A 64,854-nucleotide genomic window follows, 5' to 3' on the forward strand; every position below is an offset into this window, starting at 1 on the left:
ATAAATTTTTTACCATGACTATAATTTTATAAAAGTTGTAATAAAAATTGTTAAAAAAACACTTTCTTTAAGTTATATGATAGAAAAAGACATAATTGAAAAAAATGTATTAGTGAAATTTACCTCATAAATATTAATTATTAAAATGGTAATAAATATTTTGAATATATGATTTGATAAATTAAAAAAATGTTAAGAATGAAAGTGTTAGTATAAATTTTACATTAGATAAAAATGAAAAAATAAAACATTATATAAATACAAAACACCCATTAATGTATTGATTTAAGGTTTTAGGTACATAAAGTAATATCAATTGCACAATAAAATTAGAAACTTGTAAATGAATTGTGACATGGCATTTAACATGAATAAGCATTTTCATAGTTTCCTAAAGATAATTTGCATGCCATATTGAGGTGTAATAGTCATCAACAACATTGGAGCATGAGCATAGGAAGGTGAGACAACAAAAGAAAACCTTTGCAACACCATGGCAAGTACAATTTTCATTTCAAACACAGCCAGATTTTGCCCTACACAATAGTTAGGACCTAATCCGAAGGGAAAATATGGAGCTAAATGCTTCCTAGGCTCTGCAAATCTCATAGGATTGAATTCAAGAGCATCTTCTCCCCAAAACTCAGTATCATGATGAGCTGAAGTGATAGACAAATAGAGTTGTGTACCAGCTGGAATATCAATCTTACCCAACTTAACTCTTTTGCTTGCTTCCCTCACCAATGCCCCTGGATTAGGGTATAGTCTTAGTGTTTCTTGAAGTATCAAGTTAACCTATTCAGTCAAAAAATCAACCAATATCATTATTTTCACATGTATAATACCCTTTTCGACATATTTACTATTCAACATTAAAAGATTTCAATATTAGTTTTTGAATTAAACGTGTTTGTAGTATTTTAAAACTGAATAGATATTACATAATTATTTTAATTTAATGAAGAAACAGATTTTAGATTTAACTCAATCTTACATAACTGATTTATTAGGTGAAATTTGCATTCATTTATATACTTTAAATTGGTTTTATTTTTAATCAGTTACACTTCTAACCGTTTAAACATTAATATTAGTATGAAATATCATTTAACATATTAAACAAATTTAATGATTTAGAATCAAACTTTATCACAACTTTAAATAAATAAATAAAAATTCAATTTTACATTAAAATTTAAAAATTAAAAAATCATATTTAATTCTTATTTATTCAATTAGATAATCTCATTCATAATTACATTATTTTTAATCAATTTAATCGACAATAAAAATGGATTAGGTACTTACAAGTTTGAGTTCACTTAATGTTTCTGAAGTTGGTAAAGAATTAGGTCCAAGAACACTCAACACCTCTTCACGTGCCCTCCTTTGCCATTCTTGATTTAACCCTAAAAGGAAGAGTGCCCAACTTAATGAATTAGCACTTGTTTCCTTTCCAGCCATGTAAAAATTCTTGCAATCATCCACTATTTCACCCAACCTTAATTTATGTGTCTCATTGTTGATGAATTTGTGAGAAGACATCAACAAAGAAAGCAAGTTTTCTGAATCATGTTCTGCTTCTTTACTCTCCTCAATCAGTACCTTAATTGCTTCATATGTTTTCTTCTCTAACCTCTTTCTTTCTCTGTTCTTCTTGGTTGGTAGAAACCTGTATGCATAAATTAGTATTGTTGTTATTAAGGAATACAATTACACAAGGTTGTGTTTTTCGTATATATGTACCTAAATCCAGGAATATAAACACTTCTGACAGCTAGAGAGACCAAATGATAATGTTCTTCTAGTAACTCAAAAATCTCTTTCCCTTCTTCGTAGTTACTTCCAAAAGCAACTTTGGATATAATATCAGATGTAAGATCATGTAGATCTTTACAAACTTCAATCTCAAATTCATCAGTGTTTTTGTTCTCATTTTTCCACTTGTAAAACATTCCTTTTGTACAATCAGATATTTGAGGAACCCATAACTGCATAAACATATACACAAATCTAACTCAGTTAAAGAATATATGACTTTCAACATCTTCTCACATTGAGATATATACATTTTGAATATAAGACTAGATATTAATAGATGATTTGATAGATACTATGTTAAGAGAAGTAAACTTTAAGCTTATATATATACTAAATTGACCTTATCTCTAATTGATGTAAAACTTTCAACTATAATCAACCAAAATCTTAAAAGACGATAAATTTATAATTTTTTTTTCTTTATATAATGCTCAATTTATATTTTTTTTCCTTTAAACAAGATAAATTTTTGAATTTAGACTCATATTTGAATTTTAGATAAAAAAAAATATCAATTATATTATGAAAATAAAAATGTAATTAAGCTAAACTAATAATGCAATGATTGAAAGGATTACCTTAACACGTTCTATTTTAAAAGCCTGGTTAGCGATTGCTCTATGCATAGCCCATTTCTCTCCTTTCAACACCAAAATCCCTTGTCCGAAGAACTGTTTCACCGACGGGTTCGGATCTATCCTCTCAAACCATTCACCCGTTTTCAAAAGAATCTCCTTGAGCATATCCGGGTCGGATAGTACCAGTTTGGGCTTCGACCCATGCCAGTACAAAACAGTTTTCCCATACACGCGTGACCACCTGTGATAAAATGGACACACGCGCTCCAATATGTCGTGGCACAAAGCCATTGGCTTGGATTGAACCTCGCTGTACATGCGGTGGATTTCATCTGTGTTGCCTTTGATCAGACGGTAGGGAGGTCCCGTGATGCCTTGCAGACGAAAGTGACGTGCAATGATCCATGGAACCCAAATGACAGAATATGCAACTCTTACTACAAAGACTATAAGAAGAAGAAGAACGAAAACAAGTAGAAGATGAAGCATGATTAGGGTTGCAAGCTAGATTAATGAGGATTGATTTAAGGTTGTTTATATATAAAACAAGACATGAGAAGAAGCATGTTTGTGTCTATGTTTTTTTATTATGGTTGCATCTTGCATTGGTATGATTAGCCCCATATATGAAATCTTGAACTCTGGTGAAACCAAGTAATTATTGGTTTGCTTTCAATAATTTAAGAACAAAAATAAGAGTTAAGGTACATGTCACATGAAATACGACGTAGATTAATGGAAAGTAGTAAGAGGATAAGGGATGATGATGTAACCAGTGACGTTTCAGTCCAACTTTGTAGTAAAACTAGTTTAAAATTTATGTTAAGAAAATATTGATATTCTTTTAAATTTTATTGATTTGAATTATCTTTTACATAAAAATAATTTTTATCTGTACCATTATACACAAACAATTTGTTTTTTCAATATATATATTACTTTTTCAATTTTACTATTTAAGAAATTATTACATAATTCAGAATAGTGTGATTTTAATTAATCTTCGTATGACATATATAATTTACATTCTTCAGTTTATGATATCACATATGGTTAAAAGCTAATCTACAACTTCAGATATAGTAGGTAGCAATTGTTATGGTTTCTGATCTCTTGTTTTCAATTGGTCACAAACTTCTGCAGATTTCTTTTGTAGTCATTTTTTCTACTTCATTTATAACATTAAAGAATGAAATCTATAATGTTTATTTGATCAGTTGAAACACCTTAATTCATTCTATTAGAACACTTTCTACAATGATCGAATCTAAAAAAATTTAAACAAGATCGAACCAACTTCTGATATCCAATGTTTAAGCAACCTGTGTCTCAAAATAGTCTTGGGACTTTACATGTCTTGTGCATGGAATTCTCAAGAAATGTAGAACTCAGAATTCGTGGAGTCCAGATTTTCTGGTAGATTTTTTGTGTTGTGCTCCGCTAAACATTAAAAATACGTTGATATTTATATGTTAAAATTTCTTTTTAACATATTTGAAAACATCAAAATCAAACATAACAGAGAAACAGCAAAGAAAAATCCAACACAGAATCCAAATTCGAATAGCAAGTTTCTCAATATAATTTATTTCCCTCTTTTGTGCAACAACTTGAAAGTTAAAAAGGCAGAAAACCAAATAGCAAAGTGATGCTGAAGGATGTTGATAAGATGTAAAACTAAGGTAAGGAAACTTGAAACTTGTTAGAAAAAAGCTCATGAAATTAACTCTGCCACTCAACTGCGCTCATTTACAACTTGGTTTGATACAAACATGCCATCTCTTCTCTTGGGAAAACCCGGAGGATCCATGGTGGTGGCCCTATATTTCAGCTCAGAGGCTCCACGAAAATCTGGATCAACCGAGGCTGGCCTAGCATTGTGATCTGTGGAAGCACCAAGTCTATAGGAAGTTGCAGCAGAAGCAGCAGCAGCAGCACCAGGATACCTTGAAGGAGAGCCATACCTTCTTGGAGGAGCTCTGAGAGCTCCACCTCTAAGATCCATGACTTCAGTGGTTCTTGAGCTAGAATCTCCAAAAGATCTGTCTGCAGATGCAGACGCCAAAGGTGCATTGGTGGTGGCTGAAGTGGAAGTGAAAGGGTCATCTGGTCCCCATGATGTAAGTGCTTCCTTCTTCTTGGCGAAAAAGTGCCAAGCACCAAACAAGAATAGTACAAAGAACAACACAGGACTAGTCCATAGCATGGTGTTGAATTCCCCTTTGAAGATAGGTAGATTAGAATGATACATTCCAACATAGCCACCTCCAAGTCCAACAATGACAAGTTTTTCCCGGTCAGTGCCTATCAAAGGTATCACTTTTGTTTCAGCATCCAAACCCGGGATTGGACTATTCAAGAATGATGATCTGAGCTCATCAAGACTTGGAGAGAAAACAAGCCTAGGCACACCAACTCTCACATAGTGTGGAGATGAAACATTGTACACATAAACCTTCTCCGGGTTAACAATCAGCAGATACCCTTTGATTGCCTGCAGAGCAAGAGGCTCATCCATGTCAAACTTTTTCTTGTATCTCACCCTGCATTTGAAGTTCATCACATCTCCAAGCAACAACACATAAATCATTTCCCCATCTGAGGTAAAGCCATAAGCTTTGGAACGCTCCATGGCATCAAAAACGTATGTTCTAGCAACAGAATGGTTCAACCCTTCACATTCAGATTCCCTGATTTTCATACCCCTTAGATCCAATGAACCTGCCCCAGTTTCTGTCAAGAACATAAGCCTTTGCTTTAAGAAAGCCAGTGGCCTACTAGAAGCCATGACAGAACCATACAAGGAACCGTTTTCCTTAAAAACCTTGATCTTCCCACTTGTATCAGCAGACAGTATGTACTTCATTCTTCCCACATAATGAACTTCCAAGAGAGTCACACGCCTACCTTCTTCACGGTTTTCAGGTGACACAAACTTACCAACATTCTCCATGAAAAGAGAACTATAATCCTCTCCACTAGACCCTCCCTCCCAAACTCTGTGCAACAAAATTTCCCCGTTTTCATGACCAGTTACTACAAAACTCTCATTCTTATAAACCGAAGTATACGAAACCATTGCAGTAACAGAGGACTCCACCGAGGTATCAAACTCAACCAACACATCTCCATTCCTCAAGAATACATACACTCTACCCCTCTCATCACTAACTGCCACATACTTACTCAGCCCCTCGTGATCCCTAAAAGGCAAAACATTTATACAAGTGACCTCAGAATCCAACTTCACAGCAGATGCAAACTGGAACCTCTCAGACCAAAAGGGTGTGTACTTTGTTACAGACATTCCCTTTGCTCTCTCCCCATCACGGATTTTTCCCTCAAATTCCCCATCTTCAACTCGCTTACTGCTTGATATTGTACCACCGTCACCGTCATCACCACCCTTTCCTTGAGGTGACCTGCCCTTTTCTTGAGCCGGGTCAGGTAGCTTTGATTCTAACCTTGCAACTAAATCACTGAGATTTCTCACTAATTCCTCAAGTTTATCCAAAAAAACTTGCTGATTCAAATGATTAGTTGTTTGGGGCGGTTCAGGAACAGGTTCCTGACATGAATCGGGGTCCAGCTTCGATTCTACTGAACATGATTTGTGGTCTGAAGGGGTGCTGGAAACATGAAGAGAAGAGGAAAATAAGAGCAAAAGGAAGATAAAAAACTTGCCTTTTTCCAAGGACGCCATTGATTTTGAGGAAGAAAATTGGAAGGTGTGTCGGAAGTTGATGGATCTGGTAATAGGAAATTTAGCAGATATCCATGTAAGATACAGGACAGTGTATTGACTGGGGTTGAATTAGGGCTAACATGTGAATTAAGTAACAGAAAACAAGACAAAAAACTAAATTGAGATCAGTTCAATTGTTCTGTAACTGAGGATATATGATCTGGTCAGATAGTTTTGTTTGGACTATATCTACATCAGATAATCCTTAGATATTGACTAATTAAAGCTCTACATTAATTCTCTTAGAAAAATTTATAATCCCACATTTTTTTAAGGTAAAAAATTATTTTTTTATTATATAAGTATCTTCATCATTTGTACATTTTGAAATAAATATAACAAATATGCTCTACTCCCTCTTCTACGTGGATGTTTTTCTAAACTCATAAGTGGTTAATACCTATACCATTTTCATGCATATATATATATATATATATATATATATATATATATATATATATATATATATATATATATATATATATAGATGAGGATATAACGTTCTATTTTGGAAATTATATATAATAAACTTAACAATTTTTATAGAAACTAATTAAAAATCCATGAGGGTGAGAAAAGTGAATACATTACTGAAGAATTTTCATTGGAAATTAAATGGATACAAATGGAAAATTGTTAGGCATTTTTGGAGACAGATAATGATTGATTGGAAATATTTTCTCTCTCTTGACGTGTTTTTTTCATTACTAAGTTATATTGAGTTGATACAATATTTATTTTGTACCCTATGATTCCATTTGAATTCATTGGCAGAGAAAACTGAATATTATTGCATTCCCACAGTATTCAAATTTGTTGTTCTTTCTTTATTGTTTCATTGAAATACCATAAAAATTGGTGCTTTCATTGAACATGGTCGATATTTCATTTTTAAATGATCCAGATACTTGACCTTATGCATAAAAGAGAATGTGAACATGCAGGAAATATGAAAGAGTTACGTAACACCATTGAAGATTTGAAGGTGAACATGTCGCGAACTCAACGTAAAAATTGATTTTCCATGCTTTGATATTTTAGGATGAGTATTCAAAGTGGAAGAGTTCTTCGAGTATTATGATACTCTTGATGAACAACGTTTAACGATAACAGCAATCTATTTTGAAAAAGAAGTCGTTCCCTAGTATCAAATGATGCAATGTAATAACCTTATTGATTCATGGAATACCTTAATTCGATCTTTAGAGTTGGAATTTGACCCCTCCTCTTTTGAATCACCTAGATCTACCTTATCTAAACTCACACATGCCACGTCTGTTAATGACTATTATGTGCAATTTATAGCTTTAACTAACCGCATTTATGGTGTTAGTAGTGAGACTCTTCTCGATTATTTCATCAATGGTTTGAAGCCTAACATTTGTAGGGAAGTTATAGCTCGAGCCTCAAACACAATCTTCAAAGTCATTTCCTTACCTCGTCTATTTGAAGAAAAATATATCTTCAAAGATAATACTTAACCAACACTCCAAAAAATTCAATTCAAAACACATCATCTAATATTACCCAATCATACACCAACCCAACACAACAACCAATTCTCTCTACTCGAAACCAACGACCTTTTCCCCAAAACCTTAGAACTAACAATGTTAAATGAATGTCCTAACCTAAAATGCAATCACACAAAAAAAAAAAAGATTATGCTACACGTGTGATGAGCGATTCAGAGCAACTCACAAGTGTTTTAATCGTCAATATTTGTTTCTCCAAGTTAAATACGAAGAAGAGAAGCATATTGATGCAAAAATTTCTAATGTAAACCAGAATCTTGAACGTTATCTTTCCTTTAATGCTTTACAGGAAACTACTTGTATGTGGTAGTTATGATAATTTCTTATAATTTTTGGTTTTATTTTTTATGTCATGTCTATATATTTCAATGAAATAAAGTCTTATAAAACTCAAATCTTAATTTTAATTTTATATCTTCGTGTGTGTACATAACACCCCTTAAATGGATATGTTTTAAACCTTGTTTTTAACCAGAATGTGTTGACATTCATTGACATTTGTTCTATATTTATTTTCTTCCCACTTTTAGTGTAAACTTTTTTATTGTTACCTAAGAAAAATATCTTATTACTTTTAAGCTAAATGTTATAAATTAATAAATTTAATACGCACAACAGCTAAGAAATTAGTAAATTTAACATATGTTTAGATTTGTAATTAATTTATAAAACCTCAACTATAACAAATATTATAAGATCCTTCAAAATACAAATTGTCCTTTGCTTTTAGACATTACCAAGACAATCCAACCAAAGTTCACCTGACTATGGTTCGTTTACCAAAAATTGAAAACTCTCACCTTTTTGTTATTAATAGTTATTACACACTTAATCTTGATTTGATAGCAGCTTTAAAAAAACGGCGTTTCCACTGCAATGTTTCATTGCATCCACCAACAATGTCTTATAAAGTCATAACTACAGTTTGAGTTCCAGAATCATGTTCAACCACTCCCAATTATGATTTTTCCCAACATTTTATCAGCAATAAAACTGTCAATCATGTTCTCTGCATCAGTGACTGATGCAAACCACTCTGCAGTTTGCTTGCTGTACACAAACTATAATTCAACTAGCTATAAAATATATTTATATTGTCCCACAAAAGCTTTTTTCAAACGCCAAGATAGTTTAGATGTTTTGATATGCAAAATAAAGTGATTCAAATATGTCGTAAACTTCGAACTTACATCGAAGAATACCAGCTCCACAAGTCCTGATAGAACAAGATATCCTCCAAACATTAAAGTAAGAACGGAAAAAGGATAGATGAAACAGAAAAGCTACATAAAATAACTTCTATGAAAATAAAAGTGCACATATTTTATTGGCAAGCAATTATAGGATGTTGTAATGTGGGGAAAAATCTGGAATAGTTTAAAAATCAAATGCAAAGTTGATGGTGGACAATTAATGCCAGATTGCTCATAACATGATCAAAATACTTTCAAGCATGTAATATAATATTCAGAGGCAAAATATGCCCAATGGTGATCGAAAAAGCCTTCAAAACTTGACAGTAAACCCATCAAGCAATTGAAACAATATATTGGAATCAAGCTACATCTCAAAATTCCATGTGGTCTCAGCAATAAGTTTGGGCGCTTTCAACTCCTCAGCCAAGTTAACAGATGCTATAATCTGTAAGACAAAGCTTAAAGTTAGAAAATATGTGTGAGAAACAACAAGATGATACTCAGGAACTACTTAATTATATTGGAGACGGAAGTCAACCCATTTAACCAAATTTAGTGCAGAAAATAGATTACAGCAGAATCCTAAAAGAGTCAAATCTACACTGATTAATTTATTAATAGAAAAACACACAAGGCATGTATGAGTCATGTACGAACGGTTCTAACTTCTAACATTTCCAAGACTAAAATATATTTTAAAGAAACGGAGAGCAAGAAAGATCACAACTCTGACCGGTATCTTGTTGTATGTACCGCCACATATTTAAGTATCTAATTAAGGCTAACAAATTTAAGGAAAAAATCAAGACTACAGTGAAGCATTGGCAACAAAATCAAATGAGAATGAAGATAGATAATCAATCAGTACACATTGCATCCCTTCTTTGACCAATTACTGTCCATTTAGGCGGCTGTATCGGATTATTTACGGCTCGCAATATTTATAGCTCACAATGTATAGATAATACGATACAGCCTTTACACTGATTCGCACCCAAGAAAGGTGAAATTTCCAGTCTCCCTCATCCATTTCCACGCAGCAAAATTGTGCCTCCTCACACATAACCAACTTCACGATAAGCTACTGGCTTCATTATATTCAAAAAAGCACAAGATGAACGACTACACCTTAGCATAACAGTCTTCATTCATAAGCTTAATCATCAGTCAACTAAGAAACCTTCCCTTAGTAAATTAACCCTTGAGGTTTCTACTACTAAAATTCAACCATGAGCGAATGCTCTAACAATATTAAATATAAAATCATATAACAAGACTCGTTCAACCAATGACCAAAATTTGTAATCATTTGCAGAAAGAGATTAAATTTAAACAACACACTAACATGCAAATTTCATCCAAAATCAACTCAAGCAAAACACAAACTCAAGAAAAAGAAAATCTTAGATTTTGGATTTACATCTAACGCAATCTCAAATTTGGGATGACCGTTACACTTCCCTCGAGCTGAAGACTAAACGTTACAATTAAGTTATCTCTCACATATATTCATTCACTAATTTAGTCCTATCATTACTCAATCTAAGATCACTAATACCTCATCCTAAAGATAGAACATATCGAACGTGGCATTATCATAACTAACCATCTGCAAACGGTCCAAACGGAGTAGCCTCATTGACCGAACAACAAAATTCTAAAACCATATTAGAATTTGGGTTTTCCTTTAAACCTCAAAAGCTAACACATGGCGTGACTAGTTTGAATTTGTCAGTAAATCCCTAGTCAAATATGAGATCCACTCCACATATCTATAAACTCTACCAGAAACATTAAAACTCAAACAAATACAAATATTATCACAAAAAACAAAACCACAACTACCATCCAAATATTGATATTCATTTGCGAATTGCCTCACCTTGAATCCAGCATTGTGTTTGGGATTCCGCGCCCACTCAACTCCCAAAACCTTGCTGGATGTCTGGTATGAAGCCCTCAACGTGTCATCACCGTAAACCTTCCTCGAAACGGCGAAATCCCACGTGTTCTTCGCCACATCATAGGTGGGTTCAATCGTGGTCAACCCCTTGTGAACATAACTATACTTCAACTTGCAGTTCCCTGAGTCCAGCGCGTAATTCGCCGAAACCTTGTTCGCGGGATCCACCACAAAGGTGCCGTCCAGTACGGTCCGGTTATCCCCCCTGCTGTGCACGTAGGACAAATTCAACGCCCTGTCTCCAACCCTAACCGTGTTCATGAAATGGAACCGAAAGTCCTGCAAGAAACAATTTCAGAAACGGCTATTATTGAAGTAGAGGAAGTGGCTAGAATATGGAATAGAACCTTTTTGGGAACGTTGTAGTCGACGATGAAGGAGCCGGGTTTCTCGACGGCGAGAGACAAGCCGGTGAGGCTGGGGCCGTTGATGAAAGTGGCTTCCGTTACGGAAGCGCGGAACTTAACGTCGGCGGCGTTGACGGCGACGGTGGCGAAAGCGGCACCGTTTTTGTCGACGTCGTACTTGCCTTTGAGCGTGGCCTTCATTGTAAACAACGGAAGGGAAGTGCGAAGAGACAAGAGGAGAATGGTTGCGCCAAACACAGTCTAATGTCACCAAACGCGGAATAATATATCGTTAAAATCCTCTGGCTTTTCGCCAGCGCCCACATTCTTTTACTTCCTTTTACTGGGCCTCGTTACTGGGTTTTCTGCTGTTAACAATCGGCCCGTTCAAAGTCAATCTGGGTTTTCTACTCTTCATTTCTCTTAAACTCCTATTTCTTTAAATTATATATTTCACTTAATTATGTCACAATTTTTTTATAAATTTAAATATTTTTAATTAAATTTTATATTTCTAATTAAATTTTGCGTTAATTAGATTTTCTTAGTTACTTTTTTTAGTTTTTCTTATAAAGATAAATTTATTATTACATAAAATAATATTGTAATTTATTTAAAAATAGTTAATAACTTTTATTCCTTTGATAGGATAATCTCATAAATTATGATAAGGGATACTCCTCAGTCAAAGAAAAAAAAAATGATAATGTAGAAAATATTGGGAACATAATATTCTCGTTGTTAACACATTTTTAATAGAAATTACTCCTTCATTTACATTAATCATAATATTATTTTATATTAATTATACTTTGTAAAGGATAATGATATTTAGACAATATTTTTTTGACAACATTTGAACATTGATTACGTGTCAATCTGTGATTGGTCAAAAATCACTCCACAATCAATAATAATAATCATAAACATTATTGTGGAGTGATTTTTGACCAATCACAGATTGACACGTAATCAATGTTCAAATGTTGTCTAAATATCATTATCCCTTTGTAAAACAAGCAATTAAAATAATATGGTAAAATAACAATTTAATCAACTAAAAAATTAAATAAAAAACTTAAACTTATATAAGCTTTGTATTTTTATCCACAAAAATATAGATTAAGAATTTAGGTTATAATGTTTTTCTCAAACTCCTTAATTAGTTGTTTTATTTGATTAATTAAAGTGATTATAACTTCTTTTTTGCATATTTCTGTTTTGAATTGTCATAAAATAAAACATTTTCTTTATATTGCATAATAATAATAATAATAAAAAAAAAGTAACTATGACTTTTCAATTAGGGTGAAGTCACTTTTGAACTTGTAGTGTAAGTGCCTCTATATTTCTAAAACAATTTCAAATTTAGACTAAATAATTATTCATAAAAAAATTGTTCAATTTTACCCTTACAAGTTTTTCAAAATATGTAAATCAAAATTGAAACACAATCTTTATTTAAATTGATTGAAGATGAAATCAAAGAAAAGGCAAAAGAATGTAAATGGATGATGGAGATAGAAAATAAATGTACTGAATATATATTTTAAAAACTTTTCAGTGTTAGCCTTTGTTTAATTATAAAAAAAAAAGATTGATTTTCATTTTCTTAATTTTTTAATGATAATTTTCGTGGTAAAAGAAAAAGGAGAATAATACGACACCGTATAGCTGAACGGCATGTATGAGTGCAAACCCTAATCTTCACGCAACCCTTATTTAAAGTCCTTGAGTTCGGCCTCTCTTTGCCGTCTTTCACAACAGCGTTGTAATTCTCGGATTTCGAATTTGTTCACATTTTCTCTTTCTCTTCCATTTCTGTTTCTGTACTGTATTGCTATTATTCTAATTAGGACATAATCTTTATTTTGTTGAATCTCTGCATTGCATTGTTTGATTCCAAAGGAATTCGATTGGTTTTGTGCATTTTTTTTTTAATTTGTTTTCTCCGTTGTTTATCGACTGCATCTGTTTTACCCTCTCCTTTTTGTATCCAAATTCAATGGCGATGGAGATATAACTGATGCACATATTTTAATGGTTGGCTTACCAGCCCATTGCACAGGTTTTGAAATTGCCATGGGTCAAATGGATCTACCGAAATGCCCTAGCTGAAAAAAAAACGATTCTTTTATGCATTTATGTGTTCTTTGTATCTGCTAGAGAGATTTGGCAATGATGATTCAAATCTTAAACCGCTTATTGATATACTGAAAAGTTGTGATGACCACATGAATTTATCTGATGCCATTCAACTTGTATTTTGGATATTTGATTCGTTTTTCTTGTTTCTTTTCCCTGTTTTTTAAGTGAATCTAATATTGTGACATAGGGTTGGCAAGTGATGCTAAAATTTCTTATCCTACACACTGAATTACTTTGTGAAGATCAAAAACTCCGCTTATTATCTGATGCCTTCCTTGTCATAACATTGTGGTGTAGAGTTCATTGTTAATTTTGATTGTCTGTGTGTTTTATTGTATGAAAAACTGTTTGATTTGATGTAAAGTTTTATTTAAATTATCAATGATGAAGAAATGCAGACGGGCGGACTGAACTGATGCCGTGTTGATTGTCTGCCACTTCCACACTTGGAATTTCTGAGATTAATTGTCGTATGTTTTATATTTAAATTGATTATGTTATTGGTTGTTTTGTCTAATGTTTTTGTTATTTTCTTTATGGGAAGTATGGCTTGTTTTTGTTAAAGATTAATCTTTCTGCTATGATGAGGTTGCATAAATATGTCTGGACATATGAAAATTCTGTGATATGATATTTGCTTCTTCTGAGCGGAGTTATTAATCCACAGTTTTTATAGCTAGATTAATTTTAGGTTATGAATTTCTCTGTTAACTGATTTCAGTTCATGGATTTTATAGCAGTACACACTTTTGACTGGCCTTGAAATCTGCCTGCCTCTTATTGCTATTCTAATTTTTTTTTTGTGGATTCTGAACTGCAGAGCTATTTTTCGAAAAATAATTTTGTATTAGGATTCAATGTGATTCCACTTTTTCTCATTGATTATAATTCCATCATGAAAGGTTTTCACATTTTTCAATTATAAGATGTTTAAAAATTTGTTGTCCTCCTGTAGTATTTTGATAGTAACATTCTATTGAAATTTCGATCGTTCAATAATGATTTGTTCTTGTAAATAGAACACTGGATTGTAAGTAGTTTAATAAATAGTTTCAATGCATGAATTTTAACTTTAGTTTTTCAAAGTTTTTTGTGATAGATTTTGTTTTTCATATTTTTTATTCAAACGAATATGCGAAATTGTCACAGAAACAAATATGTACAGTTAGAAATTTGATGGTTTCTAAAGTTTCTTTAACACAATTAAGTATTTCTACTTCATCTTCATAACTCATGACCATAGATAGAAATTGAAGTTAAAGTTGTCAAGATGTCAGGGTTCAAAAAAGTTGATAGATTAAATAACTTAAACTGATAATTTAACTTATTTCTCTATTATCCAACCCCATTGTGGTTTTAGTTGAAATAAACTTAGGTTCCGTAAACTCATAAATTTGCTTTAGAAAATAATAATTGTATTTTAAAATTTAAAAGTTTTTCCAAAAGGGTTTGAATATATTTCCCTATCGATGAATTGGGAGAGAGAATTGATGCAGGATTTAACGTGACAATTAAAAAAAATTGTTTAAAAATTTTGTTTATTTGTTAGGAAATGAAGATTATCAAAATATCTTTAAGTATTAAAAGTAATTTAAAATGATATTTATTAATGTTATATTTAATTATAAAAATGTTTATTAAGAGGAAAAAATATAAAATAATTATTAAAAAAAAATTAATTGAATTATAATTTAGTGAAATTATAGAGTAAATTTAATTAAAAATTTAATTAAATTATTAAACCCTATCACATAACCAGAGCCGCCTAAAAAGTACCAGATATATAATCACTTCATGCACCAAAACAAATAAGTAAAAGGAAAAAAGAACATGAATAAATCATCTAACTGAAACATAACAAGGCAAAGAGATGCCAGCATCCATTCCAGTTCAGATGTAAAGATGGCAGCCTGATAAATGATGGCAGTCTATCCAAGTTCCCAATTTGTTGCTACCAAATTTTATCTTTTTTATTAATACAATGCTCCTCGGGGGGTTTAAGAAAGAACAACATGAACTTCAAGTTGCTTCAGTAAAATAGCAAAAAGGTATGACAGAGTGCAAATTTCCAAGCTTTAGAGCAAACAAGAGAAATAACCTCAAGTAAACACAGCGTAAACGATCTGAACAGTTGTATAGTCCAAGGCTTTCTAAGTCTGTTTCATATGGGTCTAGCAACCCTGATTACATAATCGTTCGTTCATTTTTTGCAGGGCAGTGGTAACATTTATTTGAGCCTCTCTGTCAGCATCTTCTCCAACCCTTTGGCAATTATCCGATAACAAAACCATATTGAACATCCAAACTTAATTGGTTCAAACTTGTTTGGATGTTGAAATAGAGACAACTAGCTAGAATATATGTCAAACACAGAGACCAAGATCTTCCACATATAACAAGGATATAAATGAGTGTGTTGCACTCAAACAAAAGTACTTCTCTATTTTTGCCCCTAAAATGACAAACACACTGTTTGTTGCTTGCAGCTTTCCACCAGTAATTGTCTTTTGGGCTATCCCACCGGATGTCCTCTTCTGAGGGATACTCACAATATATATGTCTTGGCTTGTTGCAAGTAAATCATGTCATCATCTCTTCTTGATGTCTGAATGAACTTGTCTTTTTGATTCTTCATAACTTGTCCCTTATCCTTCGTTTGCTCTATCACTTTCGGGAAGTCATCAATCTTTAGTTAGATGAGTGCTCTCAATATATTATGATGCAAGCTCCGCTTAAACTCCTTGCACTTCCATTTATCACTAATATTGTAGGTATAAAATTGGGCCAAATACTTGAATCTCCTTATAAGCATGCACAATCAAAAGTTATGTCTCCCATTTGAGCCTAGCATTGGTAGGAAAGTATCTCTCAGAATTTGGTCTCGAAGACCTCCTACAGACCTCTCTTTCGGCATCCTCATTTGCAAATTGTGCAACCCATACTCTGCCTCCCTAGCCAACATGTAAGTAGCAAAGAATAATATTTGCTCTTCAGTGTATTTAATGGCCTTAAAGATCTTCTCATTATTACATATCCAATCGTCCGTTTTGTTTCTCGTAGCTTTCCCGTTTTTTATTTCCACTCACTCATCATAATCCTATCATGTTCAACGGAAATGCTACAACAGACGAAGCTGATGACTGGATATGTAACAATAAGATCTTTAAGGTCATTGAATACACTAAAGGGTAGAATTAGTCTTCGAAGAGAAGAAGTGTTGGTGCCACGGTATGTAGATGAGGACGGATGCCCAAGGAGAGGTCACCAATTGAGAGAACTTTATGACCACATTCTTTGAGAGGTACTTTCTTGCCAGTGCTATGCTCGAGTGGGAGGCAAAATCTTTTATTGTGCAACATGGAAATATGATTCTGCATAGTCCACCTTGATTTCTCGAGCAATGTCGATGTTCCTATCCCTTACAGACCTTATTCCTTGATCAGTCCCTCTTTTTGAATCGACCTTTATTAACAGGTTAAATAGGTGTTGTAACACTATTTAGGATCCCTTTCGAATGATTTTTTATCACTTGATGACGAACTGAGCGACAACGAAGATGTGGACTTGTCATCAATGTATCCTTTGCCCTCTCGGCAAAAAGAGTATTCCAAAGATATGTTGATGATAAACATTATTACCTTGAGAAGAAATAATGGAGTGTCAAACGATGTACATACAGAGTAAAAAAATGGTGAAAATAACGAGACAACCTAATCCCTATTTGTAGACATTATTGAAGACATGTGGCGTTCTCATAAACATTAGATATGGCATTGTCCATCAGTAAAGGGCAGGTGATACTTAACCTTTGACATCAAACCTAACAACACGTTTAACGAGGCAGTATGACCCTTCATCGTCAATCGTCATATCATTTAACAAGTTAAACAGATATAGTGATTGATGAGACTTCGGTACGATTCACGGAGTAACACAATATTTCATCATCAATTGTCGTATCAATAAACCTTTTTAGCTTGTTGACTTGAGTCTAAACTCAAGACTTAGGAGATCTGTGTAATATATTTGTTCTAATCGAACAATACTAGAGTCGTCAAAATGGGTCACAACCCGCGACCCAACCCGGCTCACTACTGGTTCGGGCCTGGGTTGGGTTTGAAAAAATTGAATTTTTTTTATGCAAGTCAAATTTCAACCCGATCATTTAAACCCGACTCATGTGATAACAATGGAGAGAAATGTTGCGACAAGGTTGGGAATGCAAGAATCAATGATTGCGCTTGTAAATCATATGCAGCATGAATAAAAATTACATTCTATGAAAATCAAAGATGGACTAACGTAGAAGGAGGATAAGAAAAATAGCTATAAAGAATGAAAAAAAAGAAAGTAACATGTTCAAAAACTATTATATAACTAGAAAAAAAAATATACTTTTACATATTTTTTTTTTAATTTTTTATATTTATTCAATGCCATCTTTCCTTACTTTTTTTCACTTTAACTTTTTTCTCAAAAAAAAATACAAAAATTCATATTTTTAAAACTATTTTATTATTGTACTAGTTATTATATAACTAAAAATATAATAATAATTTTTTAAAAAAATTATACTTTTACACATAAATTTTTTATATTTATTTGATATTTTTTTACTTTTTATTTTTTTCTTTCTTAAAAAACACAAAATATTATTCTTTTATTACCGTTTTATTTTTATAACCTGTCTCAAATGAATATAAATATATATCATCATATTATTATTATTTTTTTTAATCATTGTCATATTTGTACATTTATCGTAGAGTGATGCAACGAAAATTCAAAAGCAATAATTGTCATAGAATGAACATGACAACAATTAAAAAAAAAAAAAACATTATAGTTAAAGACAATTGCATAAATATCATCAATTACTGGTCAATAATGGTTGTAGAAGAACTTATGTGATTTAGAGTTGTCAATTTAATATTTTGTACTTGTACATTAGAAGAAGTAAATGAGAATAAATTTTAAAAAAATTATATGACTATTTTTATTCTTAAAGAAAAATATTGGTAAGAGGTATTATCATGAAGTCTTGTTAGTTATTTTATAATGAATATTTCCGGTCTATTTGGTGTGGAAAAATAACCAGGCAAAGAAAAAAAATAGCAAATTGCAAATTCCATGTTTTGGAAGTGAAGAAACTATGAAAAGAAATTTAAAAACTGTGTAGAATTACACTCTCAAACATCAATTATATAAAACAATATGATCGATTATGTTTTTTTTTTCCGAAAAAAAAATTACCATAATAATTCATTATATGTAATTAATTATATATTGATTATTTATAAAATGTTTATTTTTTTATTCTTATTTAAAAGTTTCATTCTCACTTCTACTTTATTTGCTTTTTACCAAAAACATATATTTATATATGTAATAAATTTTATGCTTTATATAAATATCTTAATTTTGATATGTTGACTCAACCATAATGTTATTTTTTTAATTAAACTAAAATGCAATTATAGTCTAGTTAATCGTTGTCTAAAAAATGTTAAATAATAATAAAAAGATAAAGTTAAATTATGTATGAGATATTTTACAATAATGAATAAAAACATAATGAAAAAGAGGTAATATGAAATGTTAAAGATTACATAAGATTAATAGTGTATGCGACACTCTAAAAATTAAATCATCTACTATGCTATAAATTCATCAAAAGGCTTCAAAGTTTATAATAATAAATAATACAACATAAAATACATAATATAGTAATATTACAAGTCTAGTTAAAATTTTATATATATATATATATATATATATATATATGATCTTCAATGTTCTTATACTTAAAATTATATTTATTCGTATGCATAATATAGTAACAATACATAATTTTTAAGCAATTCAAATGATCTATCTAATTAAAAACATTATAAAAGATTATTTGTCAAATCAAATCCAATAACACTCAAGTTTAAGTAGTCAAACAAATTTTCAACCAACAACAATCTCTTTACAAAATCAATATACTGTGACTATGTCATATTTACATCCAAATCACGTATCAATAAGATTTTATGTTAAAAAATATAAATAGTTGATCTTATCCTAGAACATAATTCCCAAATATGACAAAATTTTTAATATATGATTATTAAAATTGAAAATCACTTTTCTTAACCGATCATACAAAAATTGATTATAAAATTATAAGTAAAATAAAAGAAGAAAAAATGTATAAAATAAATAAAAATTATCTATCTAAAATTTTGATGAGTATAAAAATTCTTTAGCTTCTTAGCTATTGTGATATGTAAAGAAGACATAAAATATGGAGAAATAAAGTTAGAGAGAAGCATAAAAAGGAATTTTAGAGTTGAAAAAGAAAGAAAAAAGAGTGGGGATTGAGAAATACGGGTCTCCCATGTGTGATAGTTTGTTGTAAAAAATCTAATTTTGCAATTATAATTGTTTATATTTAAATTCTGAATTTAAATTTTTTCTTAAATGACATTTTTCTTCAGTTTATTTTTTCAAAAATTAAAACAACAATAAAAAAATAAATATTCTTATTAATTTAAAACAAAATGGACACATTCACAATGTACACTCTAAGTATTACTTAAAAATGCAATTTGATTCACTTATAATTAAAATTTAGTTGCTTCATGAAACACTTAAGAAAGCAAATATATATATTCTTATAATTAAAATCCAATTCGCCCTATATTGTTATTGTTTTTTTGGATTTAAATGTATTTCTGGAGGGAATTTTGAAACTAGAGCATGATTTCAACCTAAAGAAAAGGGGATTGAAGTTGAAATCATTAAGATAAAATGATGGTCTCACCGCATAGTGTCAAAACAACTCCTAACATTAGATAACAAAATTGGTTAAGCAGATCCAATAAATGCTGCTACTGTTCTGTATAAAAAAGAAAAAAACATAAAACACCTAAAACGGGAAAAAAAAACATTTACAAAGTACGACCAAAATGTATTTACATCTACCGACAGAAACTCTCTCCAATTAATCTTCTACAGTCTGGATCTCACCCATCATGATACGGTTACTCACAACGTTAAATCCCAAAACTGAAGGGCTAACCTTTTTCCCCTTCTTACCTTTCTTCTTTCCACCACCTTTAGAGGATCCTTCAGTCAAGTCAACATCCTGCGTATCTGCATTAGCTGAAGCTGTCCATGCCGCACCATGTCCACCAACTTTCTTCTCACTCCTACTCTGAAAAGCTATGTCCAAAACATCCGATGGTAACAACTCCTTGTAATTCAGGAACTTATCAATGAATTCATGGTCAGGATCATATGATCCAAGGTTTTCTATGAGGAGCAGTTCAGCTTCCGATCTGGATTGCTTCAAGCAAAATTCAAGGAAACTTGTATCTGCAATAATCACCATGGACCCCCACCAAAAAGATTTAGTTAAAAAAAAACAATTTATGGTGTTTAAAAAATCAAATACTTTCAATCAGAAACGCGAGATTCAAGCAAAGTGGTTACAGTAACAGAGCCCAATTCATGGTGTCATTTAAAATGTTCAATTCAAAACCGACAAGCCTTAACGATTGACATACCTTTTGAACCTATAAGCCTAACACACTCATTCTCACACCAATCTCTGAAATCCGTGGCCTCTGAAAATGTGACAAATAATTTCATCATTTAGAACATTGTCAAAAGATCCAGGCAGGATATCATGCAATCAGCAAGTACAATAAACAAATAATAAAGTATCTTTGTTTTACCAGAATGCTTTGTCATGGCATCTTTTTTCAATTTCAGCATTGATTGAGAAGAGGCCGGTGATGATGCTAGAGACCGTTCAGCTTGTTTACCACTCACTGATTTCTGTCTTGTCAATAGTCCGGGGGAATTACCTTTCGAGCTTACGTTTTTTGAACCCCAACTCCCTTGGCTAGCAAGCTGAGGGAAATCAGACCTGCTCAAAGGGACAAGTAAATCAGCCACAGCTCACCAACTATGTTACCAAAACTGGATGTTTCAAGACCCAACACATATCCATCTACTATCACTTCAGACTAAAGTTTTAAATCGAACTCCACACTATTTTATGCGAATGATCAAAGTAGTCCAAGTGGGAACGGGGGCAACACACCATTTTCCAATCCCACAAGGTGAAATGACAGAAGGAACGGGAACAGATTTACTACAGTATAAAAGTTAAAGATGAGTAATTAATTTCTTCACATTTTACCAACAGTCAAATTTCATGTTTAGTACAGACGGAAATTTTTTTTACAGATGCCAAACCAGGAGTTTCATAACAAGAACAAGAACATACTTTCAATTTTCAACACCATAAATAATATAGAGGGACTAAATTAGCAAATCATCTAACAAGAGAAACAAAAAATGGATGTGTATGACATTCTTCCGTGTGTAATATTTTGAGACGTATAGATGTGTTAATATTTGAGCAAATCATCTAACAAGAGAAACAAAAAATGGATGGTTATCACATTCTTCCGTGTGCAATATTTGAGACGTATAGATGTGTTAATTAGTTGCAATGCTACAGCAAACATTTCTAAACAAAAATGCGTTACAAGTCAAAAAAAGCTTATAATAAAAAATAAGAATGGAAGTTCTAGATAAAAAGTTTGAGTAAATTTTTCAAACGCAAAAACAAAGAGATAGAGATCATACTGCTTAGCATCTTGCTTAGATTGCTCCATTGGACCCCAGAACAAATCATCATCTCCTTTGTATTTTGATTGAGAAGCTTGGGTATTTATCTGAATTGGAGAAGCAGTTTTAGATGGAGAGGATGCTGAAACTGACCATGAAGAAGCACTATTCCGTGTAGACTGGGTAGGCTGAGATTTTGGAGGCGGAGGCACTGGGCTAACAGGAATTGCAGAAGAGGACTTTTTCTCCTGTTCCTTTAGAATGTCCCTCAATGAAGTTGGTTTTGGAACCCTACCGGAATCAGTAGACCATGCTGGAGAAGGAGACAAGCTTGGTGGTTCTCGCTCTCCTTTCCAAAGAACAAAATCACTGAAAGAGGGTCCTGCAGGGATGACAGGCAACTCTTCCTTTTCCTGCTGTGCCAAGCGGGAGTTTTTTCCCTTTTCATTGGGGCTTGAAGCTATGGGTACATCAGATGATGCAATGGGCAATGAAGCTTTAGTTCCTGAACCCTTCGATTTTGTTGACTTTTTTCGGCTTCTTTTAGTATCTTTCGCCTCAATAAAATGGCCGTCATCCAATGACTCTGATTGTACAACTATATTATGTGAGGGCAATATACTATCTGGAACCTCAGCATCTATTTCATTAGATTTCTTTAGAACTTCTTCTGCTAATAGATCATGTAGAGGGCTTTTCTTGCTCTTGACATTTTGAGAAGTTTCAGATTTAACAGGATTCTCAGTATTGCCTCCTTCTCTGACACTGTCACTAGATACCTTCAAGGAGTCCGGAGTGGCTACAATCCCAGCCCAGGGAGTTGCTAGGCTCATTGAATTGACAGAAACAGCAACATCAGATACTAGTGTTTCGGTCTCTGCCTTCCTTTTTTCTTCCTGTTGAATTTCTAAGAAAGATTTCGGTTTGACACCTGGAGCAGGTTTCCAAGCTCGTCCGGCAGGTACCTCAGTTTTCTGTGTCAAAAATGTAGTTGAAATGGCCTCACCTACACCAACTGTTTCAGCTATCTTTCCAGTAATAATACCAGACCAGCCACCAGCATGTTGGTGATCACCAGTCTCTGAGACAGCACTTCCAGTCCGTGTTCCCTTAACTCTTGTTTGTTGCATATTTGTATCATCTAACGATTCGTCAATCTTAGCTTCCCTAAAATCACTTAACTTCGCCATTTCAGTTTCTGACTGCTTTGATGGCTGCAAAGTCAAATTTTTTACCGCTCCCTTTGTTTGATCAAAAGACTGAGATTTGGTTGATTTTTGCTTCTTAGATTTCTTCTCACTAGCCTTTTTAGGTTCTTGAGCTTCAATCTTTCTTATGTCTCCCAGAGATGGCTCAGATACAATGCCGCCGTTCCCAGCATGATGCTCTTGATTCACAATATCCAATTTGGTCTTCACCTCCGTACCAGGACCACTCACTGGTGGTGACACATTAGATACAGTTGTAGATAAGGCAATGCTGGATGCAAAAGACTCCACATTTCCAGAAATTTCCCCAGGCTTAGAAGTTGAGGTCACAACCACAGCATCAGGCCTAAAATTGCTGGGTGGCACCTGTTCCACTGACTTAGCAGCATAATCAGAAGGAGAAAGAGATGCAATGAGGGGTTCCTCTTTGAATCTGTTCAGTTCAAGCAATGCAGAACCATCAGCCTGAGTTGATGATACTGGAAATGATTCCTTCTGATGCTGATCGATAATTTGTTCAGTAAGATTAGGGCCCCAATTTTCTGGATGAGCATCGCCAAATAATTGGTGCGGAAGACGTAAAGAAGATTGGCTGCTTACATTAGAACTTGTATCTTGACTAACTTTAGGTGGTAGATTCAAAGAATTAGAATTATGCTCATTATGCACATTGGAGATTGGTGTCTGAGAGCTCATGGGAAAAACCTCTTGTTGTGGTTGAACTAGAGAAGGATCCACACGCAAATTACCTATTGGTAATACACCTTGCAACTGTCCATAAGATAAATTGCTGAAGAGCTGGCCAGACGGTTGGTCTTGCAACACTTGAGAAAGCAATTGTTGTTGTTGTTGCCGTAGCAGCTGCTGCTGCTCCTCCTGTTTCTGTTGTTGCTTCAGCAATAGAAGTTTATCAATCAAGGGGATCTGCTGTGATTGAGCAGCCGCTTGAGAATGCAGTTGCAACAAGTACTGCTGTTGCAACATATTCAATATCTGAGGATCTTGTGATAAACCTGAAGAAAGTAGCTTCTCCGCTGTCAAAGGGTTATTTGGGTTATCAGAAGCAGCTTGAGACAGTAAATTGCTTAAAGACAAGTGGTTTTGTGCTGGCAGCCTTTGCTGCTGAATTCCAAATGGCATTTGAGGAAAATTCGGATCATGAAGCATGTCAATTTTATTCTGCAGGGGATCCAATGCACCTTGTAAGGGATAATTAGGCCAGCCAGCAGCACCATTATTTAGGCCAGCAGATGTCCTATCAGATAAACCTTGGATGATTGACATTAACTCGGAATTTTGGGATTGAGGTTGCCGAGAGTTATCACTCACTGAAGACAATAGTTTAGAATGCATGGAGGCATCTGGAACAACCTCCGGCTTTGGAGCAAACGAAGCTGCATCACGCCCTGGCCAGTAAGGGTAGGGACTAGGCAAGGACCGTTGTCGTTCAAGTGCCATCCTCTTAGCAAGCAAGTAAAGATTTCCATTATCAACTGCTGATGTACCCATATTACCAGGATTATTTCCAACAAACCCTTGTAAACCTGAATTGAATATATCAACATCAATGTCAAGCCTAAACATCTCAAAACATGGTAGGGTACAAAAATGAAAAAGATTTCAAGAGAAATATCAACGAAGGGAAAATTATTATAGCTTAATTATCAAAAAAATGAATGCTAAAATAACCAAGTAAGAACAGGTAAGAACCTTCTGACAATGCCAGGCCATCAAGGGGAGGACTGTTCTTGCTACCAGACATGAGTGACTCCAGAAACCTATTTTCAGCTTCAGTATCAGGATTTGGACGATGCCTAGAATCACTTCGCAAAATGTCAAGCTCATTCAAACCAGTAAGAGTATTCCCAAATGTACTGGAAATTTGTCGGGCAGGAATATCTGTGAAGTCATTTGGCTTTGGTGTAGAAAACCCAGGTGGAGGTCGAGCTTTAGCTCGTAAATGGGGCATGGCATCACCAAGAGACAACCATGGTGAGTCAGCTGCTGAATTTTCCAGACGAACAGGTAAATCGATACCAAAATACCCAGCCTCAAACCATCCAATAATATCAATTCCTTTAAATGGACCTTGGATTAGACCCTTAGGATCTTTATACAAAAGGGATAACTCCTCTGGAGCAGTCTGTTGAACTCTTCTGATTTCAAGTTCACTATCCAAAATGCCAGACAACTGCCTCTTAATAACAGGATCTTCACTAGCTTGCCACTTACCTACTTCTTTGGAGTCAGATAAATAACCCAAATTATTTTCCCACTGATTATGAGGATCTTTTGGCTGGAGTGAGTTCAGATCCGATTTTCTCAATCTAACATCACTAGTTACATCTCTACCATCGTGAAACTGGGCAGCATGATCACCAAGTGGCATTGTTCGCCATGAAGCACCAGCATGAACAGAAGTATTTCCTTCAAATGATGAATCTTTATTACTGGAAACCTCTTCAGGCACTTTGTAAGAACCTCCATCTTCACCTCTATCTGTTCATTAAATATATTATGACAATCTAGTGGAAAGTAGAGACAGAAAATTACACTCATGAAAAGCCAGAGACCATAGGGTGGCATATATAAGTAAGGAGAACACCATTTAAGTTGATAGAGGAATCCATAAAATGTGAAATTTGACATTGTTCACATAGTTGAAATCGAATACATAAATGGGAGGGGAAATTAGTAGTCAAGCTTGTTTAAGGCCATGTAAACCCACTTATTAGACCAGTGAATCTTCAGAATTGAGGGTTTATAAAGAAGTTGCTTCATGGAAATATGGGTCAAAACCTTACTCTGTTTAAGGGTCAAATCCTCATTCTACAATTCCCTCTACAAGGGTAAGAAAAAACCTAGTTCCAAAGTTACCAGCATCCAAACCTATCTACGAGTACATAAATGTATATGCAGAGTTTACCTTGGAAAGGTGCACTTCCAGGCTTCATTCTTCTTGTGTGAGTAAAATCTGTTGACCTTCCATCTTTTGGAACCTGAGGAGCACTGCTGCTAATTATCTCCCCTTTGTCAATTCCATTCAAGACAGCCTATTCAAAAAAAAAAGCTCACACCAAACCACTAGAGAAAAGACAATTGCATTCAATAACTAAAAAACAAACCAACGAAACCAATTACCAGTTCCTCAGGATTTGGTGCCAGAATAGCTAGAGGCTCCAAGGGTTCATCCTGAGTAAGATTAAGTACCTGCACAAAATCATCAACTAGTTTTCTATTTGTACCCATACCATTCACTCTGTACACATCAAGCAATTTTGTCCTGTTATATCTAAAGGGGTTCAGTTCTTCAAGTCCACTTTGAACCTTTTCCAATGCAGTTCCAGAGTATGTGCTACTCAAAGAGCTAGCAAGGGAACCAGTACGTCCATGTCCAATACTAGAAACTGGGGGTGTATTCTCCCCACGACCACGCCCATAGGAAAATGTAGAGACTGGTTTGTTTGGGGTTGTATGGGAAGGATCTACCCTTGCACGGCCCTGTGAGTAGTTAGGTCTCCATGGCCGATAGTGTTCTCCCTCCTTCTCGTCCTTTCCCTGACTGGAAATGTTAGTCATACCTTTTTCCAAATGTATATCACCATCCTTTCCAGAGTCACTCCATTTTTCACGGATGCCTTCTGGCTCCTTGTCATCAGGACCCCAGCGGGTGTTCCACTTACTTTCACGCCTCTGGTCAAAGTTAGTTTCTCTGTTTCCTGAATCATTCCATCTGTGATTATCAGATGCACCACGCCGTGCTTCTGCAAAGTTCCTTGCAGACATATTATCTGTCCATCGATCCACTCTGCGAGAATCACCTAGGTCTTTGTCCCCATCTCTCCAACGATCCTTCCGAATGGAGGACTTGGTGTCTCTCTCCTCATCACGCCAACGATCACGACGTCCACTTTCTGAGTCAAACATGGATGGCCTAAAGACATCCCTTTTCTTATGGACATCATGCACATCCTCTCCGTTTCCAGATGTCTTGACAGTCTCTGAGCGATGGCCATAAGGTGGGTTCGAGACCATGTGGTTCTCCTGAATAGTTAGAAAAGGAAAATGCCAAAAACAAAAAACATTAGTAATTGAAAATTATTCCTGGAAGGTTAACGCTGCCCCTTACGTCTGATTTAGAGACAACATCTAGAAATTATCCACAGACAACGATACAAAAATTTGCAGAACTAGTTAAGCACACACCACAGATCCTGTTCCAAGTTTATTCTCCCCCGGCTTTGGCAGAAGCCACTGTGGTGAGAGTGGAATGGAATTGTCAGATCCTGGGGCATCTGTACAAAACGGTAAAAGCATCAGTCAATGAAAAGAAAATGAAGATTCTAACCATTAAGTTCAAAAAATATAACGCGTGTTGTACAGGAAACTGATTAAAAATATATAACAAACACGTATGCAATCCTCAACCAAATACGAAGTTTAAAAATAAATAAAAGAAATATACAATTTCGATCAAAGGGCTAAATAGGAGGAAAGTGTTTCAAGTAAAAGTTAACAGAATAACATGGCAGCAACATAAATCTGAAACTATGTTTCTTTACCTATTCTGGTAAAAAAAATTGAGGACAGAACCGTAACGAAACTAACATAATATCCCTCACTGTAAACCCCAATAGCCAATTCCAGCATTCACAACGACGAACTCAAACTTCAAAAACCGGCTAACTTTGCTGCAGTGTAAAGCTCCAAACTTCTAAAAACCACAGTTTAGAAGAAAAAGGACACACACAAGATAATATTGAAAAAAATCAAAATCCAAAAAAAAATTCAAATGTAGTTGAGAAAATAGCAAAAATGAAAAGCCCTCGGTAGTAAAAACAAAAGATTATTGAATGTCATTTCCGTTTCGGAACCATTGAAGCCGTTCTGTCATCCTAAACGAACAAAAAATAAAAACCCTAAACTCTCACCCGTAAACGAAGTGCATTTCGGTTGTTCACGAAAACGAAAGGAAGAAAAATAAATAAAGGTTTGGGGAAACTAGGGTTTAGAGAAGCAAGTGATAAACCACAACTGAATAAAATAAAAGAAAAAGAGAACTCAAGCGACGAAGGAGAAGAGACAAAACAATGGAAGCTAAGACACATAAATCGCCGGATTCCAATCCAAAGCAAAAACGAAATTAGAAATGAAAGGAAGAGAGAGAGGGAGAGAAATGAAACCTTTGGAGATCTGCAATGGCGGTGCGACGGAGAGCTGGTGGCGATTGTCGGAGGTGGCGCGTTGTTCAGCCATGGATGATCAGCGAGAGTTGGAAGGAACGAATGAAACGAGCGAGTGAGCACTGTGCGAACGAAAACCCTTCTTTGTGAGAAAAACCAAACTGGGAGGCCAAGGGGAATATAGGTTAACCCTTTCAACACACTTCATAATATGTGCTAGGGTGCACGATAAGACCCTGCGACCCACGCGCGCACATTACTGCTAACCCCTGTGATTCTCGGGAAGAAACGGCCACGCGCCTTGGACCCGTCCGTGTCCGACCCGCCGCGGGTTTTCAAGGACGTGTATCTCACGCGTCTCTTGAATTATGAAAGATTCTCGTAATGTTGAAAATGAAATTTCCCTCGTATTTTTTTTTTTTTTCATTATCATTGGTGCGCATTTCTCCCATGACCCGATTTTTACGAAACGACTTTCGTTTCGTAGTGAATGGTAGATAATTATCAAATAAAATTCAAAACTTATAAACTTCTTCTATTGCTATACTTTTAATCAATAAAAAACTATATTATTTTTTCTTTTCGATTTATATTTTTATTCTTTACATATTATCCTATTTAGAAAAGATGTTTATATTCTTTTACTATGTTGCAAACCAAATTTTGTAACTGTTTTTTTAGCCCTTTTTTTACATTTATATCTTTATATTCATTCTTCAACTTTCTAGTTTTCATCATCTAAGAAATACTCAAGTATTTTTATTGTATAATAATAATCATAATTTTAAAAAAATAAAAATTTTACAACTACTTTTCTACATATATTTATTAAACTTCACCTTTTATTTTAGGTACACGTACTCATACATATAGATAAGCTCGGTTCTCAATTTTCATTTTTATTTATTTTTCATTGTTATTAAAGCTGTAATTGATATAATTAATTACTTTTATTTATATTTGAGTTTGAATGAAATATCTTAATCACTGAAAAATACAAGGAGTGTTTTTCTAATATTTTAATTTTTTTTAGGGATAATTCATGCATATAGATATTTTTGCAAAGAGCGTCTAGCATGGCACATGCACGTGCAGTGTAGGGTAAAATCACACGAAATTATTTTTTTTAAATTTTGATTTTTCAAATTTTTGTGTGTAATTAATATTTTGTACTTTCGGGCTTTATGTTGAATTTTCGATAATTAAATTGATTTTTATTAACTAATGTTTCCAACTACTATTCTAACTTCGCCATTTTCTTAATGTTAAATTCCCAATAACGATTATTAGATTAGTTGTTTCAATTTTGTTTAGCCATTTGAAAGATAAAACTAAAGGGGCATTATTTTCCAAACACTGATATGATAATAATTAATATTATTCTTACTGTATTACTTTTATTAAATATATTAGTATAATTTTATATTGCTCTTTCTAATTTCTCAAAATTTAATATAAACATTTGTAAGTAGATATATATGTATGTATATCAACTTAAATATTTTTAAAAATTCAAATAAGTTTATATTCTCGTAGTTCCGTATAAAGATCTCGATAAAAAAAAATATAACACATAAAATCATTTTTCATACTCTCATTTATATTTAAAATAAATCTTTAATTTCTTACTTAAACATTATAGAGTTTTTTTTTTATTGAATTGACCTATTTTGCAAAAACATCTCAGGATTTCACCACGTCTTAGAGACTAAAAATCTAAAACTGATAAAAATATTTGTCACCCACCGCTAGAAAATGGTAAAACAACCATCAAGACACCACTCTAAGATTCGTAGCCATTCGAGATAAGACAAATCTCAAGGCTTTACCAAATTAATAACCTGCAAAGACATTCACCTCATCGCTGAAACTAGCCAAAAACTTCATGGGTACATGAGTCCAACGTGAACTTCAAAGATCTAAGGACACGCCCGCGACCTTCAAAGAGTCACAAATTGCATCCTTTTACTCTGAATATTGCTTGAGTCAACCTCCCAAGAGGAATCAACATCAACATTTGAAAGTATGATGGTACCACCGACCCGACCGCACGTTTGAAAACTTATCTGACCTAGATATACATTCATACTCGGGATACGAGAGTGTATTTGATTTGGTGAATTTGGTTGTGTTGAATCTTTGTGTTATGTTGAATTGTCCTAATGAGTTTTATGTTGATTGGGGAATTTTAGATCTGATAAATTGAACCAAGTGGTATTTGTCATAACAATAAAAGTTCTTGTTGACCAAAGTACTAAGAAAGGAATATTGATCTTTCCATTTGAACATGTTTCGTTTTCTCCAAATCATAGAATTTTATCTAATTTTTTTATACAGTGCTGAGTGGTGACAGATTGGCACTGAGCACTAATTCATTTGGCGTGTCCGGGAGCATTTTAGCTTTAGGTTGCTAAGTGTCGTATATTGCGAATGATATAACATTAAGTGGAGCCAAGGTGTTGCTGAATGCCCATTTTTGCGAATGATTTAGCGTTGAACGGTGTTAGGGTGTCGTTGAGCGTCATCCTTATATTATGGGTTTGGAGCCTTTTAACTTCAGGGTTGAACATCACAAAGAGCAACTAAGCACAACTTGTTGAAAGAATAATAACATTGAGCGCCACCTTTTACGAGAAAGTCTGATATTGGATATGTTTGTGCATCTATTTGTCTTCTTTATTGTTTAAGATAGATTTAAAATGGATTTTATGTATGTTTATAAGTATTATGATGATTTATTGAGGTGACGTTTGTTAACTCATTGGCAAGTGTACCAAATCGTTCAAGTAATAAAACTGGTAAGACCAGGTATCGTTTTCCCAAGAGACTTATGCAACACATGACAATTCTTCCTTTCATAACTCAATTAGACATCAAAGTGCACAAAAACACAAGAAACTCTTTTTGGTATTTTTATCAAACAGTTGGTGTGCAAGGAATTTAACATAGTGTATTTACAATTTGTCAAGACTATAGTTCATCCACTTCATTCTCATGCATTTACAAACAACTCAATTCCATCAATTAAGTGTTCAATTTCAGTTCTAAGTTCAAGTCATATTTTTTCAATATATCAAGAACCAAAATTCAAGTCATGGGTGATCAAGCCACAACAAGCATTAAGCATAGAAATCAAATACTAACATTGAAATGGAAAAGCATATGTATTAACATCACAAAATACACAAGATTCAGTTTATTACATCTAATCTCAACAAATAGGAAAAGCTCTCCATGGAGGAGAACTTAGGGTTCTACAAATTGAAGAAATAGGGAAGAAATTGGAACCAAAGAGAAGATGCAAAGCCTTTCCCAAGGTTCTTGGCAGCTGATCCATGCTCCATTTGCGCTTCCCCTTCACATCTCCATCTCCAATTTGTGACCCATCTTTTTCCTCAACCCAAAAGGGGCAAAATCACCATTGATGAAGCTTGAAAACCCAAGGAGGAGTGGGAGAGTTTCCCAACACCCCAAACAGCCTCAAAGGGCCTCTCCTAATCTCTCTAGGTGAAGAATGAAGTGTAGGAGGAGAAGTATATCCAAAAATCGCGAGAACCATGTTTAAATAACCCATTTTTGACACATCAGCGGAAAGTCGCGCCCAGCGCCCCCTTCTGGGGCGCCCGGGCGCCATAAAAACACAAAACAGCGAATCAAAGGGCGCCCAGCGCCCCCCAGGGGCGCCCAGGCGCCAATTCTACAGAAAAACAGCAGTCAGGGGCGCCCAGCGCCCTTCTGGGGGCGCCCAGGCGCCATATCTGCAGAAAATCAGCAGCCAGGGGCGCCCCAGCCCGGACAGCGTTGACAACATTCTAAAATTCAGGCTCTTGCGCGATTCCGAAGTCGTCCAACATGGGTATTTGCTTCAAATTGATCTTTTAAGGTCCCAAAACATGTTCCCTTGAGTTCTTGCTTATTTTCCTCCACTAGAATTGCTTCCTATTCCTTTACTTCACACACTCAAACATAGAGATTAGAGGTAAAAACAAGCATATACTAAATAAACACAAGAAAACTAGAAAACACACTAAATGTGAGGATAAAACAAAGTAAAAGTTATGAAGGAGTTGATTTTGCCACTAAAATGATGCTTAAATAATGGTAAGAATTAGCATTATCAACGTTATTTTACGAATACTTGTGGTGATGTTGTTATGATAATTTTAAGCATAGATTCTTTATGGTGATGCGATTGTGTTTGCATTGACATTGGGGTTTCAATAAGGAGGTATATTGATATATTACAAACCATTCAATTCATATAAAAAGGAATGAGGTGGGGGAGAGAATGGCGTGAGGTCCTACCCATTGAATTATTGTTGTCTTAACTATGAACTGGACTAACCTTATGAATAATAGGGTGACAACTTCTTTGTTTATGACTCTTCATCCAAATAATTATGTCTAGTGTCAATTCTTTATGTTTTTTTATATGAATTATTATATTTCATAAATAGTTAATATGATTTAATTATACTATAATATTTATTCTTACATTACCTTACCATCTTGTTTTCTTTTTATGTTTGTTTTTTTCTTTTTATGATAATCACTTTATTTCAGTGAGCAGATAAAAAGTAAGTGTGATGCATATTTGATAAAAGATAGTGATATGACATAGTTTTATTTTGTATTGTCTTAGTGATTTTTTTAATACTTTCAAATATATATTATTATAATTATTTTTATTTACATAACTATATTAATATTATATCTATAAATTTAGAACACATTTATTTTGTTGATCAATTTTATAACGTCTAAGAAATTTTACATATTTATAATAAATTAATAACAAAATTATATTTATTTTTATAATTATAGTGATAATTATATTGTATATGATTATAAAAAAATCACTATTATCATATTTTTATTAATATTACTTTTTTATTAATACTAATTAGTGAAAACTTGTGTGTCGACTTTATTTTTATTAAATTATAAAATATTTTTTATAAAATGATAATTATAAAATAAATATTTTTATAATTTTATTATAGATAATTTATTTATCACGAGTATAATTACCAAAAAAAAAAAGTAAAACTGGAAAGTACTATCTTATTATAAGTAATTTATTTAAATTTTAAAAATTAGTTATAAAAAAGTAAAATTAAAAATATATAGATACCGAAAGAGAAAATCTTTTATTAAATTTAAAAAATAAGGTCAACAAGGTGAACCCGATAGTGAAATTCATGTAAATTTTCTTTTATCAATCAAATTAAAAGTGCTTATATAAAAGTTTTTGTTAACTATTTTGAAGAATTGTTGTAATAAGGCGATGACATGCAAACATCAATATTTATTAGATAAAACTTATATTAGAGAGTAATTACACTTTTTTTTTTCTCTCTGTATGTATAAGTATTTCAGAAATCTTTCTAATAATATAATATTTATATTTTTCTCTCGAAGAAAAAATAATGATTGTAAATATTTAGTATTTCTAGGATATTAAATATTTAAGTTATTTAATAAAAGAAATATTTAGATTGGAATTAGTATTTCCTAATCAATATTTAATATTTAATATTTGGAGTAGTATCATAATTAAAACAATAAATGAGATTTAATATTTGTTGAAAACGTTTTTTCACGAAACAATGTTTTACATTTTATCATTGATTCATTACTTTTAAATTAAATCATAAATTAATAATGATGATGTTGTATGAAGAGTAACAATGAATCGAAGCTTCAAATTTAATTTAATTAATAGTTTGGGCTCTGTTGTGTTTTTATCTTTAGTAGTGAGGTCTGAACATTGTTGAGATAATTAGTGCTGTTGGCGATAATATAATATAAACAAATGTAATTCATTTAAAAAAATGTGTAAAATTAATATATATTTAATTTTTAATTAATTTAATTATGTAAATTGTTTTATTAATACACCACTTGGAAGAATAAAAAAGATGGTATAATGAGGGCAATTTTCTTTAAAAATGAAAATCAAAATGGTTGTTGATTGAGAATAATTAATAAATTGAATAAATTAATGAAGAGTATATTGGTTTCTGATTTTTCATTTCTAGAGATATTTAGGTCATGTGTTACTTTTTTTTTTTCTTTAATGGGAGGAAGAGAAATAAATAAGAATAATGAGCATACTAAAATAAACCTAACGACCTTTTATGTAACATCTTATTATTACTATTTTTAAGTATCAATAATTTTAATTTAATATTAAAATAAAGATAATGACTCTTTATGTAATATCTTATTATTATTCTTATTAAGTTTCAATAATTTTAATTTGGTCATTTCAAATGTAAATTATTATTGATTTCAATAATTCTTTCCTAACATATATCACGATAATCACATTTAATTAGATCATTTGGTTAATAAAATACAATAGTTTCTAATATATTTAATGATTTATTATATATATATATATATATATATATATATATATATATATATATATAAATGACTAAAAAACAATAACAATTGGAAAAAAAATACATGAAAACAGATAACAAATACATTTTATTGATTAAGTTTATAAGAGAGTAGGAATATTAATTTTTTTCTAATAATTTCTCATCTATTATTGTTGCTATAAATTGTAATATCTATTTACACTTTTGTATGCAAGTATCCATTTCATTGTTGATAAGATCAGGAGCACCTATAAGTATGTAAAATTAATAGTTAAAATCATAAACAAACAAATAAATTATAAAAATCATGAGAAGAAAAATAGTGAAATAAAACATGGAAAAATAATATAAAACCATAAAAGATGAAAATATTTAAGAATACATACCGTTGTTAATGGCAACAGACTTCATTAAGTGACAATTACTGATACAATTATAAAAAGGATGATTGGATAATTGACTGCAGCGTGACTCACAATGACTGACACAATTCTCAAACATTTCTTGAGTAAATCCTTTAAACACACATTGGGCTCTACACTTCACAATGCAGAAAATACCATGACTTAATACAGGTTGTGTAAAGTTTAATAAAATCATAATCGTAATCATAACTCCCATACATTTTATCTCAATTTTCCCCATAACCTTTTTCTAAATTCTCTCTAAAATTATGAATTGTACAAAAGTTGAATCTCACTTATGGTGTTTCATCAAAGCTAAACATGAATTTATAGAAAAATAATTTATATACATTTTTACCCTTCAAAATATTTAGCAATAAAAAAGTATTAATCTTTTTCTCTTATAATTAATATATATTAATGTAATGTTTTGAACTTGTATCTTATTTAAAACAATATTTAAATAATAATTGACTTACTAAAAGGTATTAAATGTATAAGATAGATTATACCAAAGAAGTCCTGACCCAATTCTTGGCTAATGGAGATGGGACAAATTTCAAGACTATGCCTGAACTCACAAACTGTTGAGACATTTTCCTCATTACTGAAATAAGCCAAAAAATTTATTCATTATTGATAGTTAAAAAATTATTTTACGAAATTTATATGAAAATTTCGTACGTAAATACATATTGTTCAATTTACTTACAAATACATAATACTCGTATGCAATGTTCAATTTACGTACCGATTATGATTGGTAGATAATATTTATATGTAATGTTTAATTTACCTACAAACTTGCATCCATATGTAATAATTGGTAAATAAATCTTGATTTTCTGTTGTTGTAGTTTGTATGTTGGAGTTACAAGAGAATTTTTTTATTTTTTGTTTTAGATTTATTGTGTAATGGTTATGGTTAGCATTTGACATAATGTAGAGATTAATGACTAATTTATTTGTTACTTTTTACTTCAAAGTATAAGGAACTTTGGAGAAGGAAAATTAATTTTAATGAAAAAGTTAAGTTATAACTAAGTAACCTATTTTGTGTTTTGTCTTGATATTTTTTTTCATGTGAAAAGGCTAAAAAAATTAATTAAAAACTTCACGTTTACATGTTGAGATTGCCAAAATTTCTCCTGATTTGAAAAAATTAAAGTAAGGGTGGCAAGTCAGCTTGGCCGAGTAGGTTTAGCCTACCACTTTTATTAAATTTTTGATATTTTTAATTTTTAAATTTAAAATTTGTTTGCATATATACTTATAAATAAATATTTAAAGCTAGTCATATAAATATTTTCCAAGCCTTTAACTCATTAATTAATATTTTTGATTAGATAAATTAAAAATTACTCCATTATATTAATATTTATAACTTGATTTGTAAGTGTAATGATTTAAATTATAATAGTATAGGATATTTATATTTTTACAAACATATAATATAAAAAAATAAACTTTTTAATTATTTTAATTATAATTTTTAAATTAAAAAGATGTTTTCCTATCTTAATTTTGTTTAAATACTTTAAATGTTTTATACTTATAATTACTAAAATTAATACTGTTGTGGGAAGAATGATAACGAATCGAAGTTTCAAATTTAATTTAATTTATAATTAGGGTTCCCACTGTTTATATTGTGTTTTTTTCTCTAGTAGCGAGTTTGAATATTGTTGAAATGACTAGTATTGTAGGTGATTTTCTGAATGAATTATATTCATTAAGAAAAATGAGTAATATTAATAAATGCTTAATTTTAATTCATTTAATTATATTAATTAGTTGCAAGAATAAAAAAGATTATTAGAAGTAATTGGAAGAAAACATGACAATAAATAATAAATACTTTTTTTTATTGATCAAGATGTATTTCTTATTATCAAGTAGAAATATTATTTTTTCTAATAATTTTTTCTTGCTACAAATTATAATATTTGTCTACACTTTTGTTCGCAAGTATTCATCTAATGGTTTACATCATCACGAACACATGCAAAGCATGTAAAATTAATGGTCAAAATCATAAACAAGCAAATAAATTATAAAAATTATGAGAAAAAAAAATAATGAAATAAAAAGTTGAAAAACAATGTAAAATCATGATAGAAGAACATATTTAAGAATACATACCTTTGTTGATGGCGTTAGACTTCATTAAGTGACATTCACTAATACAATTATAAAAAGGATGATTGGATAATTGGCTACAGTGTGACTTACAATCATTGACACATATGTCAAAATATTTCTTATTAGAAAATCTTAGTGGTACACATTTAATCGTACACTTCAATCTGCAAAAATAACTAGTACTTAATACAGGTTGTGCAAAATTGAATAAAATCATAATGGTAATCATAATCCCAATAGACTTTATCTCAAATTTCCCCATAAGTATTTTCAAAATGCTTTTTAAGATTATGAAATTGTACAAAATCTAAATCTCACTTGTGGTGTTTCATGAAAGCTAAACATAAATTTATACAAAAATAATTTATACACATTCTTACTCTTGAAAATTTTTAGCAATAAAAAATATTAATAATTTACTTTTTATTTTATCTTATAATTAATATATAATTAATGTAACTTTTGACTCTGTATTTTATTTTAAAAAATATTTAAATGATAATTGATTGAGTAAAAGGTATTAAATAAAAAATATAGATTATACCAAAAGGAACGAAAGGAGATAAATTTGAGAAGAACATAGAATTCTACAAACTAGATGAACTTCTCTCACTTGAGTTGAGACTATAGATTAAATATGTGAAGAAATATATTTTGGGATAAAATCATCACTTACTTTATTCATTGTACTGCACGGTCTTATAATACATGGTTCTCCCTTAACTCTAGGAGTTGTTACAATTCAGAGCATATAATTAGGAAAGAACAATAACAGTAAAAAATCTAATCTAATCACAACAAATTAGCAATCAAAATTAAATGCAAGATTTCCACATATTTCCTAGAGTACACAGTGAATCTTGATCTTTATTTTCCAACACTCCCCCTCAAGCTTGATCATAGATGTTAACTAGATTAAGCTTGCTTGTCATATCCGTGAAGTTCACGCGTTGAAGTGGCTTGGCAAGCACATCAACAACTTGGTGTTTTGAAGGCACGAAATTCAATGAAGTCTGCTTGCTCTCAATGTGATCATTGATGAAGTGTTTGTCTATCTCGATATGTTTGGTACGATCATGTTGTACTGGATCTTTGGCGATGCTCAATGTAGATTGGTTATCACAATTTAACTTAACCAGTCCACTAATTGATATCTTCATATCACCTAACAATCTACGAATCCATAATCCCTCACATGCACCATTCGCAAGAGATCGGAGTTCTGCTTTTGCGCTACTTCGAGCAACGACGGTTTGCTTCTTGCTCCTCCAAGTAACAAGGTTTCCCCAAACAAAGGTGCACATACCCGAGGTTGATTTCCTATCAATTGGAGAGCCAGCCCAATCAGCATCTGTGAACACTTCAACTCCCCATCTGTCAGACTTTCTAAATAACAAACTCAAGCCCGGGGCTGATTTCAAATACCTCAGAATTCGCATAACAGCCTCCATGTGAGTCTCAGATGGGTTGTTCATGAAACGACTCACCATACTTACTACGAACCCAATGTCAGGTCTAGTGTGAGCCAAATATATGAGCTTTCCAACAAGCTTTTGATATCGTGTTCGATCAACTCCGACTTCAGTTGTTCGGCTATACAGTTGATGATTGGGGTCCATAGGGGTATCAATAGGTTTGCAATTGATCATACCTGTCTCCTTAAGTAGATCCATCGTATATTTCCTTTGAGATACTGAAATACCTTGCTTAAAGAGAGCAACTTCCATTCCCAAGAAGTATTGTAGTTGACCGAGATCTTTAATCTCAAATTCTGCAGGCAAGAAGAGTCTTAAGCCAAGCTATGTCTTTGAAATCATCTCCCGTGATTACAATGTCGTCTACATACACACTCAGGATGGTGCACTTCCCGGATGATGAGTGTTTAGTAAACAATGTGTGGTCGGCTAGACTTTGACTGTAGTGGTTTTGTTTTAAGACTTTAGTGAACTTGTCAAACCATGCTCTAGGAGATTGCTTTAGCCCGTACAATGACTTTCTGAGTCTACACACTTTGCCTTGATTTTGTTGAGTAGTAAAACTGGGAGGAATACACATGAATACTTCTTCTTCCAAATCACCATTGAGGAAGGCGTTTTTCACATCAAATTGATGTAATGACCAGTCTAAATTTGTTGCAAGAGAGAGTATGACACAGATCGTATTAAGTTTTGCTACGGGGGCAAATGTCTCATCGTAGTCCATCTTGGGTTTATCAAGGAGGAGGTTCATCGGGAAGACACAATACCAATGAGATATGAGCCCAACCATATAAGAAATTGACACCACTCTCTACCCAAAACCTTAAGGCAACGGGTTAATGAGTCTTTCATCTTTATATAGTGCTCTACTTTCTCATTTTTATCCAATGTGGGACTTGGACTCACACTTGCATGCCCAACAATCTCCCCCTCAAGGGTGAGTCCCTTCCACATTGGTACACTCCCCCTCCAGCGGAAGCATTCCCATCTGACCACAACCACGAGTAGCCCTGCATACCGCTGTTCATCTTCACAACCTGGAACCCTTTGCCAGGAAGACTTTCGATATAGGGATCATTATACTCATCTGAGCCAGCCACCAAGATTAACCAGCGGCTCTGATACCACTCTTGGGTCTATCAAGGAGGAGGTTCATCGGGGAGACACAATACCAATGAAATATGAGCCCAACCATATAAGGAATTGACACCACTCTCTACCCAAAACCTTAAGGCAATGAGTTAATGGGTCTTTCATCTTTATACAATGTTCTACTTTCTCATTTCTATCCAATGTGGGACTTGGACTCACACTTGCATGCCCAACAATCCAGGCCATAGGATTGAGTGTACCCCTTTGCCACCAATCTTGCTTTTAATTTATCCACAGTTCCGTCTGCATTATGCTTTATCGTAAACAACCATCGACAACCCACTACTTTCTTACCCGGAGGAAGAACTGTTAACTCCCATGTGTTGTTCTTTTCCAGAGCCTTCATCTCAACCTGTACAGCTTGCTTCCATTCAGTGACGCTAAGAGCTTCTTCAATGGATTGTGGAATTTGGATTGCATCAAGAGAGGATACAAATGCATGGGGGCTATCTGACAAATTTCCATAATATATGTAGTCCTCCATCCGATAAGGGCCGCATGATTGAGATTGTTTTCTCAGTGCAATTGGGAGATCCACATTAGTATCATTAAAATTAGGAACTTGAGATGAATTAATAGTACCTGGTTGCTCTTCACGTTGTTCAGTGTCAGAATTCAATAACTCAAATTGAATATGTGATCGAGCTCTATCTTCTTCTGCCGGACATGGACTCATGTTTGGGACACTCGAACGACTCGTGTTTGGGATAATTGGAATTGACGGACTCGTGTTTGCAGTGGTTGGACTGGTAGCGTCAAACTGACGTGAAATTTGAGATGGTTCAATTGTTGGCAAGGGTATGGGTGTTGGGAAAACTGAGGACAAGATTGAGGGTTCAACATGATTTTGTTTCTCCCCCTAAAGCCGAGAGCTTGGATAAAAGGATTCTTGTTCATTGAATGTAACATCCATGGTGATGAAATATTTTTTGTGTGAGGAAGAGTAACATTTGTAACCCTTTTGAGTTGGTGAATATCCCACAAATATGCATTTAATTGACTTTGGATCAAGTTTTCCATGATTATATAAGTGGAGAAAAAAGGAACACCCAAAGATTTTTGGAGGGATTCGAAAAACTAACCGATAAGCTGAAAATAACCATTGGAGTTTTTGACACGGTGTTTTGAACTTGAGGACTCTTGATATGTACATGTATTTCATAAATCTTTCTGATAATATAATATTTATATTTTTTTTTCTCGAAGAAAAAGTATTGATAGTAAATATTTAGTATTTCTAGTATATTAAACATTTAGGTTATTTAATAAAAGAAATATTTGCAATGTAATTTCAAAATGAATATAATATTTGCTAATCAATATTCAATATTTGATATTTGAAGTATTATCATAGTTGAAACAATAAAAAAGAGATTTAATATTTGTTAAAAACGTCATTTCATGAAACAATGTTTTACATTTTATCATTGGTTCACCACTTTTACATTAAATGATAAATTAATTACCGATGTTGTATGAAGAATAATAAGAAATCGAAGCTTAAAATTTAATTTATAGTTAGGGTTTTCGCTGTGTATATGTTAGTGAGATCTTAATATTGTTGAAATGACAGCTGTTCTAGGTGATTATATAAATGAATGTAATTCATATAGAAGAATGAATATAATTAATACATGTTTAAGTTTTAATTTATTTAATTACGTTAATTGTTTTATTAGTATCCGAGTTGCAATAATATAAAAAGATGGAAAGTAATTTCAAAAAAAATTATGAAAATAGATAACAAATACTCTTTATTGATTAAGTTTATTAGAGAGTAAATTTTAAGAGTTTGTAAATGTTTTAGCTAAAATATATGATATATAGAGATTTTTTTATGAAGAATTGATCATTGATTTTGATTTGTGTCACGTGAGGTGATAATAAAATTGGAGAATAATGTTTTTAAAACTTCTCGATCAAATAAATATTTCTCTCAATTGATCACTTCTCATCTAAACTATGTTATTGTCAGGAGTAAATGAAAAATTCATGGAGAATATTTATTATGCAAGAAAACCTTAACATGTTTTCCTAGGTTAATTTTGTTTAAATACTTTAAATGTTTTATAGTTATAATTATTAAAACTAATACTGTAGGAAGAATGATAACAAATCAAAGTTTCAAATTTAATTTAATTTATAGTTAGGGTTTCTGTTGTTTATATAGTGTTTTTTTTCTTTGAATATTGTTGAAATGACTAGTATTGTAGACCATTTTCTAAATGAATTATATTCATTTAAAAAATGAGTAAAATTAATATATGTTTAAGTTTTAATTTATTTAATTATATTAATTAGTTGCCAGAATAAAAAAGATTACTAGAAGTAATTGGAAGAAAACAACGTGACAATAAATAACAAATGTTTTTTTTATTTATATTTCTTATTATCGAATACAAATATTATTTTTTCTAATAATTTTTTTTTGCTATAAATTATAATATTTTTTTACACTTTTGGACACAAGTATTCATCTCGTTATCACGAGCACCTGGAAAGCATATAAATTAATGGTTAAAATCATGAAGAAGCAAATAAATTATAAAAATGATGAGAAAAAAAACAGTGAAATAATATAAAATCATGATAGAAAAACTTGTTTAAGAATACATACCGTCGATGATGGCGTTAGACTTCATTAAGTGACAATCACTTATACAATTATAAGAAGAATGATTGGATAATTGGCTACACAGTGACTTACAATCATTGACACATATGTCGTAATCTTTCTTATTATAAAATCTTAGTGGTACACATTTAAGTGTACACTTCAATCGACAAAGATAACTAGTGCTTAATACGGGTTGTGCAAAATTGAATAAAATCATAATGGTAATCATAATCCCAATAGACTTTATCTCAAATTTCCCCATAAATCTTTTAAAATGCTCTTTAAGATTATGAAATTGTACAAAAGCTAAATCTCACTTATGATGTTTCATAAAAGTTAAACACGAATTTATAGAAAAATAATTGATATATATTCTTACCCTTGAAAATATTTAGTACTAAAAAAATATTAATAATTTATTTATTGTTTTCTCTTAAAATTAATATATAATTAATGTAACATTTTGACTCTGTATCCTATTTAAAACAATATTTAAATGTTAATTGATTGAATAAAAGGTATTAAATGAAAAACATAGATTATACCAAAGGAGGGAAAGGAGAGAAAAATGAGAAGGTAGAATCCCACAAACTGGATGGACTTCTCTCACTTGAGTTGAGACTATAGATTCAATATGAAGCATTCGAAAGTAAAAGCATGATTTTGTGTTAGCTAATATTTAAAAGTGTTTTGTAAAGCATGATACCAGCAACTAATGAAAAAAAAGATAAAAAGAAGGAAAAATGAAAGTAAAATGTTTGTGTAAACGTTGATATAGAGGATTTAGACATATATTCAATGCATATATTTGTTTTCTCGTTTCTTAGATGGTCATATAACATTCAAACATGATCATCATGCCTCATAGTTTCATATAAAGAGTTATCTTAGAAAATATAACACACAAAAACATTTTTTCCTACTTTCACTTTTACTTTAAATAAATCTTTAGGTTTTTACTTACTTAAGCATCATAGATATTTTTGCGGATTTTTTTTCTGGATCGACCTACTTAAGCATCATAAATCTTTAGGTTTTTACTTACTTAAGCATCATAAATACTTACTTAAGCATCACACAGCGATAGTTATATTGTCATAAAAATTACTATTGTGATATTTTTATTAATATTTTTTTATTAGTATTAACTAGTAAAAACATGGGTGTCGGCTTTTTCTTTTTATTTTAGTTAAAGCTTTACTCAATTATGAAATACTTTTTATAGAATGATAATTATAAAATAAAACTTGCAAAGTAGTATTTTATTATAAGTAATTTATTTAAATTTTAAAAAATAGTTATAAAAAGAAATTAAAAAAATACATAGATACCGAAAGAGAAAATCTTTTATTAAATTTTAAAAAGAAGGTGAACAAGGTGAATCCCTTGTTAATCATAAGTATAATAGTATAGATAATAAAATTCGTGTAAATTTTCTTTTATTACTGCTTATATAAAAGTTTTTGTTAACTACTTTGAGGAATGGTTGTAATAAGGCGATGAAATGCAAACATCAATATTTATTAGATAAAATTTATATTAGGAAGCAATTACACATTTTTTTTCTCTGTCTATATGTATTCGTATTTCAGAAATCTTTCTAATAATATAATATTTATATTTTTTTTCTCGAAGAAAAAATAGTGATAGTAAATATTCAGTATTTATAGGATGTTAAATTTTTAGGTTATTCAATAAAAAAAATTTACTATCTAATTTCAAAATGAATATTGTAACATTCTAATTATATAGAATTAAACTATGAAAGAACTATCACATATTTAATAAAATAAAATGGTTAACATGACTGGGAATAAAAACTTGATGTTTGTCATAATTAAGCATATATGTTTATATGATAAACTGGGAATAAAAACATTTTTTTTGTCATAATAAAAAAACACATATATGATACTTTTGCATGTGAAAATGTTAGAAATATTAATTAATAACTTAGCCATAAACGTTTACATGTTGAGATTGTGAAAAAAAATTATGATTTTAAAAAAAATTAAAGTAAGGGTGGCAAATAGGCCAACTTGGCCTGTTTACGGAAAACTGACCCGTCACTTTTTTAATTTTTTTTTGTAATTTTTAATTTTAAAATTTGTTTGTATATATACTTAAAAATAAATATGGTAAAGTTTAAGAGTTTGTAAATGTTATGTCCAAAAAATATGGTAAATAGAGATTTCTGTTTTGAAGATTTGATCTTGATAAGTCTAATTGATTTTAATTTGTGTGTCATGTGAGATGATAATAAAATTTGAGAACAATGTTTTTGAAACTTTTCGTTCAAATCAATATTTCTCTTTATTAATCATTTGTCATCTAAACTACAATTTCTCTTTATAAATAAAAGAAACACTAAGAACAATATTTGTAGCAAATGATACAATTTCATCCTAAATTTAAAATTTATATAACTTTAAAACATATACCATATTTCAAATAATTTATCTTTCTAAACTCCTGCTCGCTTTAAGGGAATTAACTGTTCATGATGAATGGAAAGCGCGGATATGCGAGATGTTATGAGTTTGGTTAAAGTGAAATGCGTGGATGGATTTGCGAAGAAATGCGAGATACTTGCACTGTTTACTTATCCGCACATATGGTGAGATTTGGAGGGATGGAATGTGAATTGTCTGTTATACCCTCAACTTTTCCAAAAACTGCATCACTTTTTATTTGAAATAAGCTCTGATTTTTGCTTAATTGGTCACATTCATAATATGTATGTGATGGTGTTTCACCCGTGCATGGATCAGCTGGAAATAAGGGTACATAAAGGAGTATGGTATTTCAAGGACCCCTCTAAATACATAAATATTTTACTAGAACACAGAAAAATAATCAATACCACAAAAATATGAAAAGTTGATCACTTCACTTTTATTTTACTAATTTTTTTTTAAATTTTTAAAATTAATTTTAATAATCAATGTTAATCTTTTTCTCTTTATAAATATTTTTACAATTAAATATTACAAACAAATACTACATTTAAAAATAAATTAATTTTACTTAAATTTGTAACCAAAATGATTTAAAAAGAAATAGTGTTTACTTATAATTAGGTAATAGATTCCAAAATCATTACTTTTCATTAAATGATAAATTAATACGGATGTTGTACGAACAACGAAACTTCAAATTAAATTTAATTTATAGTTAGGATTCCCATGGTCTATATTTTGTTTTTTTTTTCTCCAGTAGTGAGTCTCATTATTGTTGAAAGACTGAGTTGTAGGTGATTATCTAAATGAATTAGATTCATTTAAAAAAATAGTAAAATTAATATATGTTTAAGTTTTAATTTATTAAATTATATTAATTGTTTTTATTAATACCCGAGTTAAAAGAATAAAAAAATTATGAAAGTAATATAAAGAAAAACATGAAAATAAATAACAAACTTTTTATTTATCAAGATATTTCTTATTATTGAGTAGAAATAATATTTTTTCTAATAATTTTTCTTGCTATAATTTATAATATTTGTTTACTTTCCAATATCAGCAGCATCTTAAAAACATGTAAAATTTAGTTATATTAAAGAATAAATAAATTATAAAAATCAAGAGAAAAAAATAGTAAAATAAAATATCGAAAAACAATATAAAATCAAGGAGAAAATATTTAAGTATATATTATCGTTAATGGCGTTAGACAGTGAGAGTCAATTATACAGTTAAGAAAATACAGTTATTGACATTTAATATTTGTTGAAAACGTCTTTTCACAAAACAATGTTTTATGTTTTATATTTGATTCATTACTTTTACATTAAATGATAAAGTAATGCAGATGTTGAATGAAGAATAATAATGAATCAAAGCTTCAAATTTAATTTAATTTATAATTAGGATTATCATTTTCTATATTCTGTTTTTTTTTCTCCAGTAATGAGTCTGAATATTGTTGAAATGACTGGTATTGTAGACCATTTTTAAATGAATTATATTCATTTAAAAAAATAAGTAAAAGTTTTAATTTATTTAATTATATTAATTAGTTGCAAGAATAAAAAGGATTATAGAAAGTAATTGAAAGAAAACAATATGAAAATAAATAACAAATACTTTTTATTGATCACAGTGTATTTCTTATTATCAATTAGAAATATTATATTTTATAATAACTTTTTTTTGTCATAAATTATAATATTTTTTTACATTTTTAGGCAAGTATTCATTTCATTGTTCACGGTATCTGGAGTACCTGGAAAACATGTAAAATTAACGGTCAAAATCATAAAAAAACAAATAAATTATAAAAATTATGAGAAAAAAAACATTGAAATAAAACATAAAAAAAATAATATAAAACCATGATAGAAAAACATATTTAATAATACTTGATGATATTAGGCTTCATTAACAATCACTTATACAATTATAAAAAGGACGATGGAATGATGGACTACAGTAGCGTGTCACACAATGATCCATACATCTTTGAAACAAGACATTAGAAATTTTTCCTGCAAAAAAACATCGAATTCTACACTTGATATCACATAAAAAACCATGAGTTAATGTAGATTCTGCAAAATTTAACAAAATCATAATCGTAATCATAACTCCAATAGATTTTATCTCAATTTTTCCCATGATTCTTTTCTAGTTATGATTATGAAATTGTGCAAAAAGTGAATCTCACTTGTGTGTTTCATAAAGGCTAAAGATCTATTTATAGAAAAGTAATTGACTTGAAAATATTTAATAATAAAAAAGTATTAATAATTTAGCTATTATTTTTTGTTATAATTAATGTATATAATTAATGTAACTTTTTCACTTTGTATCTTATTTAAAATAATATTTCAGTGATGATTGACTTTTAAAACGTATTAAATGATAAAAAAATTATACCGAAGAAAAAGGAAAAAAAGAGAGAAAATTGGGAAGAATATAGAACCTAAAGTAAATGGACTTGCCTTGTGAGACTAAATATTAAATATGGAATAATCCTAAAATTGTTTTGTAAAACATGATATTGTCACTAATCCCTACAAAGAGATATAAAAAGAAAGAGTGAAAGTAAAATGTTTCTTAATAATACTGATTGAAGTTTCCCAATCTTTATTAATGGTAGATATTCAATGCATATAAATGTATATATTAGTTGTGCCTCATTTTTATATGGTTATCTACTATTATTTTTAAGATAAAGAGTTCCATTAGAAAGTATTACACAAAATCATTTTTTCATACTTTCACTTGTACGGTAAATAAACCATTAATTTTACTGCATCATAAATTATAGAAAAATATTTAATATACATTTTTATCCTTGAAAATATTTAATAATAAAAAATATTAATTGTTTTCTCTTATAATTAACACATTTATAAATATATATATATATATATATATATATATATATATATATTTATTTATTTATTTATATATAATTAGTGTAATTTTGACTCAATATGGAACAATCCATCATCTCGTGTTAGTGAGTATTTAAAAAATGTTTTGTAAAGCATGATGCTGGTAACTAATGCCAAAAAAGAGATAAAGAAAAAGAAAAGTGAGAGGAAAATGTTTTATATACGTAATCTAAAAAGAGAATTTAATGCTCATTAAAACTTTATACTCTTTCTTAATAATAGTAATAATAGACATTCAATGCACATATGCATATAGTTAATGTGTTTCATTTATGAGATGGTTATATATTCTTATTTATAAGATGTTTAGGAGAACTATATTCTCATACTTCCATATGAATAGCTCGATAAAAAAAATATAACACAAAATCAATTTTCATACTTTCAGTTATATTTTAAATGAATCTTTAATTTTTTATATAAACATTATAGAGTATTTTTTGATTGAATTTTTTCTTATCTGGACTTACCTGTCTTGTAAAAGACATACGAGGATTATGTTAAATGTGTTAGAGAGCCAAAATCTAAAACTGGTAAAAATATTTGTCATTAATGAAAAACAACCATAAAGACACCACTCTAGAATATGTAACTCAATTTGTAGCCATTCAAGATGGGACAAATCTCAAGACTCTACACAAATTCATAACTCGTAAAAACATTCACCTCATTGTCGAAACAAGTTAAAAGTTTTACGGGTAGATGAGTAGCTTCCAAGATTTAAAGGCACACATGTTACCTTCCAAGGATGAGGCATTTCATCCTTTTACTCTAAATATTGCTTGAGCTAACCTCCCAAGAGGAATCAACCTCAACATTCGAACGTATGATGGTACCACCAACCCGATCACACATTATAAAACTTATCTGATCTAAGTATACATTCATACTCGGGATACGAGAGTGTATTTGATTGGTGAATTTGATTGTGTTGAATGTTTGTTACGTTGAATTATCCCAATGAGTTTTGTGTTGATTGGGGAATTTTAGATTTGATCAATTGAACCAAGTGGTATTTTTCATAACAATAAAAGTTGTTGACGACCAACATACTAAGGAAGGAATATTGATTTTACCATTTGAACATGTTCTCTTTCTCCAAATCATAGAATTTTATCTATTTTTTTTTATACAATGTTGAGCGGTGAAAGATTGGCATTAAACGCTAATTCATTTGGCATGACTGAGAGCATTTTAGCTTTAGGTCGCTAAATGTCGTATATTGCAAATGATATAGCGTTGAGTGAAGTCACGGTGTTGTTAAATGCCCATTTTTACGAATGATTTAACATTAAACGATGTCAGGATGTGATTAAACATCATTCTTATATTATAGATATGAAACCTTTTAACTTTAGGGTGTTGACCATCACAAAGTGCAACTCAACGCAACTTGGTAAAAGACATGAAAAAAAATAATAATAATATAGAGTTAGGTGATAAAGTGTTGAGAAATATGTGATATTGCTACACTTGTTAGTTTTTAAGAAATACTGAATTAGATTCATTTTAAAAAAAATGAGTAAAATTAATATATGTTTAAGTTTTAATTTATTTAATTATATTAATTGTTTTTATTAATATCCGAGTTAAAAGAATAAAAAAGATTAAAATAACAAATACTTTTTATTTATCAAGATATTTCTTATTATCGGATAGAAATATTATTTTTTCTAATAATTTTTCTTGCTATAATTTATAATATTTGTTCACTTTCCAATATCAGTATCATCTAAAAAACATGTAAATTTAATTATATAAAAGAATAAATAAATTATAAAAATCAAGAAAAAAAATAGTGAAATAAAATATCGAAAAACAATATAAAACCAAGAAGAAAATATTTAAGTACATATTGTCGTAATGAGTAACAATCACTTATATAGTTATAAAAAAGATGATTGAGTAATTGGTTACCTTCATTGACATATTTATTAAATAATAATCGAGAAATTCTTATTACTGGTATTGTGGACGATATTTTAAATGAATTATATTCATTTTAAAAAATAAGTAAAATTAATATATGTTTAAGTTTTAATTTAGTTGATTATATTAATTAGTTGCAATAATAAAAAGGATTATAGAAAGTAATTGAAAGAAAAAAATATGAAAATAAATAATAGATACTTTTTATTGATATTTCTTATTATTAGAAATATTATATTTTCTAATAACTTTTTTTTTGTTATAAATTATAATATTTTTTTACACTTTTGTATACAAGTATTCATTTTATTGTTTGCTGTATCTGGAGTACCTGGAAAACATGTAAAATTAATGGTCAAAATCATAAACAAGCAAATAAATTATAAAAATTATGAGAAAAAAACAATAAAATAAAACATAAAAAAAATAATATAAAACTATGATAGAAGAACATATTCAATAATACATACCGTCGTTGATGGCATTAAACTTCATTAAGTGACAATCACTTATACAATTATAAAAAGGATGATCGGATAATGGGCTACAGTGTGACATACAATGACCCATACATCTTTGAAACAAGTCATCAGAAATTCCTGTAAAAAAACATTGAATTCTACACTTGATGTCACATAAAAAACGATTACTTAATACAGGTGGTGCAAAATTTAACAAAATCATAATCGTAATCATAATTCCAATAGATTTTATCTCAATTTTTTCCATAATTCTTTTCTAGTTATCTTTAAGATTATGAAATTGTGCAAAAAGATAAATCTCACTTGTGGTGTTTCATGAAGACTAAAGATCTATTTATAGAAAAATAATTGACTTGAAAATATTTAGTAATAAAAAGATATTAGTAATTTAGCTATTATTTTCTGTTATAATTAATGTAACGTTTTGACCTTGTATCTTATTTAATATTTAAATGATAATTGACTTTTAAAAGGTATTAAATAAAAAAAAATTATACCGAAAAAAAAGGAAAAAAGAGAGAAAATTGGGAAGAATATAGAACCTAAAGTAAATGGACTTGCCTAACTTGTGAGACTAAATATTAAATATGTAATAATCCTAAAATTTCTCAATCTGCAATTGACCAAAATTTCCTAAAATTGGGAAGAATATAAACATTTTGCGTTAGCTAGGATTTAAAATTGTTTTTGTAAAACATGATATTGTCACTAATCCCTGAAAGGATATATAAAAAGGAAAGAATGATGATATTTAGACAACAATTTTTGAAAATATTTGAACATTGATTATGTGTCAATATGTGATTGATTAAAAATTACTTCATAATCAATAATAATAATCATAAACATTATTGTGAAGTAATTTTTGACTAATCATAAATTGACACGTAATCAATGTTCAAATGTTATAAAAAAAATGTTGTGTAAACATGATTATCCGGAAAGGAAAAGGGAAAGTAAAATCTTTTTAATGCTGATTGAAGTTTCCCAATCTTTATTAATGATAGATATTCAATGCATATATTAATTGTGCCTCATTTTTTAGAGGGTTATCTACTATTATTTTTAAGATCAAGAGTTCCATTAGAAAACACAAAATCATTTTTTCATACTTTCATTTGTACGGTAAATAAACCATTAAGATTTTATCATTGAAAAATATTTAATATTTAATATACATTTTCATCATAAATTATAGAAAATATTTAATATACATTTTTATCCTTGAAAATATTTAATAATAAAAAATATTAATTGTTTTCTCTTATAATTAATATATATATATATATATATATATATATATATATATATAATGTAATTTTGACTCTGTATTGTATTTAAAAACAATCTGAAACAATCGAACATGTAAAATAAAAACATGATTTTGTGTTAGTGAGTATTTAAAAAATGTTTTGTAAAGCATGATGCTTGTAACTAATGCCAAAAAAGAGATAAAGAAAAAGAAAAATGAGAAAGAAATGTTCTATACACGTAATCTAAAAAGAGAATTTAATGCTCATTAAAACTTTACACTCTTTCCTAATAATAGTAATAATAGACATTCAATGCACACATGGCATATAGTTAATGTGTTTCATTTATGACATGGTTATATATTCTAATTTATAAGATGTTCAAACACATAACTATATTCTCATAGTTCCATACGAAGAGATCCATAAATGAAAATGTTTTTTTAACATCTTTATTTGACACAAATTTGATATCAGGTGTCAAATTTTTATTAGTTTTTTTCTTTTAAATGGAAATGAGTTTTTTAAAAACCGACGAGAATAGAATAGGAATTTTACAGATATGGAATTTCGTTTGACGGTTTCTTTTTATTCTTTTTCACTTTGTTTCTAAAGCTTCTTGTTTCCCATCATTCTTTCCATTCCTGGTTGCTTCATCTCTCCAATCCTTTGGTTTCTCCGTTGCACCGTTCGTCTCATCTCAACCCAAAAAAAGCTATCTTTCACAAGGTAAGCTCTATTTCCTCTATCCCCTTCTTGGGTGGCTTTGGCGTTGTGTGTGTGTTTTGTCATTTCGTCCCATTCTTGCATTGTGTGGGTTCTCTTTCTGTATCATTTTGTCCCCTTCTCGCATTGTTCTCTTTGGCATTATTTATTCATTTTGTGTTTTGTGAACCTAAGCTACCATTGATTTTTTGGTCTCTTTCGTGTTTTCATTTTTTGTGCAGTTGCAATGGCTTTCGGAATCCCAAGAGTAAGTTAAAGTTTTAGTCTTTTATTTAGTTGCATTTTTTTTGTTAGTAATAACAATCTTTTCATTATTTTTTGATTGAGAGAATATGACAAGTACAATATTTTCATTATTTTTTGATGATTTGGTTGATATGACAAGTACAATATTTTCATTTTAGGAGGAATTTCTTGCAATCTGAATGGATCCTGGACGACGAGAACATAAGACTACTAGATGCGCTAGAGGTCTATGGATTGTTGTAGGATAATTGTCTAGTGTAAAAATGTAGTGTAATTTAGTTTGTTTTGATAGGATAATTGTCATGACAGTCATGAAAGATCTACCTTTAATCCGTTAATTTTGCATGTTTGGTAGGGTGAGACAAAACAGACTAAGAGACAAAACTCATGAAAAATATTTCTTACGCAAGAAAACCTTAACATGTTTTCCTAAGTTAATTTTGTTTAAATACTTTAAATGTTTTATACTCATAATTACTATTGTTCTATTCTATATTTATTGTGTTTTTATTTAACTAAAATTAATTATGTGGGTTAGGAAATACTTTTTATATATGTGTTTAATGATAGCCTAAACTAAACATCATGTTAACTATTCCATTAAATACTATGAATAAAGTTTTGCAAATATTTTTAAGCATACATAGAGCACATAGTTGAGCGATTAAATATATAGATAAAAAAAAAGTTAAAAACATATTTACTAAGGTCAAGGAAAATCTAAAGTTGAACTACTCTTAACATAAAATACACAATTTTCATTATACTTTTGATGCATATGTTGCCTTTCTTGGTGCAAAATTGGCATGAGCATCCACGATCGTCAATATTTTAGGTATTGACATGCCACCAGAAATAACAATCTCTGCATCACAATATAAAAAGGTATTTGTTAAAGTATATAATAACATGTAAAATAATAGTAAGGAAAAGAAGAAAAACCATTCATTGATGTTTGTAATTCTTAAAAAAAATTGGAATTTGTTTTTGTAATAAATTTTAATATATTTTGGTTCTCAAACTTTTACAATGAATAAATATAATTATTTTAATCTAACTAACTTATCTTACGTGTGACATTTGAGTTGAAATATGTCAAATAGTATTAGCAGCTAAATCGTAAACTTATGTCTGGTTTACTTGAGTAGATTTGGAAGAGAGTAATTGAGAGAATTTGAGAGGATTTGATGATAATTTTTTTTTATTTATTTGAATAGATTTGGAGGTAAATGAGAGTGAATTTGGAAGTAAATTTTTTTAATCTGTCACATAAATAAAATCGTACACTAATTCTCATAAATTTTACTTCCAAATCTACTTTCACGTACCTCCAAATCTATTCAAATAAATAATATAAAAATTACCTTCAAATCCTCTCAAATCTTCTCAATCACTTTCCTCCAAATTCACTCAAATGAACAAGACCTTAAAAGATTTGATTTGAAAAACAAATTATATTAAAATTTAAGATAAAAAAAAAATTTCAATTTCACATTAAAATTTAGAACTAAAAACATATTTATAATTGATCGAGTTAAGAAGATTCGTACCTATTCCTTCTCGAACAGACAAATTTGGTCTTAGAATATCATTTGGACTAATGAGATAAATATCTCCAAGGTACAAATGATTGGTGGGAACGTAAACACAAAATAGTTCATCATCATCTCTATTCCTTAGTATCACCGAAGAAGTGATGAACCCAATTGCATACTCACCAACACGAGGGTGTCTTATGATCGCAACTTCCTTGAAAGCATTTGAGCTTTGATCTATGAATTAATTAACAAAGCTTAAAGTTTGCTAAAAAAACATGAAAATAATGATATAGAGTTAGGTGATAATGTATTGAGAAATATACCAGGTGATATTGCTACACTTATTTGTTTAGAAGCAACATATATGTAGCTTACTAAAGGCATTTTCTTGATGAACCATTCACCAAGAGTGAGAAGTGAAATTCCTAACCATGATGACATGAAAATTCCAACCAAAAATATAAAAGTGATGGAAGTAATAAATCCAAGACCTGTAAATTGAGAAAATTTATCTGTTAAAGTTCATGATATAGTATATATCTTACAAACAATCTAACACACTATTTCAAGAAAATTGAATTTTTAGCAAATGATACAATTTCATCCTAAATCATATAACTTTAAAAAATGCCATATTTCTAATAATTTATCTTTCTAAGTGAATAAACTTAGAAAATGATTTTATAAAAAAATGTGTTTACTAATAATTAGGTAATAGATTCGAAAATCTTACCAAAAATATTGATTCCTAGATGATTATATATTGGAGAGAAGAAACCATCAACAAATCGGATAAATCCCCAAGTAACATAAAATGTTATTGCAATGGGAAGAAGGATGACACTGCAAATTACATCACAATCTTCTTCAGAAACTTAACAGATAATAATTCGTGTAAACAATAATAATAATAATAATAATAAAAATCCCAACTTTATAATGTTACAAAATGAAGAGAAGATGATACCATCCAGACATGAACTTCTTTGAGGCCCAGCTGCGAATCACTTTTAAAAATGCCTACAAAAATGATTTTTTTATGAATTAAGAAAATAATTGATATAAAAAAGAGAGAGAAATTGAAGAAAATGATAGAGAAAAAAAGAAAGGAACCTCTTGGCCAGTGTGATTATGGGTGGAAGTAACGTTGGGAGAAGTGGTTGATGATTTGGATCCATTTTCTGATAAGTTGGAGACAGGAATCAAGAGCTCAAGATCTCTTGATGCCATCTTTCTTTTCTTTTTCTTCTCTCTCTCTCTCTCACAAATCACTGCATAACCTTATAACAGAATCTTAAACTTTCATTAACTCTTGCGTTGAAATCGTCATATAAACTTTCCTCTGTTGCGTGTTTCAGATTTTATTATAAAATTTTGTTACATTTATTTTATTCCCATTTTTATTTTTTTTTATTATATATTATATTATATTTCTACTAGAGATATATTGTATGACCTCATGATTAATATCTAATGATGTAAGAGAAAGAATTAGGAGGATTTTATTAATAAAAACTTTAAGATAATGATATTTTAACAACTTTTTTGATAATAAATTACGTATGTTTTATTGGTTTGTATATTTGAAATGGACTAATCACATAAACGATTGTAAAAAAATTGTAAAATAAAAAAGCAGGAAAATAAATAACAAATACTTTTATTGATCAATATGTATTTCTTATTATTGAGTAGGAATACTATTTTTTCTAATAATTTTTTTTGCTATAAATTATAATAAATTTTTACACTTTTGTACACAAGTACTCGTCTCATTGTTCCCATTATCAGCAGTACCTGGAAAACATGTAAAATTAATGATCAAAATCATAAACAAACAAATAAATTATAAAAATCATGACAAAAAAACAGTGAAATAAAACATCGAAAAATAATATAAAACCATGGTAGAAGAACATATTTAAGAATACGTACCGTCATTGATGGCGTTATACTTCATTAAGTGACAATCACTTATACAATTATAAAAAGGATGATCAGGACTACAATGTGACTTACAATCATAAACACATTCGTCAAAATTTTTTTTAGAAACAAGTCTATATATTGAACATTGAGTTGTACAACTCAATCGACATAAAAAACCATGACTTAATACGGGTTGTGCAAAATTTAAAAAAATCATAATCATAATCATAATTCCAATGGATTTTATCTCAAATTTCTCCATAAGTCTTTTCAAAATGCTTTTTAAAATTATGAAATTGTACAAAAACTAAATCTCACTTGTGGTGTTTCATTAAAGCTAAACATGAATTTATAGAAAAATAATTGATACATCATTACCCTTAAAATATTTAACAATAAAAAAATATTAAAAATTTACTTATTATTTTCTCTTATAATTAATATATAATTAATATAACATTTCTGCCATGAATCCAGATTCAGATGTATATAGTTAACAATTATTTGTTTGTAATCACATAAGTGAAAAATTAATTTTAATGCAGCAATGACTAATAGGTTACATTTTTTTAATTAAAAGTGAAAAAAGAAGCTCGCTAATTTCTAAACTAATATTAAATATTATATCTTTTAAGTCTCAATATTTTAAAACACATATAAACTTTAATAATTTACTTTTTAGTTATTACCAATGTAGTATTTATTAATCAATATTCAATATTTAACATTTGAAGTAGTATCATAACTGATGCAAATCGTTTCTAGTGATTTACTATTGGAATGGATTTGCAGATATGGATTTGTTGGTCATTGTGGTTTTCGTATTAAAGAATGTGAAAAATAATGAGGGAATGAAATTGCAGGATTAGTCTCTCTCCCTATCTCTCTTGGGATGAATGAGGAGATTTGTAGGTGAGAAGTGGTATTTTACAATAAGATAATAAGATAATAAGATAATAAGATAATGATATTTTAACAACTTTTTTATACAAGAAATGTGTTATCATTTTATTAGTCTGTTTGAATTTATTTTAAAAAAACATTTGAAACGGACCAATTACAAACTGCCACATATATGTTGTCAAAAAATTATTAAAAGTGTTAAAAAGACTTTTTCTTTTACAATACGATTCTTAATTTTTTATCACTTGCAATGGAAGAGAGAGTGTGCTCTCTGAAAGTCCAATGACAAAGAAAATTATTCTGGGATGTTGGAATTGGTTTGGGATGCTGAAATTGGCTCTTCAAGATAAAAACACTGCATTTGAGAATGGGTTCTGCTACATGGAATCAATTCCATTAATATATACATAAGTATATCACGAAATTGACTTTTTTTATTGGTTTATATATATATATATATATAATTATTTTTTGTGTGGGTAAAGTTTAAATTATAAAATGAAAAATAAAAACAAAACGGGCCAACTAGGGTTGGGTTAGTCCACCTTTGACCTATCAATTTTGTAAGTTAGGTGATGCTAGCCGAAACAGACAAATAGATTGAAAATATCAACCTGACCCATCATGTTTTGGCAAGCTGGTCTGCGTGTTACAATCCATTTTATCATCCTTAAATAAAAGTTGGAAGGAAATTTTGAAATAAAAATATTATTTTTACTAATGTTTATAAATTATAAATTTTGGAAATTTCTAATATGTAAATCGAATGAATCTGTAAATTTTAAATGTTTGTCCAAAAGATATCGTATATAAAGATATTTCTTTTGAAAAATTGATCTTATAAGTCTCATTGATTTTGATTTGTGTGATGTGAGATGATAATAAAATTTGAGAAGAATGTTTTTAAAACTTTTCATTCAAATGAATATTTCTTTCTATTGACCACTTGTCATCTAAACTACGATATTGTCAAGAATAAATGGAAGATTCATGAAGAGTATTTCTTAAGCAAGAAAACCTTATCACTCACATTTTTAAATTTTCCAAAACCTATCTCTCCTATTATGCTCTCATATTCCCATCTTTTTGACAAAATTCCCAAACCTAACATAGTGATTTTTTTTTCCCTTTTGCACGGAGATGCATATGTGGACGAAACGTTATTTCAAAAGAATCATTATTAGTTACTTGTGTGTTAATTATGCTACAAGTAGAAAAAAACTGCATTTGAGAATCAATTATGCTACATGGAATCAAGTCCGTTAATATATGCATAAGTATATCACCTATGAGGAAATTGACTTCTTTTTTTGGTTTATATATATATATATATATATATATATATGTAATTACTTTTTGTGTGGGTGAAGTTTAAAAAGAATAATTTCATTTTACTTAATTTTTTTTATTATTATTTTTTAATACTTAAAATTTATTTTATCAACAAAATATATTATTAATAGTATATTTCTATATTACTTTTACTACTAAAGGCATTTAAGTAATCTTCAATTTCTAGCAATTACAATATTTTTTATCTATCACGTGGGTCGATTTTTACCTAAACTTTCAAAATTTTTACTTCCAACTCCACTCTTAATCACTTCCAACTCCATTCTAAAAACAACATATAATTTGACTCAAATCTACTCAAATTCATTCAATCATTCTCTCTCTCAAATCATCACCTCAAATGAACACACACTTAATAAGATTTAATATTTGTCGAATACGTTTTTTTCAAGAAACATTTTTTTATGTTTTATCATTGAGTCATTACTTTTACATTAAAAAAAATTAATACTAATGTTGTATGAAGAATTTCAAATTTAATTTAATTTATAGTTAGATTCTCGTTTTCTATATTGTGTTTTTTTTTTCTCTAGTTTGAATATTATTGAAATGACGGTGTTGTAGGAGATTTTCTAAATGAATTATATTCATTTAGAAAAATGACTAAAATTAATATATGCTTAAGTTTTAATTTATTTAATTATATTAATTAGTTGCAAGAATAAAAAAATTATGGGAAGTAATTGAAAGAGAAAAAAACATGAAAATAAATAACACATACTTTTATATTGATCAAGATGTATTTCTTATTATTTAGTAGGAATATTATTATTTCTAATAATTTTTTGCTATAAATTATAATATTTTTTTACACTTTTGTAGGCAAGTATTCATCTCATTGTTGACCGTATCAGCAGCACCTGGAAAGCATGTAAAATTAAAGATCAAAATCATAAACAAACAAATATATTATAAAAATCATGAGAAAAAAAACAGTGAAACAAAACATCTAAAAACAATATAAAATCATGATAGAATAACATATTTAAGAATACGTACCGTCGTTGATGGCATTAGACTTCATTAAGTGACAATCACTTATACAATTATAAAAAGGATGATTGGATAATTGGCTACAATGGTTCTTACAATCATTGACACATCTGTCAAATAATCCTTGAGAAGTAATTCTTAGTGGTGCACATTGAGCTGTACACTTTAATCGGCAAAGAAAACCATGACTTAATACAGGTTGTGCAAAATTTAATAAAACCATAATCGTAATCATAATCCCAATAGATTTTATCTCAATTTTCCCCATAACTCTTTTCAAAAATGCTCCTTAAGATTATAAAAGTGTACAAAAACTAAATCTCACTTGTGGTGTTTCATGAAAACTAAACATGAATTTATAGAAAAAAATTGATATACATTCCTACCCTAGAAAATATTTAGCAATAAAAAATATTAATAATTTATTTATTGTTTTCTCATATAATTAATATATAATTAATATAACATTTTGACTTTGTATCTTTTTTAATGATACATATTCAATGTTCATAGAAGTTTCACCATCTATATTAATGATACATATTCAATGCTTGTAGATGCATACATTTGTTGTGGCTATATTATTTTTAAGATATTCAAACATGATTATCATATCCACGTAGTTTCATATAAAGAGTTCCATTAGAAAGTATACCATACAAAATCATTTTTTTCATACTTTCTATTATACTTTAAATAAATCCTTAAGTTTTTACTTAAGCATCATAAAGTTTCTTGCAATTGTATTTCTTTTCTACCTTTATCGACCTACCTTGCAAAGATATTTCAAGATTTCACCACATGTCTTATAAATCCAAAATTTAAAACTAATAAAAACATTTGAAACTCGTCGTGAGACAATGGTAAAAAAGAACTAGGAGTCTTTCATGTCCAATCCCCACATAATTCGACGTGATATGCGGTGAGGCTTCATCCGCTTAATAAAAAATCGAAACCACCAGTACAAGGACGTTTTATCGGTTGGTTTAAAAGAAAAAACTAAAAACATAATTTCTGGAAAATAAAACGGCGAATGCATAGAACAATTCAACGTTCTATGGTTCATTGAAAGAAAAATAAAAAATAATTATTAGCTGTAATATACATTGTCCATCTTTTTGTTACACTTGACATCATATTAATTACATCAATATTAGTATTTATTTATTTTGTATTGGACGTCAGTTGTTTTCTTAGCTGACGTTATGTGATTACTCACCAACGACCATCACGTCTAACTCCAACTTGTACGACGTTCTATATTGGTTTAAACGTCGGGCTCATAAAGTGTGTGACAATCTGTTTGGTTTAAAAAAAAAAGAAATAAAGAATAAGGGATTCACTCTTTGGTTTATTGCTGTCATATAAAACGTCGAATATTTGTCATGGTTGACGTGTGGGTAAAAGTAATACGGCTGGAAGCAAACCACTATTTCAGTATATTTTTATTTTGAATTGAACGTCAAATGTTTCTTAAGTTGACGTTATGTGATTTAAGGTCATTGTTTTACGTCGATCTGGGCCTTGTGTTGACGTTAATAAATTTTAGATGGCGAATTGTTTCGTAAATGACATGGAGCAATTGAATTTATTTACAAAAATGTCACCGATTATTTTTAATGTTGTCTTTTTTATTATTGGACATTGACTGCATGACATAATATGTGATTTTTGTACTAGTGACAACCATTAAGATGTTATTCCAGGAATCCTAACCCAACTCATGGCCATTCGAGACGAGACAAATCTCAAGGTTTTGTCCGAATATTCTACCTTTTTCTTAGCATCGAAAGATGATTTATGTTAGCTACGTTTTAATTGTATCTTTTTATAAAAAGACTGGATGTGATTGCAAAGTTTTAAATAATGACTCTTTGTAGGTATCAAGTAAGCAACTTCCTGACGACATAATAACCATGCTCACTGTCGGACATGAAACATCAGCTGTTGTTTTAACTTGGACCTTTTATCTACTATCTAAGATAATAATAACACGAGGCTAAGGTTCAATAAGAAGGGGATTATTGTTCTGGGATTATTATTGCTTGATATGGAATTACAATGTTTTTTTTTTTTTTTCATTCCAAAAGTTTTGGTTAATCATGATAAAAGGTTTTGTAAATAATGCACGTTCAATAGAACACTACACTTATTTCTTTCATGAACCTCAAATTCAGATGTATGTATTTAATAATTATTTTTTTCTAGGTTTCATTATTTTAAAATATTTATCAACTCTCGATTCTTATAAATATGCAAAGCTTAGAAAGAAGAATGACCATGAGATCATTTGAAGCTGAGTTAATAGGAGGAACAATAAAGAAGAACATATTTCAATTGATCTAGTTATTTTCGACATGCTGGATTGTTTAGTCAATCTTAGAATATTTTTTAGGTTTAATATCGCTTTTGGTCCCTAGTTTGGGAGGGTTTGTTCAATATGGTCCTACTTTTTTTTTTCATAACAATTGATCCCACCTTTTGAAAAAACTGTTCAATTGAGTCCTTTTTGTTCATAGTGGTCCCATATTCAAGTTTAAATTGTTTATTATAGTCCTTATTGTATACGATGATGATATGATTTTTAACATAACATTATGTGACGACTGTTAAAATAACATTTGGATAGGTGAATACATGAAAGAACTTATTGACGTCGTAACCAACACAGTTAGAAAATTGACGTCCTAACCAAAAAGGAGTCAATTGAACAGTTTTTTCAAAAAGTGGGATCAATTGTTATTAAAAAAAAGGTAGGACCATATTAAACAAAACCTCCCAAACTAGGGACCAAAAGCCGTACTAAGCCTATTTTTTAAATGTTATGCATTTTTTATATATTTTATATTGTGATTGCCAATAAATATAATTTATCTTAAATCATCAATAAAATTAATTTTGATTAATTTTTGTGTACTTTAAAGTTTTATATATTTTATTAATTTCTTATTATACAAAACAGATTTAATTAAATTAAGAAATTATAAATATAGGTGAATAATTATAAAGAAAGAAAATTTCAAATCTCCACAAAATAATAATCACTAATAAAAAGACATTAAAATTTTCCAAAAAAAAAAACTTCCACAAATTAATTTATAGAGGATAAAAATCTTAACAAATTGAAAAATAAATTAACACTAAACAGTGACTATTGTATTTTAATTCATAGTAGAATTATGGAGACAATTAGGTGTGGAGTTTTCATATCTTTTCTACTCAAGAACAAAAAAACTACTACTTTAAAGGTTAAAACCTTATCACTCACATTTTTAAATTTTCCAAAACCTATCTCTCCTCTTATGCTCTCATATTCCCATCTTTTTGACAAAATTCCCAAACCTAACATTGTGATTTTTCTTCCCTTTTGCACGGAGATGCATATGTGGACGAAACGTTATTTCAAAAAAATCATTATTAGTTACTTGTGTGTTTGTTTGTATTTTATTTATTTATTTAAAAATCATTTTACAATGCTATTCTTAATTTTTCATCACTTCCACTAAGGAGAGAAAGTGTGCTTTGTGAAACTCCAATGATAAAGGAAACGATTTTGGGATGTTAAATTTGGTTGGAAAACAATGCATTTCAGAATCAACTATGCTACATGGAATTAATTCTCTCTCTCTCTCTCTCTCTCTCTATATATATATATATATATATATATATATATATATATTTATTTATTTATTTCTAACTATTTTTTTTGTGGGTGAAGTTTAAAAAGAATAATTTCAGTTTACTTACATTTTTATTAAAATTTTTGTTTTCTAATACTTAAGATTTATTTTATCAATAAATATGATTTTATATTACTTTTACTATTAAGGACATTTTAGTAATTTTTAATTTCTATCAATTACAACATTTTTTTATCTACTACATCGATGTAATTTTACGTAAACTTTCATAAATTTTACTTTTCAAATTTACTCTTAATCACTTGCAAGTCCATTATAAAAACAACATACAATTTATTTCAAATCTACTCAAATTTATTTAGTCATTTTCTCTCAATGATCACCTTCAAATGAAACAGACTCATTTTCTCCCGTAATGAATATGAATATTATTGAAATGAGCGATCATCTAAATGAATTATATTCATTTAGAAAAATGAGTAAAATTAATATATGCTTAAACTTTAATTTATTTAATTATATTAATTAGTTGCGAGAATAAAAAAGATTATGGAAAGTAATTGAAAGAAAAAAGCAGCAAATAAATAATAAATACTTTTTTTATAAGATGTATGTCTTATTATTGAGTAGGAGTATTATTTTTTTCTAATAATTTTCTTTTGCTATAAATTATAATATTTTTTTACACTTTTGCATGCAAGTATTCATCTCATTGTTCACATTATCACGAGCACCTGAAAAGCATGTAAAATTAATTATCAAAATCATAAATAAGCAAATAAGTTATAAAAATCACGAGAAAAAGAAATCAATGAAATAAAACATTGAAAAACAATATAAAACCACAATAGAAGACATACCGTTGTTGATGGCGTTAGACTTCATTAAGTGACAATCACTTATACAATTATAAAAAGGTTGATTGGATAATTGGCTACAATGTGACTTACAATCATTGACACATCTGTTAAACAATCCTTGAGAAGAAAGTCTTAGTGCTGCACATTGAGCTGTACACTTCAATCGGCAAAAAAAACCATGACTTAATACGGGTTGTGCAAAATTTAATAAAATCATAATCATAATCATAATTCCAATAGATTTTATCTCAATTTTCTCCATAAGTCTTTTCAAAATGCTCTTTAAGATTATAAAATTATACAAAAGCTAAATCTCACTTGTGGTGTTTCATGAAAACTAAACATGAATTTATAGAGAAATAATTGATATACATTCTTACCCTTAAAAATATTTAGCAATAAAAAAATATTAATAATTTATTTATTATTTTCTCTTATAATTAATATATATTAAATATATAATTAATGTAACATTTTGACTTTGTATCTTATTTAAAAAAATATTTAAATGATAATTGAGTTAATAAAAGATATTAAATGAAAAACATAGATTATACCAAAGTAGAAGCAAAGAAAGGAGAGAAAATTGGAAAGAACATACAACCCATAAATTAAATGGACTTGCATCACTTAAGTTGAGTGGAGAGATTTAATCTCAAACAACTGAAAATAAGAGCATAATTTTGTGTTAGCCCGTATTTAAAATTTTTTGGTTTAAACCATTTAGGCATTTCTATTTTCGTTCGGTCTTCCCACTTTGGTCCCCTTCTTTTAAACTTTCCCAATTGAGTCCTCAAAAGTGCTAATTTGAAGCAATTCAATCGCTGCCGTTAAAAATCGTTAACGATTGTTTAAATATTGATGACGTGGCATTATAACTCAATTTTATATTAAAATTTATTAATAAATATTTATTTAATCAGAAGGGCAAAGTGGGAATATCTTTTGGGTTTGGCCCAGTGGTCTTCCCATTCAGAAACTTAGAAACCCCTTTAGGGTTTCCACATCCTCACCTCATTTAACTCATAACGCAGAACAACACAAAGGGTCTCTTTCTCAGTGC

The 64,854-nt window shown here is 30.0% G+C and overlaps 5 protein-coding genes across 5 annotated transcripts; all 5 read right to left on the bottom strand.

The window, feature by feature from the left end:
• Positions 1-281: 281 nt before the first annotated feature.
• Positions 282-3,066, bottom strand: LOC106763780 (cytochrome P450 734A1). The gene is made up of 4 exons (XM_014647936.2): positions 2,400-3,066; positions 1,747-1,991; positions 1,309-1,672; positions 282-795 (listed from the first exon to the last, which is right to left on the bottom strand). Exons 1-4 carry the CDS (start codon positions 2,886-2,888, stop codon positions 382-384), a joined length of 1,512 nt encoding a protein of 503 aa, XP_014503422.1. The 5' UTR covers positions 2,889-3,066; the 3' UTR covers positions 282-381.
• Positions 3,067-3,933: 867 nt separating this feature from the next.
• LOC106765353 (uncharacterized membrane protein At1g75140) lies at positions 3,934-6,328 on the bottom strand. Its single transcript, XM_014649936.2, has one exon. It carries the CDS (start codon positions 6,100-6,102, stop codon positions 4,135-4,137), a length of 1,968 nt encoding a protein of 655 aa, XP_014505422.1. The 5' UTR covers positions 6,103-6,328; the 3' UTR covers positions 3,934-4,134.
• A 2,651-nt stretch (positions 6,329-8,979) lies between these two features.
• On the bottom strand, positions 8,980-11,479 carry LOC106763973 (outer envelope pore protein 24, chloroplastic). Its single transcript, XM_014648163.2, has 3 exons — positions 11,186-11,479; positions 10,758-11,117; positions 8,980-9,320 (listed from the first exon to the last, which is right to left on the bottom strand). The coding sequence occupies exons 1-3, from the start codon at positions 11,384-11,386 to the stop codon at positions 9,240-9,242; spliced, it is 642 nt and encodes a 213-aa protein (XP_014503649.1). The 5' UTR covers positions 11,387-11,479; the 3' UTR covers positions 8,980-9,239.
• Positions 11,480-20,145: 8,666 nt separating this feature from the next.
• On the bottom strand, positions 20,146-28,562 carry LOC106764672. Its single transcript, XM_014648999.2, has 9 exons — positions 28,353-28,562; positions 27,376-27,464; positions 26,311-27,213; positions 26,096-26,222; positions 24,880-25,668; positions 21,980-24,713; positions 21,058-21,251; positions 20,887-20,946; positions 20,146-20,695 (listed from the first exon to the last, which is right to left on the bottom strand). The coding sequence occupies exons 1-9, from the start codon at positions 28,423-28,425 to the stop codon at positions 20,322-20,324; spliced, it is 5,343 nt and encodes a 1,780-aa protein (XP_014504485.1). The 5' UTR covers positions 28,426-28,562; the 3' UTR covers positions 20,146-20,321.
• A 24,773-nt stretch (positions 28,563-53,335) lies between these two features.
• On the bottom strand, positions 53,336-55,356 carry LOC106763781 (protein LIKE COV 3-like). The gene is made up of 6 exons (XM_014647938.2): positions 55,226-55,356; positions 55,080-55,132; positions 54,846-54,955; positions 54,436-54,603; positions 54,125-54,346; positions 53,336-53,439 (listed from the first exon to the last, which is right to left on the bottom strand). The coding sequence occupies exons 1-6, from the start codon at positions 55,340-55,342 to the stop codon at positions 53,336-53,338; spliced, it is 774 nt and encodes a 257-aa protein (XP_014503424.1). The 5' UTR covers positions 55,343-55,356.
• Positions 55,357-64,854: the final 9,498 nt, after the last annotated feature.

This window comes from Vigna radiata, chromosome 6 (genome assembly GCF_000741045.1).
Source record: "Vigna radiata var. radiata cultivar VC1973A chromosome 6, Vradiata_ver6, whole genome shotgun sequence".
Classification (NCBI taxonomy): domain Eukaryota; kingdom Viridiplantae; phylum Streptophyta; class Magnoliopsida; order Fabales; family Fabaceae; genus Vigna; species Vigna radiata.

What these genes read in the sequence shown, in the direction of transcription:
- LOC106764672 (XM_014648999.2), bottom strand. Translation starts at nt 28,425, where the DNA reads ATGGCTGAACAACGCGCCACCTCCGACAATCGCCACCAGCTCTCCGTC. An exon ending in CACCAAATCCTGAGGAACTG is followed by an intron (nt 26,223 to 26,310) that starts GTAATTGGTTTC and finishes TTTTTTGAATAG; the next exon opens with GCTGTCTTGAATGGAATTGA. An exon ending in TGGCCTGGCATTGTCAGAAG is followed by an intron (nt 24,714 to 24,879) that starts GTTCTTACCTGT and finishes TATTCAATTCAG; the next exon opens with GTTTACAAGGGTTTGTTGGA.
- LOC106765353 (XM_014649936.2), bottom strand. Translation starts at nt 6,102, where the DNA reads ATGGCGTCCTTGGAAAAAGGCAAGTTTTTTATCTTCCTTTTGCTCTTA.
- LOC106763780 (XM_014647936.2), bottom strand. Translation starts at nt 2,888, where the DNA reads ATGCTTCATCTTCTACTTGTTTTCGTTCTTCTTCTTCTTATAGTCTTT. An exon ending in TTAAAATAGAACGTGTTAAG is followed by an intron (nt 1,992 to 2,399) that starts GTAATCCTTTCA and finishes ATGTTTATGCAG; the next exon opens with TTATGGGTTCCTCAAATATC. An exon ending in GTTTATATTCCTGGATTTAG is followed by an intron (nt 1,673 to 1,746) that starts GTACATATATAC and finishes TTATGCATACAG; the next exon opens with GTTTCTACCAACCAAGAAGA.
- LOC106763781 (XM_014647938.2), bottom strand. Translation starts at nt 55,342, where the DNA reads ATGGCATCAAGAGATCTTGAGCTCTTGATTCCTGTCTCCAACTTATCA. An exon ending in ATAATCACACTGGCCAAGAG is followed by an intron (nt 55,133 to 55,225) that starts GTTCCTTTCTTT and finishes TCATTTTTGTAG; the next exon opens with GCATTTTTAAAAGTGATTCG. An exon ending in GTCTGTTCGAGAAGGAATAG is followed by an intron (nt 53,440 to 54,124) that starts GTACGAATCTTC and finishes ATTGTGATGCAG; the next exon opens with AGATTGTTATTTCTGGTGGC.
- LOC106763973 (XM_014648163.2), bottom strand. Translation starts at nt 11,386, where the DNA reads ATGAAGGCCACGCTCAAAGGCAAGTACGACGTCGACAAAAACGGTGCC. An exon ending in ACTACAACGTTCCCAAAAAG is followed by an intron (nt 11,118 to 11,185) that starts GTTCTATTCCAT and finishes TGTTTCTTGCAG; the next exon opens with GACTTTCGGTTCCATTTCAT. An exon ending in AACACAATGCTGGATTCAAG is followed by an intron (nt 9,321 to 10,757) that starts GTGAGGCAATTC and finishes TTTGTCTTACAG; the next exon opens with ATTATAGCATCTGTTAACTT.